Source organism: Ranitomeya variabilis, chromosome 5, assembly GCF_051348905.1.
Source record: "Ranitomeya variabilis isolate aRanVar5 chromosome 5, aRanVar5.hap1, whole genome shotgun sequence".
Lineage (NCBI taxonomy): Eukaryota > Metazoa > Chordata > Amphibia > Anura > Dendrobatidae > Ranitomeya > Ranitomeya variabilis.
Genome location: NC_135236.1, coordinates 565,169,239 through 565,241,327, shown reverse-complemented (window position 1 = coordinate 565,241,327; position 72,089 = coordinate 565,169,239). Strand labels below are relative to the sequence as shown.

The 72,089-nt window shown below is 43.3% G+C and overlaps 1 protein-coding gene across 2 annotated transcripts; it reads right to left on the bottom strand.

The window, feature by feature from the left end:
• Positions 1–15,431: 15,431 nt before the first annotated feature.
• On the bottom strand, positions 15,432–71,818 carry MAT2B (methionine adenosyltransferase 2 non-catalytic beta subunit). Of its 2 annotated transcripts, XM_077265975.1 has the most exons (8): positions 71,228–71,419; positions 69,685–70,062; positions 50,867–51,058; positions 45,409–45,523; positions 43,560–43,712; positions 43,285–43,478; positions 29,267–29,380; positions 15,432–16,988 (listed from the first exon to the last, which is right to left on the bottom strand). In XM_077265975.1, exons 2-8 carry the CDS (start codon positions 69,721–69,723, stop codon positions 16,818–16,820), a joined length of 978 nt encoding a protein of 325 aa, XP_077122090.1. In that variant the 5' UTR covers positions 69,724–70,062; positions 71,228–71,419; the 3' UTR covers positions 15,432–16,817. The 2 variants fall into 2 exon arrangements, with proteins under 2 accessions (XP_077122090.1, XP_077122089.1); XM_077265974.1 differs by lacking the exons at positions 69,685–70,062; positions 71,228–71,419 and adding an exon at positions 71,560–71,818.
• Positions 71,819–72,089: the final 271 nt, after the last annotated feature.

The window sequence follows — 72,089 nt, the reverse complement described above, 5'->3', positions numbered from 1 at the left end:
GACTTTAACTCTATAGCGCCACCTAATGGAAGTAGCGATCCTACAAGTCACAATCAACCCTTTAATGAGTCATGCAATATGACTTAGGATAAAAGCCAAATCAGTATCTCAATTTGCAGACACGGTGTTTTGGGCTGTTGGCACTCGTCAGTGCGAAGCATGAGAACTACTTTGGCTAGGTGAGAGGCTCTGGACTGGGGTCTAAGGGGTAAGGTTTTATGGTCCCCCAGACATCTTTCTTCTCCCTAGATCATCATGTTCCCCCAGATATCTTTCTTCTCCCTACATCACCATGTTCCCTCAGATATCTTCCTTCTCCCTACATTTCCGTGTTCCCCCAGACTTCTTTCTTCTCCCTATATTAACGTGTTCCACAGACTTCTTTTTCTATCTACATTGCTGTGTTCCCCCAGACTTTTCTTCTCCCTACATTTCCATATTCCCCAAGACAACTTTCTTCTCCCTACATTGCCATGTTCCCCCAGATATCTTTCTTCTCCCTACATTGCCTTGATTCTCCAGACATCTCTCTTCTCCCTACATTGTCGTGTTCTCCCAGACATTTATTTTCCTAAATTCCCGTGTTCCCCCAGACATTTCTTCTCACCACATTACTGAGTTCCCCCAGTCTTCTTTCTTCTCCCTACATCACCATGTTCCCCCAGACATCTTTCTTCTCCCTACATTGCCGTGTTCCCCCGACATCTTTCTTCTCCCTACAATGCCGTGTTCCCCCAGACATCTTTCTTCTCTCTACATCGCCATGTTCCCCCAGTTATCTTTCTTCTCCCTACATCGCCATGTTCCCCCAGATATCTTTCATCTCCCTACATCGTCGTGTTTCCCTGACATCTTTCTTCTCCCTACATTGCCGTGTTCCTCCAGACATCTTTCCTCTCCCTAAATTGCCGTGTTTCCCCAGACATTTCATCTCCCCATATTGCTGTGTTCCCCCAGACTTCTTTCTTCTCCCTACATTGCCGTGTTCCCCCATACTTCTTTCTTCTCCCTACATTGACTTGTTCCCCCAGACTTCATTCTTCTCCCTACATTGCTGTGTTCCCCCAGACTTCTTTCTTCTCCCTACATCGCCATGTTCCCCCAGTTATCTTTCTTCTCCACACATCGCCATGTTCCCCCAGATATCTTTCATCTCCCTACATCGTCGTGTTTCCCCAACATCTTTCTTCTCCCTACATTTCCTTGTTCCCCAAGGCATCTTTCTTTTCCCTACATTGCCATGTTCCCCCAGATATCTTTCTTCTCTCTACATTACCTTGATTTCCCAGACATCTTTCTTCTCCCTACATTGCCGTGTTCCCCCAGACATCTTTCTTTTCCTAAATTGCTGTGTTCCCCCAGGCATTTCTTCTCCCCTTAATGCTGTGTTCCCACAGACTTCTTTCTTCCCCCTACATCGCCATTTTCCCCCAGATATCATTCTTCTCCCTACATCACCATTTTCCCCCAGATATCTTTCTTCTCCCTACATTGCTGTGATCCCCCAGACATCTTTCTTCTCCTTACATTGCTGTGTTTCCCCAGATATCTTTCTCCTCCGTAAATTGCCATGGTCCCCCAGACATCTTTCATCTCCCTACATCGTCGTGTTCCCTCAGACATCTTTCTTCTCCCTACATTGCCGTGTTTCCCCGACATCTTTCTTCTCCCTACATTGCCGTGCTCCTCAAAACATCTTTTTGCTCCCTAAATTGCCGTGTTCCCCCAGACATTTCTTCACCCAATATTGTTGTTACCCCAGACTTCTTTCTTCTACCTACATTGCTGTGTTCCCCCAGACTTCTTTCTTCTCCCTACATTGCCGTGTTCCTCAAAACATCTTTTTGCTCCCTAAATTGCCGTGTTCCCCCAGACATTTCTTCACCCAATATTGTTGTTACCCCAGACATCTTTCTTCTACCTACATTGCTGTGTTCCCCCAGACTTCTTTCTTTTCCCTACATTTCTGTGTTCCCCAAGACATCTTTCTTCTTCTTACATTGCTCAGACCCTCCAGAACACCCCTTGAACTACTAACTTCTCTGCCCCCCTCTATTGCTCCACAAGATCCCTGTATGTCTTCTCCAAACCCATCTCGCATCCTTGCTAGACTTTTATGAACTCTTTCAGACCCCTCTGGCATTCAGACACCTTTTTTCTTTTCCAGAATCCTCTGATCTCAACCTGACTGTGATAGCAGCTTATTTCTCAGCAGAAATCCCACATGCTCTATCATGCAAATTGCCTCTTCAGAGAAAAAGAGTACTTAAACTCTATAGCGCCACCTGTTGGAAGTAGCAATCCTTCAAGTCACAATCAACCCTTTAACGAGTTGTGCAATATGACTTAAGATAAAAGCCAAATCAGTATCTCAATTTGCAGACACAGTGTTTCGGACTGTTGGCCCTCATCAGTGCAAAGCATGAGAACTAATTTGGCTAGGTGAGAGGCTCTGGACTGGGGTCTAAGGGGTAAAGTTTCTCCTTGTGGAGAGTGACATACAAGCTCTGGCTTGTCAAAGTAAGGAGGCTTATTCACCGTGCAATGCTCCTCTGGGAAATTTAATAAGTAAATTGCCTCTTCGGAGAAAAAGAGGACTTAAACTCTATAGCGCCACCTGTTGGAAGTAGCGATCCTACAAGTCACAGTCAACCCTTTAACGAGTCATGCAATATGACTTAGGATAAAAGCCAAATCAGTATCTCAATTCACAGACACAGTGTTTCGGGCTGTTGGCCCTTGTCAGTGCGAAGCATGAGAATTAATTTCGCTAGGTGAGAAGCTCTGGACTATCATCATTCCCCCAAATCTGGCATTGATCATCTCTCAGGATGCTCCATACATGTTAAGCTGTTGGTCAGTTTTCTGAGAACCATGGATAGGAATGACTTCTGTCCCATGTGTTTCCAGTCATACTGAGGACAGTTTGTAGATCCCATCACTGTAAAGACCTCACCAGTAGGAAACCTGGTTATATAACACATAGAAGCAGTCCTATTGAAGTACAGGAAATTGAAGTTACCATGGAGTATAGTTACTTCCCATCACTGCATGATTACTTTTCGTTTTACCACAGTCACAGTAAAGTCACAGGTTACTGTAATATTTTTAACTCTAGGTAACTGCTATCATCATAACTTTAGGAAAATATTGTGAAAGTCCTATGGTCAGTGAAACAAGAAATTAACCAAAAATAGCACTTGACCAGAAGCAATGTTGTGCTTATTTCATGTTTCACATTTAATTTTTGTTTGCTACAAAAATTAACAATTGCTAAAAATATATATATATATATACAGTATATACTTATTTCATACCTTTCACTTTATTGTCTACTTTGACACTCATTAACACACATGTTTAAGACCTTAAGGACATGAGCGTACAATGAAATAACGTGGGAACAGTAAAATGACCCAACAGTTCCTTACACATATGTCAGCCCTCCCCACGTTACGATAATAATAATGGTAAAAACTACTCACTTAGCTAAGACATGCTGCTCTGGTCTGTAAAGTATGCAGACAGACACTCAGACACACAGGCTGAAAGGTGGAGAAGGGAGCCATCTGGTTCACCATTGTGTTCAACTATTTCTGCATCCAGAGGATGAGGAAACCGTGAGAAAAGAAGCATATGTAGAGAAAGGGGGAAGTGACGTTGGGCATCAGGCCCCGTCCTTCCAACTAGCTCCAAAGCAGTCACATGGTCTGTCATTATTAGTAAAATGCCACATGTCACATTTTTTTCCACTTCCACAATTCAATAGTCATAACTTTTTTACTGTCTTTAGACATTCCTTAACCCGTTCACCACCAAGCCTGTTTTTTCCTTCATAACCAAGTTAATTTTTTCAATTCTGACCACTGTCAATTTAGAAGGTAATAACTCTGGAACGCTTCAACGGATCCCACTGATCCTGAGATTGTTTTTTCGTGACATACAGTGGGGAAAAAAGTATTTGATACACCGCCAATTTTGCAAGTTTTCCCACCTACAAAGAATAGAGAGGTCTGTAATTTTTATCGTAAGTACACTGCAACTGTGACAGTATCTAAAAATGTAAATCACATTGTATGATTTTTAGACAATAAAGACTAGTTTCACAGTAGCGCTTGTAGGAGCTGCGGACTTCCTCCGTGAAGTCCCGCCCTCGGCCGCACCTTCGCCGCTAGCTCCGCCTACTTCTGCATGCGGCCTGCATGCGGCCTGCGTACCTATCTTTAACATTAGGTACGCAGGTCGTGCGGCTGTATGCGGATGTTTCTGCATGCGTCGTTTTGACGCAGCGCTCGGTAAGTCCACACTATAAAAACCGCTCATAATCATTCTCTAGCACCCCCTGACGAAGGAAATATACCCGAAACGCGCGTCGGGCGCCCACAGGCTCAGGACCCAGCACATCCCCAGGTATATATAGTGGCTATACTGCTGCAGCCTTATATCGCTGTGTACGGACATCTGTCCACTGTCTTCACATTGGTTTATGCACTAAGGTACTTCACAAGATATGTAGTGTTATATTTTTTCAAATTACTCAGAGATAGTGCACTAAATTCCCCTTTTTTTTTTTTTTTTACACAATTTGGTCAAGCTTTGTTCACAGCTGCTATTGCGTATTTTGCACATTGTTATGGAATTGTTGTATGGACTTTTCACAGATATAATGTTGTAATATTTGGCGTGGCTCTCATTACAACACGTTTATATGACTATTGCACCTTCTACTTCTTTGCACTTTATTATGTACACAGCGTAAATAAAATAAGATATCAGGAATTTTTATATATATTATTTTTTTATCGGGGTATTATTTTATATGGGCATTTTAAATCCTGTCCTTGCGGTGGTTTCATGTATATGTTTATATTTGTTATATAAAAATATTTTTTTATATACACTTTTTAATATATTGTTGCCATTTCTAGAAATAAAGGCTTATTCAAAAAATTCCTAAGGCTTTAAGACTTTCTGGTGTTTTCCGTATCTATGGTGGTTCAGCTCTTGGGTTTCCCTAATCACAGTGATCCCCACTGTTGTTTTTACAGTACACCCTGATCACCGGTTATTTATCATCTTGAGAATATATATATATATATATATATATATATATATATATATATATATATATATATATATATATCAGTGGTATAATTTCAGGGATTAAATAAGGGTATACTGTATTTAATTTTCTCCTCTGGCTCAAACAGATGGTCATTGACAAACTGCAAACGAACCTGGACATGTGTTTCTAATAATTGTGCTAACAGTTGCTGCCTTCTCACTAAGCTGCTTTCCTGTTGTTCTATACAACACAAAAATGCTTACAGCAGTTGTCAAATATTTTCAACCAATACAGAAAATAGAAGGGACTACTAAGGAGTAATAATTGATTGATTCGGGCCCAACTCTCTGAAAAGTGGTGGAGCCTTCCCCCGATTTATGTGGCGTCATTGTGTTTTGGACTTAGAGGAGGGGCTAAAGAAGAAACTCTTGCTCTTATTGCCCTGACTACGGGAACCCCTATAAGATCCTCTATTGGATCTACCCCCTCTGAAATCATACTGTCTCCTGAAGGGGAATCCCTTCCGAAAGGATTGAGACCTTTTAGGTTTGTCCTCTGAAAAACCTTTCTTTTTATCAGAGGCAGATTCTAGAATAGTATCTAGAGAAGGACCAAATACTCTTGACCCTGAAAAGGGGATTGAGCAGAGCTTGGTCTTAGAGGCATTATCTCCCGACCAGGATCTTAGCCAGACCGCCCTTCTAGCCGCGTTAGATAACGAGCCGCTTCTAGCTGAAAATCTAACCGACTCTGCTGTCATATCGGACAGAAAAGCCATTGCTGATTTCATAATAGGAAGGGAGCTCAATATGTCGGACCTCGGGGTTTTATTGGACAGATGCTCTTCCAATTGCCCCATCCATAGGTACATAGATCTGGCCACCGAAGTGGCTGCTATGTTAGTCTTAATTAGGGCTGCAGAAGATTCCCAGGCCCTTTTAAGAAGTATGTCAGCCTTTCTGTCCATGGGATCGCACAAATTTGATAAGTCCTCAAAGGGTATGGCTGTCTTTTTAGCAACCTTTGCCACTGGAACCTCTATTTTGGGTATTTCTTCCCATAGCTTGACTTCCTCAGGCTCGAATGGTAAGCGAGCCTTAAAGTCACGAGACAGTACCAGCCGACGTTCAGCCTCCTTCCACTCTTCCAGTATCATAGCTTTAATATGTTCACTAATGGGAAAGACTGTCTGTCGACGTGACATAAGTCCCCGGAACATCTGGTCCTGTCTGGATTGCGGCTTAGATGTCTCTTCTATCTGCATCGTGCTTCACACTGCCTGCACAAGTTCATTCGTCTCCTCCACCTGGAAGAGGTATTTTCTATGGTGGTCATGGCTCCCTGAGGGGAGCTCCCCTTCTTCTGAGACTGAGTCCTCTGGGTCAGACCTGTCCTCAGAACTAAACTCCAGCTCTTTCAGGTCTCGCTCCCGTCTGGCTCTCTTGCAGCCAGGGATGGGGCTGGACTGCCCTGACATGCTGGACAAGGAAGCCTGAACTTCTTCCCAGATTAGGGACCTCATCTCTGACAAAAGCGAAGATTGTTCGTCCCTCATAACCTTAGATGTGCAAGATGCACACAAGGTCTTGCCATGGGAGTCTGGGAGTTTCACGTGGCATATAGGGCACCTGTTGGACTTTGCAGAGACCTTGCTGGGTTTCTTAGCTGGAGCGGGGGGGGGGACAGCGGGGGTTCCCTTATCCTTACATGACATAAGATAGGGAGTAAAAATAGGATAGGCCTGCTTGGACGTGTAGTGAGGGGAGTCTGCGCTATGCACACTTACCCCTTCCTTGCCTGGCATGTCTCCTTCCATGGCACCTTTACTCTCCGTGACTCCGGACACTTGGATAGGAGCGCCCTTGCTGCTATGCGTTCCAGCGCTGGAGCGCATGCACTTCCCCACTTTTACAACGTCACCGGAAGTGACATTACCAGATGCCGTGATACCGGAAGTGACGCGGTTCCCTCAGAGTTCCGGAAGACGCCGTGCAGGGCAAGACGCTGCTTTGGATGCCGCGACTCCCTGCCACATGGAACCGCGTCCGCAGCCGAGAGCCTCCCCCTGGGAGGAGCAGTTGCCACCAGGAGCCTCGTCCCACTCCTGGTCTTTGGAGTAGAGGGACCCCCCACCTGGAGTTTCTACCCTGAGCCACTTGACAGGGGGAAGGGTATTGACAAGCCGCACGATCCCCCTGAGCTCCGGTAAGACTGCGCAGCTTCTCTCGTGCATCCCTCCTTGCAGGGACAGGAAAAACACTGAGGATTGGGGGTGGGACATGACCTTTTAAACGCTCGTGTGTTTCCTGTCCCAGCAAGGTGCTGTCAGGAGGGACGTCCTGGAAATCTTACTTTTTTTTTCTGATTGCCATTATTCAGTGAATAACGGCGAGCACAAGACTGGGGATGGTAAAAACCGACCGGAATCACGTTCTCCAGGATCTCAGCTATCCCTGGTAGTGGAGACCCCTGAGTTTTTCCAACGCTGGAGGGCGCTATACCCTGATTTCTCAGCATCGTTAAAAACAGCGCATAGGAATAAGGACCCTTAACTGCCGCCGTTAAATGGTGTATCGGCAGTCATTAAGGGGTTAATCCAGCTCTAACAACTTTTAGAAAAGTGGAAAAGCACGACGGGGCATGACCAAGCACATCCAAGAAATTAGCTGTGATTTATGCCACAAGGGTAGCTGAAACTACACCGATTATGTACTTCAGTCCCTGAGACTAGAGGGACATTTCTGGTAGTTCACATGGCAGTTGAATATTTTGCTAAATTCATTAGAAAGTGTACGCCAATTAATAAATTGATGCATCTTACTGCAGTGCACAGTTCACCAATATTGGTGTATAAAACACCATTCGTGAAGAATTGGGCCCATTGAGTTTATGGTCTCATTCAGATGTCAGTTTTTCATGTACAAGTTCTATTTCTGTTTTTCACGGATAGGACTTGTACTGGTCTATGGGACTGCTCACAAGTTTATGTATTTTTGGGGACCCCGTGGTCAACATCATAAAACATAGGCTTGTCCAATACTGATCTGAAAGTCTGTGCATCTGTGAAAAAAAAAATCACAGCACTCATAGACTCACTGATAGAAGGTTCAGGAACCGCTGATTCAAAACACCGATGAAAATTTTTCATTATTTTGCTTACGAGATCACTAATGTCTGAAAGAAACCTTACAAGTGCATATTTATATATATTATACATATACACACGTGTGGAAAAGTGCTTGCCCCCTTCTGGACTTCCTATTATTTTGCATGTTTTTCACACTTAAATGTTTCAGATCACTAAACAAATGTAAATATTGGACAAAGATAACAAGTAACACAATATGCAGTTTTTAAATGAAGGTCTTTATTAAGTGAAAAAGAAATCAAAACCTTCAGGGTCTAGTGTGAAAAAGGGAGGGTCTTCTAAACCTAATATTGGGTTGGGCCACCCTCAGCAGCAACTGCCATCATGCGTTTGTGATATCTGACAATGAATTTTTTACAACACTCTGGAGGAATTTTGACCCACTCACCTTTGCAGAATTGTTGCAATTCAGCCACATTGGAGGTATTCCGAGCAAAAAGTTCAGGACTTTGGCTAGGCCACTCCAAAGTCTTAATTTTTGCTTTTCTTAAGCCATTCAATGGTGGATTTACTAGTGTGTTTTGGATCATTTGGTGATTTGAAACATTTAACTGTGACAAACCTAGCAAAAGAATAGAAAATCGGGAAGGGGCAAACACTTTTTCACACCACTTAATATATGCTGTCTTTATAAAAATCTGATTGCACACAGAACATTGTTATTAAATAGGGCTGTTCAGATGAGATGATTATCATTGCAGCATGTATTCCCATTAAAATCATTCATTTTTTAAGGACAGATTGCAATTATTAACGAGAAACTGTATTTTGTCTTTTTTAAATGTTAATGTATTTAATATTTAGAATTGAGAGTCCTCAGTGGTTGATACCTTTTAATGGCTAACTGAAAAGATGGTAACAAATTGCAAGCTTTCGAGACTACATACGTCTCTTCATCAGGCAAAGACAGGCTTTGCCTGATGAAGAGACGTATGTAGTCTCGAAAGCTTGCAATTTGTTACCATCTTTTCAGTTAGCCATTAAAAGGTATCAACCACTGAGGACTCTCAATTCTAAATATTTTTCTATCTACTGGCTAACACGGTACCAAGATATATTTCTTTCCTGTATCAAAATGTATTTAATAGGATCCAATACAAATGGCACACTGATGACAACAGGGATGAAAAATTGACTTTTCATACAGTAGTCTGAACCCGGCCTAATAGTTCCCTGCTTCCTCTCAAAATCTCCACTACTTTTTGGTTTTACATTTTTTTTATTTCCGTTTCTTAAAAAAACAAAAAACAAAGGACATCTCCTTTGTGTGCATGTGCAAATTATCTTCATGCCATAGATGACTGAATTGCTGTTGAAATTGATGTATTACAGCTTGCACCATTATCGTTGCTGTATTTTTTACTGTTAGACAAGGAGGTGAATTCATCTATTTTGTGTAAATGATTGAACACTCTACACATCTAATGACTGAAATTACACAACCCTGTTGTGTGTACCCGAGACTTTTATAGTATGCACTCTCCTTCACCCAAATTGGACTTCTTTGGTAGTTAGCCTTCCGAATATACTATCATCATGGACTAGTATTAGTGTGTACTATTATCCACATATTGAACACTATATGCAGTACAAAAAAGAATCCAGACTTGTTTTTACATTAAGTGCTCACTTATGTGTTACCATTAGAAACTCAATCCTGTTGATTTTGGATGGAACAGACCCAATCCTATTCAAGATCAATTCAGGGAAACATGTAGGATTCAACTTGTTTTTTCCTCTACTGTGTGTACAGAGTCTGATTCATACAGTAAAGTTTGATACATATAAACACCTCAGTAATTTTTAATCACAGGTGATGTATTAGATGGGCAATATGATAGAATTTGGGGCACTTGATACTGTGTATGAAGAAATACAGACATTGTAGGTTTTTACCTTCAAGGTTGATATCCAGAAAATTAACAGTTGAACTCTATGGACCTTGGTCTTTTCTTAACCCCTTCATGACCCAGCCTATTTTGACCTTAATGACCTACCTGGCCATTGTTTGCAATTCTGACCAGTGTCCCTTTATGAGGGTATAACTCAGGAACGCATCAATGGATCCTAGCGATTCTGAGATTGTTTTTTGTGACATATTGGGCTTCATGTTAGTGGTAAATTTCGGTTGATAATTTTTGTGTTTATTTGTGAAATAAATGAAAATTTGGCAAACATTTTGAAAATTTTGAAATTTTAAAATTTTGAATTTTTATTCTGTTAAACCAGAGAGTTATGTGACACAAAATAGTTAATAAATAACATTTTCCACATATCTACTTTACATCAGCACAATTTTGGAAACAAAAATTTTTTTGTTAGAAAGTTATAAGGGTTAAAAGTTGACCAGCGATTTCTCATTTTTACAACACAATTAACAAAACCATTTTTTTTGAGGGACCACCTCACATTTGAAGTTTGAGGGGTCTATATGGCTGAGAATACCCAAAAGTGTCACCATTCAAAAAACTGCACCCCTTAAGGTACTCAAAACCACATTCAAGAAGTTTATTAACCCTTCAGGTGCTTCACGAGAACCAAAGCAATGTGGAAGGAAAAAATGAACATGAAATGATCTTTCAACAATTTTTTTTATTCCCAAGGGTAAAAGGAGAAAGTGGACCCCAAACGTTGTTGTCCAATTTGTCTTGAGTACGCTGAAACCTCATATGTGGGGGTAAACCACTGTTTGGGCGCACAGCAGGGCTCGGAAGGGAAGGAGCGCCATTTGACTTTTTGATTGGAAAATTAGCTCCAATCGTTAGCGGACACCATGTTGCGTTTGGAGAGCCCATGTGCCTAAACATTGGAGCCCCCAATTCTAACTGAAACCCTAACCCTAGCCCCAACCCAAGGAACTAATCTAGATGTGTGGTGAGCACTTTGAAGTGCTTCACAGAAGTTTATAACCCAGAGCAGTGAAAATAAAAAATATTTTTTTTTCTCAAATATTGTTTAGCCCACAATTTTTTATTTTCACAAGGGTAACAGGAGAAATTGGACCCCAAATGTTGTCGTCCAGTTTGTCCTGTGTACGCTGGCACCACATATGTGGGGGAGGGGGACAACTGTTTGGGCACAGAAGGGAAGTAGTGATGTTTTCAAATGCAAACTTTGATGGAATGGTCTGTGGGCGTCATGTTACGTTTGCAGAGCCCCTGATGTACCTAAACAGTAGAAACCCCCCAATTCTAACTCCAACACACCCTTAACCCTAATCCCAACCCTAACTCAACCCCTAATCCTAACCCTACCCCAACCCTAATCCTAACCCTACCTCTACCCCTAATCCCAACCCTAATCCTAACCCTACCCCTAACCTTAATCCCAACCCTAACTTTAGCCCCAGCCCTAACTTTAGCCCAACTCTAACCCTAATGGGAAAACTATGGCAGGGGGTGATCAGCTGGCCGGAGGGAGATCAGCAGGGCAGGGGGAGATCAGCGGGGCAGGGGGAGATCAGTGGGGCAGGGGGGATCCACAGGACAGGGAGATCAGCAGGGCAGGGGTAAGATCAGCGAGGCAGAGGTGAAATCAGCGGGGCAGGGGGTGATCAGCAGGGCAGGGGGGAGATGAAGGGGGCGATCACTGGAGTGGGGGGGGTGATCACCGGGAGCAGGAGGGGGCTGTCAGGTGCAAAGGGAGCTGAGATGCAGCAGATGGAGGAGATGGAGCCGGCAGCAGCAGGGGGGTGATCAGGGGGTGTTGTCACGGGAAGACTAGGTGGGCAAGAGCTAATAACCAGGGCCCCTGCAATTTCCCTCAGACTAGGGAAATCCTGACTGACCCTCTGCCTAGAGTTTACACTGATGGTGTGCATGTCTAGGCCTCGAACCTCACCCTGTCTCCTGTTTCAACCCTAGGCTGAAACCACCGCCACCACCCAGTGAAAAGATAATACACCAATACCCACAGTTAGCACAGACAGGGATAACAGAAAATATACACCACGCCGCAGTCACTCAGGAATACACAATAAATGCGCAGGGCAAAATAAATACAAATATAGGAAGGAGTAAATAAGACAAAGGGAACTACTCCACCAGCAACGATACTCCAACTACTAGCTCACCCCTCCAGACCGAGATAACAACGCACAAGACAGGAGCTATAATCGGCGACGCCCAATGTTCAGGAGAACTATTTAAAGGCAGTGGGCATGGCCCAGCTTCCAATCCGATCACCAGGTAAATTAACCCCGGACCAGCTAGATAAAATCTAGCCGACGCCAATGAGCGCATAGTGGTCAAAAGCGGAATTACCGCTGTCTGTCAGACAACCTGGTCTGAACAGCGTCCGACATGACAGGTGTTCACCGGGGCAGGGGGTGATCACCGGGGCAGGGAGCGGAGGTCGGGCGGCATGGAATCAGACGGCGGGGGGAAGCAGACGGCAGCAGAGTACCTGGCGGCGGCGGTGATGGTGGCGATCGCGTTATGTGGCAGGGCAGCATGCAGGCACCTCGCTGTTCAGCTTCCATGGACAGCATGTAGCTGGACAGCAAGGCAGCCATGGTTTTCTCCGCCCCTCCACATCTGAATGGAGAGATAGCATCACATGGATGCTAGCTCCAATCAGATCTGGGGGGTGGTGACAAACTGGTCACCAGTGCGATCGTAGCCAAGGGGGGGCAAAGTCACCCCCCCGGGCTAAAGTACAAGTTCCCCTGTTCCTGCAGGTCGGGTGAAATTTCAGTTAACACTTTCACCTGACCTGCAGGATCGCGATCCCGCCATGACGCATACGCTGCGTCACAGGTCGGATTGGCACCGACTTTCATGACGCAGCGTATGAATCATAGGTCCGGAAGGGGTTAATCTATATGTATCCTAAAACGTTGTCATTAACCAGAGATTAATATGATTAATATAATTTCTATTATTATTGACAAACTCATAAGCTTGTTTCCTAGTGCTACCCCAAATCAGGAGCAGGCTGTCCATATAGTGACCATACCTTACTGGAGATCAAAAGGGATCACAACCTGCCATAAATTGCTTGTGCTATTGTGAGCAGGCTGTGTGGCTTAAACTTGCTACCATGGTGTTCTGTGATTTGCCTCACATTGTACATACCTGGGACATCATTGGTGAGAAGTTGCAAAGCAAGCTGCCGGCAGCGCATCTTGACAATTGGCATGGCCAAGTGCATTCAGAATGGCAGAATATTCCTTTGTCAACCATTAATTGATACCATGACAGGCTGTGTGTGTATTTCTGAGCATGGCACTAGTACTTTATTTTTTACATTTATTTTTAAATTGAGATATAAATAAAAATTACTTAGTGGATTAATTATTCTTTCTATACATATTAAGATGACATGCATTGATGCATTGTAATGCAATAGTACTTGGAATAGACCAATAAAAAGAAACCACACTGTGTGACAGCCAATTTACATTCTCAAAGAATGGGGCATTTTCATGTGTGGAAACATGTCTTGTGTCATGGACGTATCCAAGTCCTCCACCAGGTTAATATCGGAATCAAGTGCCACAGTTATCTAAAATATTTCACAAGTTAATCTGGCATTTTCACACAAATATGTCAACATATTTATGGGGAAATTAACAATTAACCATCATTTTTCCCTAGCTGATGCAGCCTCACCAGCTATAGAATCAACTATTGATGTTAATAGGTTGGATGTTAAAAGTGTGAAATAATCACTTTATAATATACTACTATACCACTATTAACTAATAATTGAACAATAGTTTGCGGATCCGTTTTCTCCTGAGTACGCCAATACCCCACATGTGGTCAGAAACTACTGTTTGGGATCCTGGCATTCTCAGAATGGAAGGATCGCCATTTGAGTTTTGCAGCATGATTCTTGCAGGAGCAAATTGCAGATTCCATGTTGCGCTTAGAGAGCCCCCAAGGTGCGAAAAAGCAGTTGTGACACGAGTCACTAATGTGACGCTACTCACTACTCATGGACAGGCCGTGAGGTAGAAGAGTCAGACGTTCCGGGGTCAATACCAAAATCGATGGTGTAAGTCAGGTCACAGTCTAGGGTCTATAACAAGATATAGCGGATCAAAAGCCGAAGGACAAGGCAAAGGGATAGTCAGAACACGGTCCGAAGGGTCGGGCAGCAGAAGATCAGAACTCGGACCAAAATAATCAGGCTAAAGCTCACCAAGTAACAAAAATGACGTCTGGCAGGGGCAGACAGCTCAGTTAAGTAGCTTGGCAATCACCAGAACACAGAACACCTGAACAAAGTCCCACACATCCCAGTCACAGATTGGACAGCAGAGCTGTCAATCAAGGCACCGAAAGACCAGCAAGCCCATCACAGGACTGGAAGCCAAGATGTCAATCAAGACACAGACAGATCAGCAAGACAGTTTCCATAGAACAGCATAGCACTCATTCACTGAGCGGAGGAATCGTGACAGCAGTTAAACCAAGCTCTGGGTGGCAATTATGCAGGTAGATTTCCTGTGCCCCCAAAAAATCACCAAGACGTGCCGGTATGCGCATTTATGGGAAGCACATGCAAAATAAATCATGTCCACAGTCAGGAAGGAAGTACTGCAAGATGAGTAATCTAAATGTACCCACTTGCTGTATTGGCACTATAACTAAAAATTTTATTTTTAATTAATAGCATTAAATTGTAAACCGGTCTTCCATCCAATAGAATGATGGAAAATCATATGAATATGCCATTACTTTAGGATTGGTGGGGGTTCATGGGACCCACGCCAATACCACGAGACTGTATTTCTCTGCACAGTGATGTTCAGGGCCATCTGGCTTTGCAGGGAGGTAGAATCACTCCATTCACCAATAGTAGCTGTGAAACATTCCTCCAGAGGCAGTCTGTACAGTGAAAGACAAAAGGGCCGGATCAGTATGGGGCCAAAATAAAGTGAATGGCATACCCCAATAAAATGTAATTCCCTTTGAAATGCCTATGAACTTTAGAGAGATGTTTACAAAATAAAGAAGGGAAAAATGCTCCTCAGGCATTGGCTTACACCATGAATGAATAAAGGTTTGTGTAGGTTAGGTCCCCACATGCCTGACCCTTAATCCTTCCACATTTGCGGTCAGGGAAGACTCGCGACGACCCAATACATAGTACTAATTTGGTTTGGTTGACTTTCATCTATTGTATGTGGGCCGCATTAGTGTTCTGTTGTGGTTATTCACATTTACAATACAAAATTTGTCTCATTAACAAAACAATATGCAAAGACTTCTAGAAATATACAGTATTTTATTTTGCACTTTAACAGATATATCAACATACATGAGCTGAAAATGGTTTCACCAAATCTAGAAAGTAAAACATTGGCCCAAACGGTGATATTATTTTTGGACTCGCTAATTTGATTAAGCACTAGTAGAACATATGTTATGTGTGCCTCATCCTTCTGAATGCCATTCACATACAGATACATTGGAGTCTCATCTGGTATACTTTCTTACACTTTGCATAATATTTTTGTGGGAGAAGAGAAATCTCAAGGTCACTTCTTTTGACTTAATAATTTGAAAAAATCTAATTACATTTTGCTCCACGTAGGATTATATGAATAAATGGTGCAATATAGCATCCACATACTGTAAATGCAGGAGTTGTTCTTTTTTGCCTCACTTTGCCCGGAGCAGAGCTTAGTTTACTACACCATGCGATATATGAACACTGGACACTTGTCTTACTAATGTTCTCTGTCGGGAACTTTACCAGTAACACATTTCGTTGAAAGTGTGACGTACAATCATGGTTACAGACAAATAGCTTTATGACCAAGAAAATCCTACATTTAAAAGGGGTATTCCAGTTTCGGAAACAAGAAGTTATTCTTACATATAGAAATTTTGCCAAGTTTTCCAAATCTCTACTTGCAGTGATTTATTGCATAATTCTAGGGAATTCAAACTGGAGATATAACATTTGTTGGAGCTCTGTTACATGATCAGAACAGATTTCTATTTCCTGGAAATAAGCTTTTTACGTTCGTAACTTGAATGATTGTAACGAAAAATCATGAAAACCAAGAATTGCTAAAGAAATCGTACATTTCTCCCTGAAACTACACATCCCTTTAATTTACATTTTGGCATGACTACAATAATTGTGGTATTTAAAAAAATATATATTGTGCCGTTCACTTAATACTGGTAATATAAAAAATGATCAGAGCCTGGGGCATGAATATATATCGTATAATGCTGTTCACCAGTTGTATAGCGCTTCGGCATGAACATAGTATCAATTCTTAAATGAATGTCTTACACAGACATTACCCACACTCATAATCCACTGACATAATTTTTTGATGGCTGTAGGTGCCATGCAGAGGGGTTGGAGGCTCATATACTGATTTACAGCACACAGATAGGAACATCTGGCTGAGGCCAAGTACAATAAACCACAGAAATGATCCTAATTACTGCTGTCTCCATAAGCTGTTAGAAGAGATAATCAACTCAACGCTCGAGCGTTTATGTACCAACATCCTAGTAACTGGAACGGACTGCTTTTTCGGTTTATGCATATTAACAACAACAATACAAAACTAAATTTTTTCAAGAAAAAAATAGAAATATCAATTTTCCCTACAAGGAAATAAAAAAAAATCTAATGAAACATTGTTTGCAGAGTTTTCTTAGCAGGTAAAAATGGCCAAAGGGATTCCCTAATGCCGACTCTGAAGGGTGTCCGTTGTCCAATGCCAAGTGCCTCCAGCCTGGAGCAATCGAGCTGTGGGTTCCAAGGTCGAGGAGCCGCCCCAACAGGTTCTTCTGAGATCTAAATAAATACAGTTTTCCATTAAAACCTTTTCACCGCAATTATTTTTACCTTCATCCATCTACAGCCAGAATGTAGCATCTATGGGTCAGAACAGTAGACAGATAAAAGTGGAGGTATAATGTAGGCTAGGTATACATGGAAATTGTGGAGGTGGAAATAAGATCACAATGTAACATGGCTGAGTCACAAAAGTGACTCCAACCTGACAGCCAGCAGAAATTCAACCCAGATGGATATTTTTTTTTTTTTAAATCCCCACTATGTATGCAATTGTGAAAGTGGAACAATGTCATCTTATTTTGTGCAGCTACAAAATGCTATGTAGCCCAAGGCCTAAAAGGGTTATTTCTCTTTAAAAAAAAAAAAAAAAAAACAGTCCTGGGCACATTTTGTCAGAAGACTAAACAAATAAACAGTGCTTTACTCATCATTCAAAGGTCTACCACTGTCTGGTACTGACTGCAGTGCTGAGGTCATGTCGATGGCCAATCCCTGATCTCAGTGGCTTTGAGCAGGGCATTCCGTCTACATAGGCAGAGCCGTAGAGCTCAGGATTTTATCCTGTGAGACTTGGCATTTTTCTATCCTACAGTCAAAAATATAATTTATGTTCTGACAAAGTATGTTTTATTATATTCAAGATCGTTTAACTACTTCTGGACTATAAACATTAGAATTTACTTTGTACTGACATTCTAAAAAGGGGTGAAGAACTTTTGGCCCGCAATACCATTTTGTCTGGCCCCCGAAGCAGATTCCTGGTGACTGCAATGCTCGGGCCAGCCACCAGACCTTTAATTCCACTGGGGTGCATGCAATGAAAGATTATACCCTGATGCTGGCCAATGCGAACCTTAGGGTTTTCTTTGTGGGTGGAGTTTAAGCGCTCTGCACTCACATCCCACTGGCTCCTATGTAATGTACTAGATGGAGGCCCGATGCTATCACATCGAGAGGGCGGTAATGTCACAATGGGGGCAGGCATGCGGCGCTGTTGTTGCCTAATGGCATCCTGTGATAATCTAATGACTTTTGCATCAGGGGACTCATGTGCTTGACGCCTACACTTATATGCATTGTTTTTGTCCCCGCGATGCTATTGATCTTCAAGAGTCTCATTTGCCCTTTGTTGTCTTCGACGGTGTGCCTTTACTGCTTTCCTTTCATTGTCAATGGTGTACTTTTTAGGAGGAGCTATGTTGGCGTTGATATTTGCTTTTTAAAGGGGGTTTTCCCATGAACAAAAGTTCAATTTAAAAATTGTCTGTGTCTGACCGTGTATTGAACATACCACAGCTCCTGGGCAGGGGAGGAAGCCAAAGACAATACTGACATTACAGCAGGAGATCGCAGAGGAGACATTTTGTGAGGTAAAATATTTTTTTAAAAACAGTGAAATATTTTACCTCACAAAATGAATCCACTGTGATCCCCTGCTTTAATGTCAGTATTGTCTTTTGCTTCCTCCCCTGCCCAGGAGATGTGGTATGCTCCGTACACAGTCAATTATTAAAATGAACTTTCGTTCGTGGGAAAACCCCTTTAATGTGACTGGCTTCCTCTGCCTGTAGCCACGTCGCGAATCTGCCGCCGGGATCAGCCGAATGATTCAATGCACCTGCACGTAATTTGCGCAGGCGCAGTAAATCAGACTGCCGCCATCTTTGTGCAGACAGATAGCGATGGCCACATTAAAACTGTGCATGCACTCCTCCTGTACAAAGATGGCGGCAGTCAGTGAATCATTCAGCTGATCCCGGCGGCGGCGTGTTCACGACGGTGTTCCACTGGTGGTACCGTGCAAGAGGCTGCGTGAGTCTGAATGTGAAAGTGTGAATGTGAGTGTGTATGTGGTGCTACGGCGTAGAGTGTGTGTGAATGTGAGTGTGAAAGTGTGTGAATGTGAGTGTGTGGTGCGAATGGAGTATAGAGTGTGTGTGTGTGTGTGTGTGTGTGTGTGTGTGTGTGTGTGTGTGTATGTGTATGTGTATGTGTATGTGTATGTGTATGTGTGTGTGTGTGTGTGTGTGTGTGTGTGTGTGTGTGTGTGTGGTGCGACGGTGTTCCACTGGTAATACCGCGCAATAGGTTGGTACCAGCAGCTGTTTCCTCATTGAGACACCCATCACTTGGGTGTTCCAATACGGCAGTTGGTGAACTTCCTCCGCTTGGAATTCTGGGATACGGTGACATCTGGACAGAACAGGAAATGAAAACATTGCAAGGCAATTATATAAATAGATATGCTCCGGCCCTAGTGTCTCTTACAGTGACATGTAAAAGTTGGCAAACCTAGTTAAAATTACTGTTGCTGTGAACTTTTAAGCAAGCTAAAAATGAGAACGATTTCTAAAAGGCCAAAAGTTAAAGATGACACATTGCCTGGGTATTTTAGGCAAAAAAATAAATAAATAAATATATATATATATATATATATATATATATATATACTAGCTGAAGAGCCCGGCGTTGCCTGGGCATAGTAAATATCTGTGGTTAGTTATAGCACCTCACTTCTCTTATTTTCCCATCACGCCTCTCATTTTCCCCATCACATCTTTCATTTTCCCCCTCACATCTCTCATTTTCTCCCTCACTCCTCTTATTTTCCCCCTCACTCCTCTCATTCCCCCCTAACACTTGTCATTTCGACCTCACATCTGTCATTTTCCGATCACTCCACTATTTTCCCTCACTCCTCTCATTTTGCACTCACACCTTTTCATTTTCACCTCACACCTCTCATTTTCACCTCAGTATATACATGTTTGTCATCTCCCTTATATATAGTATACACCTGTATGTCATCTCCTGTATATAGTATATACCTGTATGTCATCTCCCCTGTATATAGTATATACCTGCTGTGTGTCATCTCCCCTGTATATAGTATATACCTGTATGTCATCTCCTCCTATATATAGTATATACCTGTATGTAATCTCCTCCTGTATATAGTATATACCTGTGTCATCTCACCTATATATAGTATATATCTGTGTGTCATCTCCTCCTGTATATACAGGTCCTTCTCAAAAAATTAGCATATAATGTTAAATTTCATTATTTACCATAATGTAATGATTACAATTAAACTTTCATATATTATAGATTCATTATCCACCAACTGAAATTTGTCAGGTCTTTTATTGTTTTAATACTGATGATTTTGGCATACAACTCCTGATAACCCAAAAAACCTGTCTCAATAAATTAGCATATTTCACCCAACCAATCAAATAAAAGTGTTTTTTAAATACCAAACAAAAAAACCATCAAATAATAATGTTCAGTTATGCACTCAATACTTGGTCGGGAATCCTTTGGCAGAAATGACTGCTTCAATGTGGCGTGGCATGGAGGCAATCAGCCTGTGACACTGCTGAGATGTTATGGAGGCCCAGGATGCTTCAATAGCGGCCTTAAGCTCATCCAGAGTGTTGGGTCTTGCGTCTCTCAACTTTCTCTTCACAATATCCCACAGATTCTCTATGGGGTTCAGGTCAGGAGAGTTGGCAGGCCAATTGAGCACAGTAATACCATGGTCAGTAAACCATTTATCAGTGGTTTTGGCACTGTGAGCAGGTGCCAGGTCGTGCTGAAAAATGAAATCTTCATCTCCATAAAGCATTTCAGCCGATGGAAGCATGAAGTGCTCCAAAATCTCCTGATAGCTAGCTGCATTGACCCTGCCCTTGATGAAACACAGTGGACCAACACCAGCAGCTGACATGGCACCCCACACCATCACTGACTGTGGGTACTTGACACTGGACTTCAGGCATTTTGGCATTTCCTTCTCCCCAGTCTTCCTCCAGACTCTGGCACCTTGATTTCCGAATGACATGCAAAATTTGCTTTCATCAGAAAAAAGTACTTGGGACCACTTAGCAACAGTCCAGTGCTGCTTCTCTGTAGCCCAGGTCAGGCGCTTCTGCCGCTGTTTATGGTTCAAAAGTGGCTTTACCTGGGGAATGCGGCACCTGTAGCCCATTTCCTGCACACGCCTGTGCACGGTGGCTCTGGATGTTTCCACACCAGACTCAGTCCACTGCTTCCTCAGGTTCCGGTCACCTCTTCTCGTTGTACAGCGTTTTCTGCCACATTGTTTCCTTCCAACAGACTTACCATTGAGGTGCCTTGATACAGCACTCTGGGAACAGCCTATTTGTTGAGAAATTTCTTTCTGGGTCTTACCCTCTTGCTTGAGGGTGTCAATGATGGCCTTCTTGACATCTGTCAGGTCGCTAGTCTTACCCATGATGGGGGTTTTGAGTAATGAACCAGGCAGGGAGTTTTTAAAAGCCTCAGGTATCTTTTGCATGTGTTTAGAGTTAATTAGTTGATTCAGAAGTTTAGGGTAATAGGTCGTTTAGAGAACCTTTTCTTGATATGCTAATTTATTGAGACAGGTTTTTTGGGTTATCAGGAGTTGTATGCCAAAATCATCAGTATTAAAACAATAAAAGACCTGACAAATTTCAGTTGGTGGATAATGAATCTATAATATATGAAAGTTTAATTGTAATCATTACATTATGGTAAATAATGAAATTTAACACTATATGCTAATTTTTTGAGAAGGACCTGTATATACCTGTGTGTCATCTCTCCTGTATATAGTATATATCTCTGTGTCATCTCCTCCTGTATATAGTATATACCTGTGTGTCATCTCCCCTGTAAATAGTATATACCTGTGTGTCATCTCCTCCTGTATATAGTATATATCTGTATGTCATCTCCTCCTGTATTAGACCTCATTCACATGTTATTTGGTCAGTATTTTTACTTCAGTATTTGTAAGCTAAATTGGCAGCCTGATAAATCAGCAGTATATATTAGCTCACACATACACATAATAGACTGGTCATGTGACTGACAGCTGCCGGATTCCTATATGGTACATTTGTTGCTCTTGTAGTTTGTCTGCTTATTAATCAGATTTTTATTTTTGAAGGATAATACCAGACTTTTGTGTGTTTTAGGGCGAGTTTCGTGTGTCAAGTTGTGTGTGTTGAGTTGCATGTGGCGACATGCATGTAGCGACTTTTGTGAGATGAGTTTTGTGTGGCGACATGCGTGTAGCAACGTTTTGTGTGTCGAGTTGCATGTGACAGGTTAGTGTAGCAAGTTGTGTGTAGCAAGTTTTGCGCATGGCGAGTTTTGCGCGTGGCGAGTTTTATGTGTGGTGCCTTTTGAGTATGTGCAAGTTTTGTGTGAGGCAACTTTTGCATGTGTTGCAACTTTTGTGCATGTGGCAATTTTTCTGCGTGTGCAAATTTTGCGTGTGGCGAGTTTTCCATGAGGTGAGTTTTGCATGTGGAGAGTTTTGCGCGTGGCGAGTTTTGAGCGGCGACTTTTGTGTTTCGACTTTTATGTGGCGAGGTTGGTGTATGTGTGGTGAAATGTGCGCTGAGGGTGGTATATGTGTTCGAGCACGTGGTAGTGTGTGGCGCATTTTGTGTGTGTGTTCATATCCCCGTGGTGGTGTGGTGATTATCCCATGTCGGGGCCCCACCTTCGCAACTGTACAGTATATACTCTTTGGCGCCATCGCTCTCATTCTTTAAGTCCCCCTTGTTCACATCTGGCAGCTGTTAATTTGCCTCCAACACTTTTCCTTTCATTTTTTCCCCATTATGTAGATAGGGGCAAAATTGTTTGGTGAATTGGAAAGCGCGGGGTTAAAATTTCACCTCACAACATAGCCTATGACGCTCTCGGGGTCCAGACGTGTGACTGTGCAAAATTTTGTGCCTGTAGCTGCGACGCCTCCAACACTTTTCCTTTCACTTTTTCCCCATTATGTAGATAGGGGCAAAATTGTTTGGTGAATTGGAAAGCGCGGGGTTAAAATTTCACCTCACAACATAGCCTATGACGCTCTCGGGGTCCAGACGTGTGACTGTGCGAAATTTTGTGGCTGTAGCTGCGACGGTTCAGATGCCAATCCCGGACATACTGTACATACATACATACATACACACATTCAGCTTTACATATTAGATATATATATATATTACAGTATAGACCAAAAGTTTCGACACACCTCATTTAAAGATTTTTCTGTATTTTCATAACTATGAAAAATGTACATTCACACTGAAGGCATCAGAACTATGAATTAACACATGTGGAATTATATACTTAACAAAACAGTGTGAAACAACTAAAAGTATGTATTATATTCTAGGTTCTTCAAAGTAGCCACCTTTTGCTTTGATGACTGCTTTGCACACTCTTGGCATTCTCTTGCTGAGCTTCAAGAGGTAGTCACCGGGAATGCTTTTCACTTCACAGGTGTGCCCTGTCAGGTTTAATATGTAAGATTTCTTGCCTTATAAATGGGGTTGGGACCATCAATTGTGTTGTGCAGAAGTCTGGTGGATACACAGCTGATAGTCCTACTGAATAGACTGTTAGAATTTGTATTATGGCAAGAAAAAAGCAGCTAAGTAAAGAAAAACGAGTGGCCATAATTACTTTAAGAAATGAAGGTCAGTCAGTCCGAAAAATTGGGAAAACTTTGAAAGTGTCCCCAAGTGCAGTGGCAAAAACCATCAAGCGCTACAAAGAAACTGGCTCACATGAGGACAGCCCCAGGAAAGGAAGACCAAGAGTCACCTCTGCTTCTGAGGATAAGTTTATCCGAGTCACCAGCCTCAGAAATCGCAGGTTAACAGCAGCTCAGATTAGAGACCAAGTCAATGCCACACAGAGTTCTAGCAGCAGAAACATCTCTACAACAACTGTTAAGAGGAGACGTTGTGCAGCAGGCCTTCGTGGTAAAATAGCTGCGGGGAAACCACTAAGGACAGGCAACAAGCAGAAGAGACTTGTTTGGGCTAAAGAACACAAGGAATGGACATTAGACCAGTGGAAATCTGTGCTTTGGTCTGATGATTCCAAATTTGAGATCTTTGGTTACAACCACCGTGTCTTTGTGCGACGCAGAAAAGGTGAACAGATGGACTCTACATGCCTGGTTCCCACCGTGAAGCATGGAGGAGGAGGTGTGATGGTGTGGGGGTGCTTTGCTGGTGACACTGTTGGGGATTTATTCAAAATTGAAGGCATACTGAACAGGCATGGCTACCACAGCATCTTGCGGCGGCATGCTATTCCATCCGGTTTGAGTTTAGTTGGACCATCATTTATTTTTCACCAGGACAATAACCCCAAACACACCTCCAGGCTGTGTAAGGGCTATTTGACCAAGAAGGAGAGTGATGGGGTGCTACAACAGATGACCTGGCCTCCACACTCACCAGACCTGAACCCAATCGAGATGGTTTGGGGTGAGCTGGACCGCAGAGTGAAGGAAAAAGGGCGAACAAGTGCTAAGCATCTCTGGGAACTCCTTCAAGATTGTTGGAAGACCATTTCCGGTGACTACCTCTTGAAGCTCATCAACAGAATGCCAAGAGTGTGCAAAGCAGTCATCAAATAAAAAGGTGGCTACTTTGAAGAACCTAGAATATAAGACATATTTTCAGTTGTATCACACTTTTTTGTTAAGTACATAATTCCACATGTGTTAATTCATAGTTTTGATGCCTTCAGTGTGACTGTACAATTTTCATTGTCATGAAAATACAGAAAAGTCTTCAAATGAGAACGTTTGACCAAACCTTTGGTCTGTACTGTATGTGTGTGTGTGTGTGTGTGTGTGTGTGTGTGTGTGTGTGTGTGTGTGTGTGTGTGTATGTATATATATATATATATACACATACACATATATATATATATATATATATATATACATATATATATATATATATATATATATATATATATATATATATATATATATATACACACACACACACACACACACACACGTATATCTACATTTACACACACACACACGTATATCTACATTTTAAAAATTACAAAATAGTAAATGGGCGGATGCAAAAATTTGGGCACCATGCATGGTTATTACCCCTTTTAAAAATATCACAGCATGTGAATGTTTTTTGTATTCAGACAAGAGTCTTTCAATTCTTGTTTAGGGATTTTCATCCACTCTTCCTTGGAAAAATGTTTCCAGCTCTGTGAGATTTCTGGGTGGTCTTGCTATTTTGAGGTCTAGCCATAGATTTTCAATGATGTTCAGATCAGGAGACTGTGAGGACCATTGTAAAACCTTCAGCTTGCGCCTTTTGAGGTAGTCTATTGTGGATTTTGATGTGTGCTTAGGATCATTGTTTATTATTCAACTTCAGCTTTTTTACAGATGGTGTTATGTTTGCATCAGGAATTTGTTGAAATTTCATTTAATCCATTCTTCCCTCTACCCGGGCCGTGAAATGTTCCCCAAGCTGTTGGCTGCAATAAAGACCCAAAGCATGATTGATTCTCCCCCATGCTTAATGGTTGGCGAGATATTATTTTCCTGAAATTCTGTATGTTCTCCACACATACCTTTAATCATTGTGGCTAAAGAATTCTATTTTAATCTCATCGGTACATTGGACTTGTTTCCAAAATGCAACAGGCTTGTTTAGATGTTCTTTTTCATGCTTCTAACGCTGGTGAGGACAAGGAAAGGTTTTCTTCTGATGACTCTTCCATGAAGGCCATATTTTTGCAGGTGTATCGGAACAGCAGAACAATATACGACAACTCCAGAGTCTGCTAAATCTTTCTGAAGGTCTTTTGCAGTTAACCAGTGGTTCTGGATTGCCTCTCTAGCAATCCTAAGGGTACTGTCACACAGTGCAATTTTGATCGCTACGACGGTACGATTCGTGACGTTCTAGCGATATCGTTACGATATCGCAGTGTCTGACAAGCAGCAGCGATAAGGGACCCTGCTGAGAATCGTACGTCGTAGCAGATCGTTTGGAACTTTCTTTCGTCGCTTGATCACCCGCTGACATCGCTGGATCATTGTGTGTGACAGTGATCCAGCGATGTGTTCGCTTGTAACCAGGGTAAACATCGGGTAACTAAGCGCAGGGCCGCGCTTAGTAACCCGATGTTTACCCTGGTTACCAGCGTAAACGTAAAAAAAACAAACAGTACATACTCACATTCTGGTGTCTGTCCTCCGGCGTCTCAGCTTCTCTGCACTGTGAGCACCTGCCGGCCGGAAAGCGAGGACAGCGGTGACGTCTGACGTCACCGCTGTGCTTTCCAGCTATGGTGCTTACACAGTGCAGAGAAGCAGAACGCCGGGGGACAGACACCGGAATGTAAGTATGTACTGTTTGTTTTTTTTACGTTTACGCTGGTAACCAGGGTAAACATCGGGTTACTAAGCGTGGCCCTGCGCTTAGTAACCTGATGTTTACCCTGGTTACCCGGGGACTTCGGCATCGCTCCAGCGCCGTGATTGCAACGTGTGACCGCAGTCTACGACACTGGAGCGATAATCATACGACGCTGCGACGTCACGGATCGTGCCGTCGTAGCGATCAAAACTGCACTGTGTGACAGTACCCTAAGAGCAGCTTTCACTGAAATTTTGCTTTGTCTTCCAGACCTTATCTTGACCCCCACTGTTCCTGTTAACTGCCATTTCTTAGTTACATTTAGAACTGAGGAAAGCACAATTTGAAAACGATTTGCTATCTTATTATAGTCTTCTCTTGCTTTGTAGGCCTCCAGATTTTTCCTTTTCAGAGTGTTAGGCAGCTGCTTAGAATAACACATAGCTGTTCTTTTTTTTGGCACGAGTTTAGAGGAAGCTGAGTTTTTATAAAGCTGGGAAATTTGCATCGCCTGGCCTTTCCTAACAATGATAATGAACAAGCCATAAACCCTAACAGGTTAATTAAGGTTTGAAACCTTGGTCAAAGGTATTCGAGCATACACATCACCAAGGGTGCCAAAACTTCTGCATCTGTCCATTTTCCTTTTTGCAATTTCTTACATGTAAAAACCCCACACTTTTTTGAATAAAATACAAAGGAAATGTGTCATCTTTAACTTTTAGAGATCATTTCATCTTCAACTTGCTTAACTGTTCACAATAACAGTAATTTTGACCAGGGCTGCCTAAACACACGTGTGCAACAGTACCAAAGTCTGTAATGTAATGGATATGCTGCAGTCCAAGTGTGTCATATGCAATGATATGCTGCAGCCCCAGTGACTCTTATGTAATGTAAATACAAAGTGTCTCCTATGATATTCATATGCACCAGACCAAGAGCTGGCTAATATACCAGCTCCAGTAACAGGAGAAAACATTAACAAAAAGACTGTATTAATGTTAAAATGCCCATTCATAGGGCTTTAAGACAGTATGTGTATAATAAATGATAAAAAAGAAGAGTAAAAATTAAACAGAAAAGGAAACTAAACACTTAGATAAATATAAAAACAGAAAAATCGAGACCCAAACAAAAAAGAACCAAAAAGGTAAAAAATCCAAACGAAAGTTTTTGGGAGGTGTGGTGCAGTAAAAGGTGTAGTGCTGAACGGAAGATACATTTCTCCCAGTAGGATAAGATTTGGCTTGTTTTTTTCCTAAAGGTTGAGGACCTACAGTGATGTCAGGATCACGTGATCAGCCCATGTGATAGGTATCACCTGTGGGTGTGGCTATAGGTTATGTAATGACGTTTCTTCTGTTTGGCACATGTTCTGCGTGAGGAGCTAGGCTGGAATGAGCCTGAACTGGTTTTGTCAGTTACATATGCTGCAATGGTTGGCGACAAGACTGGTAGCAAACCTGGGAATGGCACCTGGCGAAGCCGCTGACCTGGCAGCCGCTTAGTTAAGCCCGTCCCGTGCAAGGGTGAGTCTGAAACCAGTGGTTCTCCAAGCTGGAGTATGTATATGTTTTTTCTCTCACTTTCTGCCACGGACTGTTTAAAGTGTTAATAAACCACTGAAGTTTGGACTTAAAGCCTGTGTGTTGCCTCATTACTGCGGCCCTGCCACTACCTACCAGAGCAAATCCCTACAGAGGGGATAAAAGACCATTTATGAAAAAACATGAAAATGTGCCAGTCAGGAAGGGGGGACTGGTCCAGCCCTTAAAAAGCTATGTCCCTTTCAAACCCCACATGTTTTAATGTCTCAATATAAAGAAAAATAAAATGTAATTGTAATTTCATGGTCTCCATTTGTTAGCTCAGTGTGCCGTAGAGGTGAGAACATATAAAGGAGTATGACTGCGGGATTCGAGTGCACTGTTTACTATCTGTCAGCATGGAGATGCACAATCTGCATAGACAAATCGGTAGGAAAATGATCATGAAAACCTATTGTACAGTAGTTTTAGTGTTTTATCTCATACACAACTAGAGTTGATTACAATTGTTACTTTTCCTTGAAAACATTGCAGCATTCAGTCCTGATAACTCCAGCCTTTATCAGGAGGTTTTAATATTTTATCAACTCCCTTCTCACAATGAGACGTTTGTGACCCTGAAGTCTGCCAAGAAGTTTTGGTATGAATACATTTATTTTTAATTAATCTCAAAGGCAAATATGCACTACACCAACAAAAAGGATGATTAGAGTTGAGTAAATTTATTAGAGTGGAATAGAATTCTAGTTGCATTTTACAAAAATCTGTTTTTACAGTGGGGACATTATTTGCAATTTGCTAAAATTGCTAGTTCAGTGAATGGTGGCTGGCTGGTTGCCATAATACTGAACCGTAGAGGGCTGGTAAAAGGTAAAAAAAAAAACTAATAAGCATATCACATCTCCTGTAACCTCCACTGCTCACTATGCCCCATTCGGTCCTCGGCCTCTCCTCTTACCTTGAAACCTGGCCTCTCCATTCTAGGCCAGGACATCCATGATGTGCACAGTGACCTTAAGACATGCAGTCTAGGCCAGGACTTCCAGCTGCAACTAGGCGCGTTACATCTCTGTGTATTTGCGTTGTAAGGCAGCTACTTCATGGATGTCTGTCATGACCTTTCACACTGCTTTCACAGGAACATTCTGGGCTTAGTCACATCTGGAGGTCCCGACATAGTTTGAAGATGCCAGAGGTTTCAGCTGGCCGCAACAGAGAGGTGCCGAAAGCAGGAGAGGTGAGGGATAAGAATTAGTTGGGGTTTTTTCTACATTGTACATTAATTATGTTCCGGAGTGTCTTCAGACCCCAGAGCATGATAAGACACACTCAATTCACGGAAAATAAGTGAAAATGTTAGCTGAGCATCAAATTTCCAGATAAAATCTGTGTAATTTGGTCCATCCAAATCTCGTCAGATCTACTCATTCCCAATTATGATAATTCACACCTGAGGCACATCCACAAAAATCCACCCTTACATCATGTACATTACAGTACTTACTGGTCTTAAGTGGCTGCTGGGAAGGTTGAAAGCATCGGCCATGGCACAAGCAATTTCATATTTAGTCATCTGCTCATTTCCAGACCAATGGAAAATGCCTTTCAGTGAAGGATCCTGGGAAGTGATAATAGATGGCCATTACTGCTTAGAAGATATTTTGTCCTAATGGCATTGGGGACCTGAAACTGCATCAATAAGCAGATAAAAATACATGTATCCAAAGCTCATGAACATGTCTTCAGCTGTGATTGGGCGTGATGGCTCTATGATTGGCACAAGGTATTAGAGCAGAAGTGTCACATACTTTATTCTGACTATGTATACGTAATCCTTCATTTCAGTCATTTAATTCACAAAAGAGTACAATTATGTGCACTATTTACGCACTATTCTGTCCCTTGTAATCTTAGGATTTCTAGTTTAAATGGTCATCCTTATCCCATATATGACGTTACTAATATTCATGGAGGTCTGGTCTCTGGGAGCCACACCAATCCTGAAAATGAAGGGGCTGCAGAGTTTTTTCTCTATACAGGGGCATTCTCAGTCACCGACTCCAGCTCAGCCCCATTTAAAGTCAATGTGGCTGACTACAGTTCCGTGCAAAGACAGTAGAGTCGCCGTACCAGCGGCATGTTCGCGCCAGCCATCTTCAGAGCGGCACTTTGAAGATCAAGGTATGCAAACAGCCTCTTCAGAGATTAAGAGAACAGGAACTCTAGTGGCTCCCATGGGAGTTAGCAATCTTAGCAATGTGACAATGTCCACCCTATAAAGGGCCTTGCCACATGACAGAATAGGACGCAAAACCAGAAACTGCATTTTGAAACTTGTTTCTGGATGTTTGTCATCAATGTAATGCAAAAAAGACTTGCTTAGCTGGACAAGAGACCTCTGACAGGGGATTTGCAGAATAAAGTTTCTCCTTGTGGAGAACACAAACTTGGCACATGGAGATTTACAAGCCATGCAATGCTCCCCGGTGACTAAAGCATAGAGCATGCAAGTGGTGCTCACTGCCTAGAAAACGGACCACCTCTGACAGACCATAGAGGTGCCTCAATTGCCACTTCAGAGGACATGAACTCTAGTGTCACTTATTAGAAGTATCAATCCTAAAAGTCAGCATCAACGCTTTGACGAGCCTTGCCTCATGATTTACAGATACTGGTTTGGCTCTTATCATATTTGCAGACACATGTTTCGAGTTTTGCCCCTCCTCAGTGCAAAGCAAGAAATCTGATTTGGCAGAATGAGAGGCCTCTGATTGAGGTCCTAGTGATATATTATGATTAAATAGAAATCCCTTGCATAAGATCGGCTACCTCTATGCCCCATGTATTTGTCTATATTTGTGTTTAGCAATATACAAGGGACATAAATGTTTTGTAAGACCCCCCCACCGTCTGTTACCACACTATGAGCAAACAGTATGAAGTCAGTATTGCAAACTCAAATGATTCTTAATTAAATCTGGACTAAAATATAACTTTTAATGTATGCAATTTAAAAAAGACTAACTGTGAAAACTTCACCACGTGATATAAACATACAGGGGACTTAAAAAAGGGGGGATAGGCGTACCCCCTCAGGACACAAAAGGTACGTAGGAATAAACGAATATGAATGTGCTGATCCGTTCATATAGAGATCCAGCAACATGCACTGGTAACATGCGGTGAGAATAGCAATGCTAGTGAGTCGAGCAGGCTCGGGTATCTGTGCACAGTGGCGAAATATGTAATGTCTTATAATAAGTCACCATAGGGTTCCAGACCCCAATTGTCTTTGTACACACACACAGTACCTGTGTACCATATTCGTTTATTCCTACGTACTTTTTGTGTCCTGAGGGGGTACGCCTATCCCCCCTTTTTTAAGTCCCCTGTATGTTTATATCACGTGGTGAAGTTTTCACAGTTAGTCTTTTTTAAATTGCATACATTAAAAGTTATATTTTAGTCCAATTGCTACACTCAACAAGTATTTCCATTGGATTCTATCCCGCTAATTTTAATTAAATCTGCCAATGTTTTTATTGCAAAGGGAAAAAGAGGACGATGAGACAATAAAAATAAGTGTTCTCTCTTCACACCAAATTAATTTACCGCAAGTATTCTGGCAAAGATTGTTCTCCAAATCATAGCCAGGGGTCATCGGGATGTAGCTGTACATGACTGACCACTGGAGCAAATAGAATATTGATTTGTACGTTGAGAAAGGATACAACGTAAGAGAACAGAATATCTAATATAAATCAAGGACATATCATTCTGATTTGGTTTCTCTATTTACAGGCTAACACAATATAAAATATTCCTTTTTCCATTTTGAAAGATATATCTGGAGCCAGTGATGATGTACAGTGTAGCTGTCATACTGTTATTTGCAGCTAAACCCAATTAAACCTTTAAAAGCAAGATGATTTAATTTGCAAAAACATTAGTGTCAAGGTTTGAGGTTTCAGGCCTCTAGTGTAAACTAAAGTACTTTATGTGAATCAGTCACTGCATACTTTGTCCATCTGAATTCTAACTTTTCATTTTAAAGGCAATATGTAATCAGAAAATGACCTTTTGTTTTAAAAAAAAAATAAATTTAACATGAAATCTGAATTGATAGTGTTTTTTCCAATTCTCCAAATTTATTAACCAAATATTCAAAATGCACATTATGAGTCTATGGGGTCGGGAACTTAATGTCATGCCGTTCCCCCCATATAGAAAATTATAAAAGACATAATAAAGTGGAGTACTCCAACTAATTACAAAAAAGGAAGAAACAATGGAGTAGCCATGAACCACAAAAACAGAAAAAGTTTATTAAACAATATATATAAAACATCAAGTAACATTACAAAACAATAGGTCTTGTAGCAAAGCAGAAACAACAAGTACGAGGGGGGTATTCCTAGAAATCAAAAATATCCATCAAGGACCCAAAATCACCAAGCAATAAGGTGTTACATCTAGGTGATGAGTGACAAGTGTAAACTAGCTCAAGATTCTTTACAGCTTATGAAAATATTCAGTGCATATAAGGACGCAGGAGAGGCAAGATAGAGAGTAGCTAAGTTGACCTTAGATGTATCAGTATAATACAAACTTCAAATTATTATGCAGATTCCATGAATGTCACCAAGGATAATCAAGCCAATCACGGTGCACAGGTTCCCACATATATAACACAAGTAATTCTCAAAATTAGTATATTAAAAAAACTGGACTTAAAAGATGAAGGTATAATAGTAAAATATTAAAATATAAGCGTCCTCATTGGTTGATACCTTTTAATGCATAACTGAAAATCTTAGTTTCTTACGGTAACAGGATTTTCCAGAGTCCATGACGGCACCACCTGAGAAGGGGTATCAACCCATCAAGGACAAAAAAACCTACTGAATAAAAGCGTGGCACCTCTCCTCTGCATCAGGTGGGTTTCAGAGCATGAGAGGACCTCCAGACAGTTAGTAACACAACCATCACTAATCAACATTTCTTCTTAAAACGCCCCTAAAAGTGCACACCAACTAGTGATAAAAGGTGGGGAATAAAAGCGTGCTTTCATAGACTCTGTAAAATCCTGTTATTGGTAAGTAACTAAGATTTTTCCCCTTCTCCCATGACAACACCCCCTGAGAGATTTATATAGACCAACACACCATAGGGAGGGATCCACGCCTGTAACGCTGTTCTCACAAAGGACAGATCATCAAGAGAAGACAGATTAAGTCGATAATGTTTATAGAATGTAGACGGAGAGGACCATGTCACTGCCTTACCTAACTTGTCAATCGACTCCTCCGCCTTCTCAGCCCAGAAAGTTGCCATGGCCCTGGTGGAATGAGACTTCAAGTTCTCTGGAACTGGCACATTACTAACGGAGTAGGCTAAGCTAGTGGTGTCCCTAATCCAGCTAGATATAGTACCACTTGTTAGTTTGAGGCCTTTCCTAACCCCTAGATATGAAATGAATAAGGACTCGCTCTTTCTCTACCTTTTTGATATGGCCAAATACTGAACCAGGACCCGTTTAACTCCTAGCATGTGAAGTCTCTGTTCCTCCACATTTCTAGGATTGCTAAAAAAGTAGGGGAGAACAATTTCTTGGCTCCTATGAAATTTAGATGCCACTTTCGGAAGATATGCTGGGTCTGGCCTCATAACCCTATCTTCTGAGATTTGGGTAAACAGGTGGTTGATTGATAGAGCCTGCAAGTCACTGACTCTACAGGCTGATGTTAGGGCCACTAATTTTGCTGTCTTTCGAGCTAGTATTTTAATTGGTAATTTGTTTAAAGGGCTCAAAGGGAGATCTCGTAAACGCCTCCAAGGCTAGGTTTAAATCCCAAGGGGGCATTCTTGGGGCCGGTATCGGTCTAGATCTACCACATGCTTTAATAAACCTAATTATCCACCTATCTGCTGCTAGGTTATGATTATATAAAGCTCCTAGAGCCGATACTTGAACCTTGATATAGTCATTGAGCTTATTTTCTACCTTTAAGATGCTGTAGGTATCTGGAGTGTATCTGGGCCCACTGAACTGCAGGAATACAGGAAGTCATTGCCCCAGCAGTAACACTGCCTTCCTTAGGGTACTGTCTCACAGTGTCACTTTGGTCGCTACGATGGCACGATCCGTGACGTTCCAGCGATATCCATACGATATCGCTGTGTCTGCACTCTACTGCGATCAGGGACCCCGCTGAGAATCGTACGTTGTAGCAGATCGTTTGAAACTTTCTTTCGTCGTCAAGTGTCCCGCTGTGGCGGCATGATCGCATTGTGTAACAAAGGTTGTATACGATGTGCGCACAGTAACCAACGGCTTCTACATCGCAAATACATCATGAAATTATCGCTCCAGCGCCGTGCATTGCGAAGTGTGACCGCTGTCTACGACGCTGGAGCGATATTGGAGCGACGCTGGAGCGTCACGGATCGTGCTGTCGTAGCGACCAAAGTGCCACTGTGAGACGGTACCCTTAGAGTTATAACCGGTCTGGTAACTGCTGTGGACAATAGGGTTATGACCTTAGTCTTCTTCTCTTCTGGCAGATAACATATCTGTTTCCCTGAGTCCAAGATAAACCCTAAGAAAGACTGAATTCTCAGTGGTTGAAATCTCGATTTTTTTTCAGATTTAGCATTCATCCCAGCTGGGTCAGACTGGTTCTGACTTCCATCAGTTGGTGATTGCAGTCTTCTCTCGATCTGCCCAACATCAAAAAAATTGTCCAAATATGGAATTATTAAAACATTCCGTTCTCGAAGATGTGCTGTAACCTCTAAAATGACCTTTGTAACTACCCTTGGAGCCATGAAAAGCCCGAAGGGTAGAGTCCTGTACTGAAAGTGCCTGATCTGCTTGTTTATGTACAAGGCTACTCTCAGGTACTGTTGATATTCCGCTAAGATTGGGACGTAATAAGCATCCTTTAAATCGAAGATGCTCATGTAATAGTCTGGGAACAGGATCTTGATAGCCAATCAAGGACTCCACCTTGAAGGGCAGAGATCAGAAAATGTGTTAAGTCCCTTCAGGTTGACTATAGTCCTGAAGCTGCCGTCTGCCTTTTGTATTTGTTAGGAATAGGGGAGAATAAAATTCTTTCCCCCGCTGATGTACCGGCACTTCCGTTGACACTTGTTTGTGTACTAAATCTAGCACTTCTGTCTCCGGGGCTAATTGTTCCCCAGGACTTCTGGGAGAGGATATCCTGAATGCGTGAAGGGGAGAGGACCTGAATTCTAGCTTTAGCCATGACCAAATTATCTTTAGAATTCAACAATTGGATGAAATTTTCTCCCAGGCAGGCTGGAATTGGGACAGTTTTCCTTCTACTTTGGAAGCCTGTCACTTAGAATAATAATAATCTTTATTCATTTAGCGCCAACATATTCCGCAGCGCTTTACAATTCAACAGTTCATATACAAGTCATAAGTAACAATGTTAAAGATAAACAATAAATTAAAGCAAAAATAATGACGACCCTGCCCATAAGAGCTTGTATTCTACAATGGGTACAGTTGCTTATTTACAATGACGGTCCAGCCATCTTGAGGGAATGAGGATAGATAAAGGCTGTATGAGGTTGTCATCAGCCAGTATGTGTGGTGCTTTTGGATGTGGTGGAGTTTGATGGAGAATTATGTTCAGAGAAAGTGAATGGGCTATATATAAAACAACTTTGAATAGGGAATGTGATAAGCCGCTCTAAAGAGGTGTGTTTTTAGGTAGCCTAAAACTGTATTAGTTGTGGTTAGTTCTGATTTCTTGGGGTAGAGCATGCCAGAGGATTGGTGCAACTCGTGAGAAGTCTTGGTGTCTTGGCAAAGAGCAGACACGTCCGAGTACCGATTAGCCAGATAGATGACCATGGCTGCTGCATTAAGGATGGACTGGAGAGGGGAAAGTCGAGTGAGGGGGAGGCCAATGAGTGGAGCATTACAGTAGTCAAGGTGGGAGTGGATCAGGGCAACAGTGAGGGTTTTTGATGTTTCCATGGTGAGAAAGGGGCGGATTCTAGAGATGCTTCTTAGGTGTAAGCGGCAAGAAATTGTATATGGAAGGTGAAGAATAGATTGGTGTCAAACATAACACCTAGAAAGCGAGCCTGCTGCAATCTCTTTTTCTCATCTTTCAGGATACATCAGGGGCTTATCTACAGCATTACAGAATGCGGTTGATAAGCCCCTGATGCCGGTGGACTTAGCTCACCTTCGATTTTGGGGGTGACAGGTTCCCTTTAAGGAAACATCTCCTACATTACAAAACCTGAAGAAGAGAACAACTGGGAATCTCTAGTAGTCACCTACAATGCAAATCTGGAAGTGCTAAGGAGAACTGCAAGGAAACTAAAACCTTTATTAGACCCACCCCATTTCAGTGTTTTAGCCTCCAAAAAAAGAAGAACCAAAAAGCAGCCTCCTGGATAACAGACACAGGGAGGAAAACAACAGGATGCCTCTTGTGGTTACATACAACACCCACGTGAGCATCCTAAGGAAAAAATTGGTGCTGACCTCCAACCCATATTCCAGTAACCACAAACTTAAATAAATATTCCCTGAACTACTATTTCTCTCCTACAAACAGCCCCCTAACTTAAGGAATCTCCTTGTCAAAAGTGTCCACTCATCACAATTAGTGACGGGCACATTCCCATACAACAATAAAAAAATGCAAAACTTGCACCTACATATCACCAACAAATACAGTCTGCATACAAAACACAAATCAGGACTATAAGGTCATTTATTTCTTCCATGTTCATCCTCTAATGTGGTTCACATGGAGGTATCTATATTGGGGAAACCATGCAAAAACTACAAACAAGGATAAATCTACACAGACAGACAAGCAGGAAGAAACTGGACACACCTGAGGGAAAACATTTCTCTGGACCTGAACACGATATAACCGTTTTAAGAGTCTTAGTACTAAAGGGTCATTTAAGGGAGGAGAGAAAAATTTGGGAATTCAAACTAATGAAGATGTTCAATACTTTGACACTAGGACTCAATTTAACACCTGGATTTAGGACTCACTTCATGGATACAATTGATACCTCCACCAGATGGACTCCAGATAACTAAGGGAACCTTCCCACCACCTCTCCATTTAGAAAAAACGATTTGGATTTCCTTCGCTTATCTTTATGAGGCATCACCCCTTTTACCTCATGAACACATGTCCTGCTGTAATAGCTCTGACAAGCTCTTATCTTATTCATTCATTTGTAAACCAGTCTGAAGAAGGATCCTCTGCGCTCTGGAAGCTTTAAAATATGTATTTTTTCTGGTTAGCCAATAAAGGTATCACTCCTAGAATACTTTTGTAATAATAGTATTTACATCAATTTTCCTGGCTAACACGGTACCACAATATAAATTTTTTATGGTACATTACAACAATTAAGGAATGTGCTCCTCAGACCCTTTGGGGGCATCAGAACCCTGGGCCAGATTTCAGATCAGAGGACAATAACACTTTTGCACCCTTATCTATGAACTGCTTCATTATTTACTGACACCACTGTTTCTCCCCTTCCCTCATTGATAGTTCTGATTCACGTCACTTGTCTTATCTATTGCATTATTACTGTGTCCTGTGCTGTATAGTTATGTGACTCTTCAGATTTTGTGTTATGCTGCACCTGATGAAGAGACCTGTGTAGTCTTGAAAACTCGCAATTCATTACCATCTTTTCAGTTAGCTATTAAAAGGTATCAACCACTAAGAAAAATATTAAAATGTAATAGTCCTATCTACTGGCTAACACAATGCAAAGATATATCTTTTTGGTATAATACTGAACACTCACACTTCCTGTTCTGTACTGAAGACTTTTCAGCAGTCTCATTACCATCACAGACTGGATTACAGTGAAGAAAATAGGTATTAAGCTTACCGTTAATGATGTTTCCAGGAGTCCATCCTGACAGCACCCTGGAGGACGTCCTCCTCCCCTTGCTGGGACAGGAAACACACGAGTTTAAAAGGTCATGTCCCACCCCAATCCTCAGTGTTGTAACAAGGACCGCTACAAGGATATGCAGAAAAAACTGTTTAATGGTAACAAACATATTACATTGTATCCAGAACATATTACATCATACATTAGGAACATGTTACATACATGATATAGATATTACAGGGAGGGAACTACCCGTGCTGTCAGGATGGACTCCTGGAAACATCATTAACGGTAAGCTTAATACCTATTTTCCAGGACGTCCTCCTGACAGCACCCTGGAGAGTACCAAAGCACCTCCTTAGGGTGGGATTACCGCTTGGAGGACTTTCCTCCCAAAAGCAGTATGTTGACCAGACAACACATCAAGCTTATAGTGTTTACAAAAAGTGTTGGCACTAGCCCAAGTCGCGGCCTTACAGATCTGTTCTAGAGAGGCACCTGCCCTCTCTGCCCAAGAGGTAGCAATCCCTCGAGTAGAATGTGCATGGAGACCCTCTGGAGGAGAGACTCCCTCTGACTGGTAGGCCTCAGAGATCACGGACGTGATCCACCGCACGATAGAGGCCTTAGAGGCCTTCTTACCCCTATTCTTTCCCCCATACAGAATGAATAAGTTTGGGTCAATGCGCCATGAGCTGGTGGCTGCCAGGTAGTCTAGGACTGCCTGCCTGACATCCAGCAAATGTAGAGCCTTTTCTTTGGCATTAGCAGGGTTATTGCAGAAGGATGGTAACACGATCTCCTGATTTCTATTTTTAATTGTTCCTACTTTTGGAATAAACGAGGGGTCCAGTTTAAGAACTATGCAATCCTCTCTAACCTGGAGGTACGGGTCCCTGGTACACAGGGCCTGAATTTCCCCCACCCTTTTAGCCGTGGTAATTGCAACTAGAAATGCCGTTTTACGCGTGAGGACCGAAATGGGCATACTATCAGTAGAGGCGTAGAGGTCTTTACAGAGGAATTTGAGGACCAGATTAAGGTCCCAGGAAGGCGATAAATGTCTAATAGTGGGGCGCAACCTCTGGGTGGCTCTGATAAATCTATCTATCCACGGGTGAGTCGCTAGGGGATAGTCGAGAAAGGAGCTAAGTGCCGAGATCTGCACTTTCAAGGTGCTTGGTTTGAGACCTTTGTCAAACCCAGCCTGAAGGAAATCTAGGATTCTGGGTAAGTCGGGAGTGCCTGCCGCAACCTCAGACCTGCCACCTTCCAGACAGAATCGCCTCCAGATCTTCAAGTAAATTGCTGATGTAACAGGCTTCCTACTGGACTTGATAGTAGATATTACTCGGCTCGACAGACCCCTTGCCTTCAGGATGAGCCCTTCAGGATCCATGCCAAGAGATGGAGCTTTTCTGGGTTTGGGTGTAGTACCGGACCCTGGTGGATTACATCTGTTCTGAGAGGAAGCTCTACTGGATTCTCGATCGCCAGCTCTAGAAGAAGGGAGAACCAACTCCTTCTTGGCCAGTATGGAACAATCACCATGACCCGAGCTCGATCCTCCTTGATCTTTCTGAGAACAGCCAGGACTAATGCCAGAGGAGGGAATGCATACGAGAGGGGTTCCGTCCAAACCTGGCTCAGAGCATCGATTCCTTCCGGAAGATCCCGAGGGTTCAGTGAGAAGAATCTTGAGACCTTCGAATTTCTCCTGCTTGCGAATAGGTCTATGCAGGGAGTTCCCCAGCGTAGGCATAAGTCCTGGAAGATATCCTGGTTGAGTTCCCAGTCTGTTGCAAACACTCTTTTCCTGCTGAGATAGTCGGCTATGACATTCTGAGAGCCTTCCAGGTGAATTGCTGAAATGGATAGGACTGATCTTTCTGCCCACCGAAATATTCGCTCTGCCAATTCCTGAAGCAGATGGTGTCTTGCGCCTCCCTGATGTTTCAGGAAAGAGACTGTTGTCACATTGTCGGACATTATTCTGACATGGCGATTCTCCAGAATGGGTCGGTTCCTTCTCAAGGCTTCCCAAACGGCATACAGTTCTTTGAAGTTGGAGGAGCTGTGGATGATGTCCTTCGGCCATCTCCCTTGAAGGAATCTGTCTTCTAAGTGAGCTCCCCAGCCCCAGGCGCTGGCATCTGTAGTGACTACTACGTAGGGCTCGGCAGACCAAAACACTCCTTTTCTTAACTTTCCTGGCTCTGTCCACCAGAGGAGAGACCTTCTTACCGGAGAAGATAGCCTTAAAGTACTGTCCAGAGAAGACAGACGCCAGTCCCATTTGGAAAGGATTAATTTCTGCAATGGTCTTGAATGGAACTGAGCCCACCTTGCACACGGAATGCAAGCCGTCATGAGACCGAGGACTCTCATGGCCATCCTTATTGACACCCTGTGCCTTAATAGGAGCCAGATTTGGGACTGTATTGCGTCCAGCTTGGACTCGGGTAGGAGGGATATTCTGTTTGTTGAATCCAGACACACTCCCAGAAAGGTCTTCCTGTGTTCTGGCGTTAGGTCGGATTTCTGCCAATTTATGACCCATCCCAACTCTTCCATCAGCGAGATGGTTCGGTTCCTGTGGTCTGAAAGAATCTCTGGCGTTCTTGCTACCAGGAGGAAGTCGTCGAGATATGGGACTATTATGATCCCTTGACTTCTTAGGAAAGCGACGATCTCGGACACCAGCTTTGCAAAGATACGGGGTGCTGAGGCAAGCCCGAACGGAAGGCACTGGAACTGGCAGTGACAGGTCCCGGATGGCAGAACTACCGCAAACCTCAGAAGCTTCTGAGATGAGGGGTGGACGGGAACCTGATAATAGGCACTCTTCAGGTCGAGAGTGCACATCACGGCGTTCTGATCTATGAGGAGGATTGCCGATTGAATAGACTCCATACGAAACCTCTTGTACCGTACCCAGGCATTCAGCGGTTTCAGATTTATTATAGTGCGAGATTCGCCGGATGGTTTTGTTATGGAAAAAAGGGAGGAGTAATGACCCTGGCTTACTTCTAGAGGCGGTACTGGCACTATGACCTCTGAGGAAAGCATATCCATTAGGTCTATCATCATAGGGGAGTCTCGCGTTACCACCGTAGGCACGATAAATCTGTCTGGTGGAGGGGAGTAAAGCTCGATACGGTAGCCTTCTGACACAGTCCGAAGGACCCATTGGTTTTGGGTGATTCGGGCCCAATTGTGCGCAAAGTGACGAAGCCTTCCCCCTATAAGTGTGGCGTCATTGTGTCTTAGATTTTGAGGAGAGACTGAAGAAACTTTTGTTTCTATTGCCCTGGTTACGGGAACCCCTATAGGATCCTCTATAGGATCTACCCCCTCTAACGTCAGACTGTCACCGGAAGGGGAAACCCCTCCGAAAGGACTGAGGCTTCCTAAGTTTTTCCTCCGGAAACCCCTTCTTTTCATCGGAGGCTGACTCTAGAATAGTATCTAGGGGGGGCCCGAATACCCTTGCTCCAGAGCAGGGAATTGAACATAGTTTCGATTTAGAAGCATTATCCCCAGACCAGGATCTCAGCCAGACCGCCCTTGTAGCTGCATTGGATAGAGAACCGCTTCTAGCCGAAAATCTGACTGACTCAGCAGTCATATCAGACAGAAAAGCCGTGGCAGATCTCATTATAGGAAGAGACTTTAGGATCTCAGATCTCGGAGTCTTATTAGACAGGTGCTCCTCTAATTGACCCATCCATAGGTACATAGACCTAGCTACCGAAGTAGCTGCTATGTTGGTTTTTATTAGAGCCGCGGAGGATTTCCAGGCTCTTTTTAATAGAATATCAGTTTTCCTATCCATGGCATCTCGCAGGCTTGACGAGTCCTCAAATGGTATGGCTGTCTTTTTAGCCACTTTTGCCACCGGAACGTCGACCTTGGGAATTTCTTCGCATAGTTTTACGTCCTCAGGCTCAAACGGAAGACGAGCTTTGAAGTCTTTAGATAGGACCAGTCGGCGTTCCGCCTCTTTCCACTCCTCCAGTATCATGGCCTTAATATGCTCGCTAACCGGGAACACCGTCTGCTGACGTGACATAAGTCCCCCGAACATCAGGTCCTGCCTGGATTGTGGCTTAGGTGTCTCTTCTATTTGCATAGTGCATCGCACCGCCTGCACAAGATCATTTGTTTCTTCTGCCTGGAAGAGATATTTCCTTTGGTGGTCCTGGCTTCCTGACGGAAGCTTGCCCTCCTCTTCAGAGATGAAGTCTTCTGAGTCAGACTTGTCGTCAGAAGTAAGCTCTGGCTCTCTTAAGTCTCGCTCCCGTCTGGCTCTTTTGCGGCTGGGAATAGGGCTGGATTTCTGCGCCATACTAGACAAAGAAGCCTGTACTTCTTCGCGTATAAGGGATCTCATCTCGGACAGTAGTGACGGTTGTTCGTCTCTCATAGCCTTGGATGTACAGTCTGCACACAAGGTTTTCCCTTGAGAATCCGGGAGCTTCGTATTGCAAATAGGGCATCTGGCAGATTTCCCAGAGGCTTTACCGGATCTCTTAGCTTGACCAGAGGAGCCAGAGGGGCCAGCAGGGGTTCCCTTATCCTTAAATGACATAAGATAGGGATAAGCACTGGGGTAAGCCTGCTCCTGCTTGCGGATAGGGGAGTCTGCGCTATGCGCACTTACCCCTTCCTCGACTGGCATGCTTGCTTCCATGATGAGGGCAGCAGGTCCCCGCAGCTCGCAGCGCCGGATCAGGAGCGCTTCAGCCGTTATGCGATCCACGCTGGAACGCACGCTTTCCCCCATACATGCAGCGTTACCGGAAGTGACGGTAACGGATGCCGAAAAACCGGAAGTGACGCGTCCCTGCGAACGTCTGTCTGGAGACGCCGTACTGGACACCACGCTGCTCTGTAAAGCTGCACCGCGCGTGGATGGCGTCCGCAGCCGAGAGCCTCCCACCGGGAGGAGCGGCTGCCACCAGGAGTCTCGTCCACTCCTGGTCTTTGGAGCAGAGGGACCTCCCTCCGGAGGGTTTCTGCCCTGAGCCTCTTGACAGGGGGAAGGGTATTGGCAAGCCGCACGATCCCCCTGAGCTCCGGTAAGCTGCGCAGCTTTTCACTCGTGCGTCCCTTCCTTTCAGGGACAGGAAAAACACTGAGGATTGGGGTGGGACATGACCTTTTAAACTCGTGTGTTAACTGTCCCAGCAAGGGGAGGAGGACGTCCTCCAGGGTGCTGTCAGGAGGACGTCATGGAAAAAAAAACAACTAACAACTCTATAAACACTAGATGACAATCTACTATTCATAATAGGTCCCTTCAAAACAGCATTCGTACCAGATGACATCTTTATACAGACACGCAAGTTTGGTGGAGAAGAAGGGTTTGGAAGATTATTTGGACACGCGTGAAAGGCCGAGGATGGGGTAAAAGCATTTAACTTGAAAAACAGTAAAGCAAACATGTAAATATGTAGATATTTTTTGCTCATTGTTCATATCAAGAATTCAGTTTTCTGGATAAACTCTACATGCTATGTATAGGTAAAGGTAGGGATTTATGCAGCAGAATATTGCACTTCTGTTGGGATGGATGTAGCGCTGGACTATTACCTGAAGTTTCCTTTCGGACATCTGTACACATACGCTGGCCACATCCTTTACATAGGTGGGAAACCTCTGTTGCCAGTGGTCAATGTCGGCCGATTTGTTGCTGTGCTGCACCTTGTCAAACATAACCGTGACTGCACTCTCCTCAATCTTCTCCACATCTCCATACAGAACAGGAACTCTGAGCACGGCAGCACCTGCCCATCAAAAGGACAGTAGAAAAACCTTGCTTAATGTTTTCTATCAAAGTTTTTTCCAGGAAAAGATCAATGTCTTACCATCATTGTTCTGTAGCACAACTCGTTCTCCTTCTAGCTTGGTTTTACCATAGGTATTCAAAGGATTGGGCTCAGAGTCTTCTCTGTATGGAGGGCTACTTCCATCAAATACATAATCTGTGCTTATGTAGATCAGGAATGCTCCAGTGCCAGCTATAATATGGAAGAAAAGCAAAACTCAATACCTTGTTTGGCTAAGCTATATAAGCAACCATTTCTATCGACATTCATTTACATACATTGCACTAGATTTTTGCATGGATTTTCAGAACAGAATTGAATTAAAAGAAATCTGAAGTATCAAAATATACGCTATTTGGACAATACTGACAAGACTGCAATAGAGAATTACAATGTATGCTGTTCCCAGCTTTTTAGATATGTAAAGCGTTATGACCCTGCCACTATTGTTTATGACAAATCCCCCCTCCCTGGCTGATAGAACAAATAATGACTGTAGGTACATTTTTGGGTTCACATTATTTTAATCTTTCAGATTTTAGTAGTGATAATCGGTTTCAATAACATAATTTCAATGAACATAAAAATGGAAGTAGAATTTCAGCTTGGTCATTTTACACACTAGTAAACGGATGAGGAGTGATGACCACATTGCCATTTACTGGTCGTTCTCTCATTGGGCACATGGTTGATAATGTCAGACCAACTGGACAGTTTCCTGATGGAGGGGAAAACCAGTCTCGGCATAGATAGCCATTTCAATGTGATCATCACTACCCTTTAGTGAATTGCCCATGGACGGCTCGTATGAAATTGTGAACCTTGACCACTTTAGCCAAGTTCATACGACGTTTTAGCCACTCATTAGTGGCTCCATGGTGGTTTTAGTCTGCAGCTCTGAAAAACGGGGTTCAGGGGTAGCCTTAATGAAGTAGTCAGAATCATTTTAGGTTTTCTCTGAATTCATTTTAGACATGGTCTGCTTTTTACAGGCGGGTACAAAAATGTGGATGAAAAGGCAGTCACTGTCAAAGGAGGTCATATAGAGCACAAAGTGACTCCGTCTGCTTCATTAAAGTCAATGGCAGATATGCCTGAATCCTGGTTTTTAGGGCTTCAGACAGAAGCCACGGCACGTGGCTACAATGTGATGTGAACCCCGCTTTATTAGCAGACATGTGGCTTACACACTACCTAAAGACTTACACTCTGGAGACAGAAAAAAGCAATACAGCCATGCACAGTATATGCTCAAGCATTGGAAAAGCGGGCGAAAAGTTTGCTTCAGGTAGGCCTAATAGTATAAAGGGCATGCTTTCTTGTGGAATGAGGGGTAATGAGGGCACTCAGTGGCTAGAACACCACAAGTTTGTGATTCTTAAAGTATTCTCGTCTAAAGCTACAAGTATGCAGTCAAAACGTGACTGCAAGCTTGTGAATCCTCACAGTGCGTGCACTGTGCAGTCGTCAGGAGTGACGGCCATTTGAATACTCCCAGCCACATTCCGACTAGACTGTTTCCGTCCTCGCTCAATATGCTTGCACTGAGCGGGACTGCGACCAACTAGTTGGAATGTGGCCAGGAATATGCACACGGCATTCTTGCAGTCAAATGACTGTTTGCTCCCGACACCGGAAAATCTTCACAGCGTGCAGTGCATGCGATATGAGGATTCACAAGTCTGCAGTGACAAAGTGAATGCAAACTTGTAGCTTTAGACCCGACCACAATTTCTATTTTAAACAGACTGCATTAAAGTGGTAGCATAATGTTGTGTCCACCTCGTATGAGATGAGATTTGCCCATTTTTTTTATACACCAATTTCAGAGAATTTTAGAACATGGAAAAAAAAAAAAGATTTACAACATAGGATTCTGTAACATTACCTGCGACTTTAGCTATATTTTCAGAAGCCCCCACATTTAGCATGGTAGCAGAATATGGATTGATCTCAACTACATCAGGTCTCCTCTCAGCAGCGCAATGAACAATCACATCTGGCTGTAAAAAAAAATATATACCGTATATAAAAAAAAATGTACAATTTAGATTCCGTAAAATATACTTTCCCTGGCAAAAATTACGGAATCACCGTCCTTGGAGGATGTTCATTCAGTTGTTTAATTTTGTAGAAAAAAAGCAGATCACAGACATGGCACAAAACTAAAGTAATTTCAAATGGCAACTTTCTGGCTTTCGTTTAGCTTTTCTGTATGTAAATCTCATTTCCTTTAGGCGGTTTCTAAAGGTCAGTTCGGTCACAGACGTTGACTCCAGTTTCCACCCATTCGTTCCTCATTTGTTTTGTTCTGCATTTCCTGTTTTGGAGACATATTGCTTTAAGTTTCCGGTCTTGACGCTTTGATGTCTTCCTTGGTCTACCAGTATGTTTGCCTTTAACAACCTTCCCATGTTGTTTGTATTTGGTCCAGATTGTAGACACAGCTGGCTGTGAACAACCAACATCTTTTGCAACATTGCCTGATGATTTACCCTCTTTTAAGAGTTTGATAAACCTCTCCTTTGTTTCAATTGACATCTCTCGTGATGGAGCCATGATTCATGTCAGTCCACTTGATGCAACAGCTCTCCAAGGTGTGATCACTCCTTTTTAGATGCAGACTAACAAGCAGATCTAATTTGATGTAGGTGTTATTTTTGGGTATGAATATTTACAGGGTGATTCCAAAATTTTTTCCTCAGAATTGAGCGATTCCATAATTTTTTCCCTATGCTTGGTTAAAAAAGTAACCATTACTGACTACCACATTTTTTGTTCTTGATTTCTTTAAGTGTTTCTTAAAGGGCCACTGTCACCCCCCTCCAGCCGTTGTAAACTTAAAGAGCCACCTTGTGCAGCAGTAATGCTGCATTCTAACAAAGTGGCTCTTTTAGTTTTAGGTTCAAGCATACCCCAAATAAAACGTTTTTATACTTAGCCACAATTCCTGTCTCTAGCCAGGTAGGCGGGTCCTCATTCCCCAGCTTGGCCAGCTCCTCTGCCGTCACTCACATCTTCCTGCGCTTTCGGCACCGCCCCCTCAGCGCTGTTATCATTTCAAATCCGGCGCCTGCGCTGTGTACTGGTGTCCTGCGCAGACGCAGTAAGCTCTGGCCGTCTGGTGTAATGGCTGATACCAGAGAACAAAAGACATCCACAGAACACCAGGATGGATCTGCTGCACAGCAAATAGCTGTAGGACCTGCGATGACGTCACTGCCATGTGATTGCCCTAATCACATCAGCCATTACACCAGACGGCCAGAGCTTACTGCGTCTGCGCAGGACACCAGTACACAGCGCAGGCGCCGGATTTGAAACGATAACAGCGCTGAGGGGGCGGCGCCAAAAGCGCAGGAAGATGTGAGTGACGGCAGAGGAGCTGGCCAAGCTGGGGAGTGAGGACCCGCCTACCTGGCTAGAGACAGGAATTGTGGCTAAGTATAAAAACGTTTTATTTGGGGTATGCTTGAACCTAAAACTAAAAGAGCCACCTTGCTAGAATGCAGCATTACTGCTGCACAAGGTGGCTCTTTTAGTTTATAACGGCTGGAGGGGGGTGACAGTGGCCCTTTAAAGCCAGAAAGTTGCCATTTGAAATGACTTTAGTTCCGTGCCATGTCTGTGATCCGCTTTTTTTCTTCAAAATTAAACAACTGAATGAACATCCTCCAAGTGATTCCATAATTTTTGCCAGGGGATGTACAGCAGTCATCAAATCATGTACACTGTGTGAAACAGATGACTGTGGCCATGTGCACATTTTGCAATAAACCAGTTTTTTTAAGCACCATTTCTGCATTAAACTACAAAGGTCTAAGTAATAGACTATATAAAATATATATCATGAAGAGGGTCTGTCACCAGATCTAACAATATATTCTTTATAAATCAAGAAATAGATCCCCTGGTCCTGATGACGGTGGTATACTTTGCTTGTAAATCCATTCCAGAAGGAGTCTTTATTCCTTTCTGAACACTCAGCATTTAGGAGTGCAGCTATACCTGGCCAAACCTCCTAAATCCAAGAGCACCCATGAGGTAAACTCTATCTGCACCCACCGCTCCATGGACAAGCTTCAAAGCTCATCTCTCTGTCCTTCTGCTGCTGGTCTTGTACATGCTCAATAGAAGCTGCGGGCTCTATAGTTCGGCAGTGTAAAAAGGTCCATCTCCCAGCCGCACTTCAGGGCACAAAAACCATTTATAACACAATCTGTTGCAAGAACCAAGCTCACTAAGAGGTAACTCTGCATATGTGGACATTAAGTCTATGGGTGAACATGGTAAATGTGACCAAACTCTAGGAAAGTCTTGGCTGTCAACCACAGTGCTGGGGGTCAGGAGAGAGAAGATGAATATTGATGAAGCACAAGCCTGCTGAACCTCTCACTTAAAGGGTCTATCAGCACTGAATTACTGTTCAAAGCAAGATAAATTGTGTTTAGGGAACCTGTAATATTGTAGACCTAGTTCGATGTGTGGACAGCACTGTACAGAGAAGGAGAAGCTGAGCAGAATGGTATACAGATTTGGTGGAAAAATATCAGCAGAACTTGCATTTTATTCATTGAAACTCCTAGTGTATGTATATCAGTCCAGCGGGAGGTCCTACTCAGTAAGTGACAGCTATCATGGCATGCACAGTCATACAGGGAAGACTGTCAATCACGGAGTAGGACCGCTTACTGGACTCCTATACAAACACCAGGAATATCAATGCAAAAAATGCGAGTTTCACAAACTTTTCCCACTAAACTGTAGTACAACCTGATCAGCTCTTCAGGCTCTCTGACATCCTACCTACAGATCAGATACCATTTTCATGTTCCCTTTTTCATGACAGAGCCGAGAACTATTCCAACAAGCAGTGTGTGTAGCGTATGATGAACTTGACATTATATGCATATGGCAGTCAATTGGACAGACCTGCTAGAAGTGTTTTAAAAGCAAATAAATATGGATATTTAGATTGTCCACCCCAGTGGGGACGGTGATAATGTCTGTAGAGCGATGTGGAATATGGCGCAGCTATAGAAGGCAAATATATTTTAACTATAAAATGAGGTCTTGTCGTTCGACATTGTCTACAGAGATGACCATGATCCTTAAAACACACTTCAAAATGGTTTACAAAATGAGATTCAATATGAGGATTAATGGCCAACAAGAAAAAATATCCCCTAAAAACATAATTTATTAGGTATATTAAAATTACAACCTCAAAACAAACCACCATAAATTAAAAACTGTTAGAAATCAACAACAAGGTAACAATACCCAACCCTGTGAAAAACTGTTAATAGTAAAGATTGCCTCAGAAACAGACTATTTGTACACTGATATAAAGGAAAGTCCTACGTTTTACCCTACCTAGGCCGCGGAGGCTGGCATCCTAGGGACAAGCGCAAAATGGCGCCCACGCTCAACGATGGCCAACCTACTAAACCCTATGATAAATACCCAAAGATATTAGGGGAATTCTGCATATAGCTATCACAACTATGACCAGAATCAGTATACGGCCACATTCACATGTTGAGTATTTGGCGAGTTGTTTTTTTACATCAGTATATGCAAGTCAAAACCAGGTGACAAACAAGAACAGTCAGAGGAAAAGTATAATAGAAACACGTCACCACTTCTGGATTTACCACCCACTCCTGGTTTTGGCTTACAAATACTGAGGTAAAATACTGATCAAATACTGAACATGGGAACGTGGCCTTAACCACGAAATACGCAGTATGCAAGGATAACCAAGTAGGAAAGAAAGGTACCCAAAAAGGTAACAACCATAGGTCACCCAACATAATATATGACAATAAATAGATAAACCACCTGTATACTTATCAATAAACCACCATTGTCAATATAGATCTATAAACACAGCGGGGTATAAAAAAAATAAACATACCAAATACTCATAGCTACATCACATTTGCCCATCTTGCACCAAGGTCAGCATATTAAAAAGGTTATAAAAGTTCCTTCAAAATAAATTAACCAGAAAAATCAACATGTGTCATAAGATACTCATCAGTCCACATGATGTCCTCAAAGTGGTTTATCCATTATATATTATATTGGTAGTGATAAGCGAGTGTACTCGTTGCTCGGGTTTTCCCGAGCACGCTCGGGTGACCTCTGAGTATTTATGACTGCTCGGAGACTTAGTTTTCATAGGGGCAGCTGAATGATTTACAGCTATTAGCCAGGCTGAGTACATCTGGGGGTTGCCTGGTTGCTAGGGAATCCCCACATGTAATCAAGCTAGCTAGTAGCTGTAAATCATTCAGCTGCCACGATGAAAACTAAATCTCCGAGCAGTCATAAATACTCGGAGGTCATCCCAGCATGCTCGGGGAAACACGAGCAACGAGTACACTCGCTCATCACTATATATTGGGTGACTTATAGTTACCTTTTTGGGTACCTTTCTTTTTTACTTGGTTATTCTAGCATACAGCATCTTTTCTGGTTTATACTGGTGATCTCTGGTCATAGCTGTGATAGCTATATGCAGAATGTCCTTAGTATATTTGGGTATTAACTATAGGGTTTAATAAGGATAGCCATTGTTGAGCGGAGGTGCCATTTTGCGCTTGACCTTAGGGTGCCACCCTAAGTGCTCTAGGTAGGAGAAAGTGTAGGGCTTTTCTCTATATCAGTTCATACTAGTCTGTTTTTGAGGCAATCATTATTATTGGCAGTTTTTCGCATGTTTGTGTGCTGTTACCTTAAAGGGGCTTTCCCAAGAACAAAGTTAAATTGAAACATTTTATTAAATAGATCTTTAAATATTAATAATTTCCAAAATTGGATGCGTTTAAAAAAAAAAAATGTCCCTGTGCTGAGATAATTTTATAAATGTGCCCCTGCTGTGTACTCTGTAATGGCTGTGTCTGACTGTACAGGAACATGGTCTGATCACATCACATCCCCTGGGTGGGGGGAAGCAAACGGGTATACAGACAGGACAGCACGGGATCACAGCCGATTCTGTGAGGTTCAAGAAATTGCTCAAAAACAAGCAGTGAAATGTTTTACCTCACAAAGAGTCATTTGTGACCCCATGCTGTCCTATCTGTATCCTCTTTTGCTTCCTCCCCTGCCCAGGAGCTGTGGTATGATCAGACCATGTTACTGTACGGTCAGACACAGACAGTACATAGCAGGGACACATGTATAAGATTATCTCAGCACAGGAACTTTTTTTTTTAAACACATAGATATTGGAATAATAAAAAGTTCCACGATCTATCGATTAAAATGTACTTTGTTCATGGGAAAACCCCTTTAAACACCTTCCCATGAAATCTAAAGGTCACCTGATATTTTACCTTAAAGTCTTCTACCAATTCCTTCACTGCAGAGGAGTCCAGCAGATTCAGGATCTCATGCTTAGGGCGCACCCGGGTGTAACTGCAGCCCACTATGTGCCAGTTGGCGGCCTTGAACTCTCTGTATACACTTCGTCCGAGGAGACCAGTTGCTCCAGTTACCAGCGCTTTTTTGCTGGGAATAACATTATCCTACAAGATAAAAAAGTGACAATCCTGCCAGTAAGAGCATTGCCGCAGATTCTGAGCCAGTCACTGGAACTTGGGTATTTTCTTTTCACATTCCTATTGCATCTGATCTGCAATTTATTAAAGCAAAATAGGAAAAGTTCAAGCAGCAATTAGTTCCCAAGGACGTCTACAAGAAACCAGAAGTTTCAGACCAAGGCCAAGTCTTGTGAGAGGGAGAAGCATCCCAAGGCTACATCTCCTCCCTTGATATCTCAGTAGCAGGTCCGCTCATGTTAACCCACTGTATCTTCTGACCCCTGCGAGGACTCTAGTAATGTGAATGGACAGCTTTGTGACCCAAGAAGCCATTTGTTTCCCGAGGGAAATCTATGAAATAAATACACGGATGATTCACTGAACAGATCGCAGTGAATTTATCAGCATAAGGGCAGATGTATCGGTGCACATCAGCTTTCTGCCCAACGAACACTACAATTACTGGGCTCCGGTTAAATGCCATATTTAAATGTACACCGTGCCACTTTTACTGAGAAAACGTGTTGCCGGAACTAATAGTTTGGAAAAGTGCTAGAAAACAACATGAGGTCCAATCTGCCATGTTTTAAATTCTGTACCATAACCATCGACATGGTGTGTATGGACACTGAAGTAGGTCTTCATACCCGAACGCAACAGCATTATCCACATAGAGATTGTCGAATTCAGATCAGGAGAACCACAGCTAGTCCATACTTGGAATACAAATGTCAGATATCTGAAGCTGGCACTAAAGATTATAAAAGGAGATTATAAAAGTATGATCATAGGAAGGGAAAACTTAGGGACCACCAATGACCATGATTTGGGATTGTAAAGACAGTATTGTATTATCATTGTGTTGTTATATTGTGCTGTTTCATTACTATGCAATAAGGTTTGCTCTCATTAGAAGTTTGTTCTTCCTCTCTCCCGGTCTCTTTCTGATATAGCTCTTATGTCAGTAAACCCTCCCTTCTTTGTCATTCACTGTCTATCAGCCATCTTAGAAGCTCATGTGTTTGCAGCCCTGGTTCTGAAAAGCCTCTTTTACATACTGTTTGTGTGCACAACTACAAAAATTCAGCTGCAAAATAAACCTTCTTCTGGAATCTTCATGTGTGCCTCCTGCAGTCGAGTTCAAGCTATCTGATGATATATTGATATATCTCCGTGTGAGTACTGGTTTTATACTGAGGTAGCTTAGAAACTGGTGTCTCAAGTGTCCCACATTTGCAGCTTAGCTATGGAGTCAGAATAGGGTCCATGCTACAATCCTGTGATAAGGCAGAGCTCTGTATCAGCGGTTAGCACGGGCAATTAGTCTTCATGGAGCCGAGGAAAGCGGGCTGGAGGTGTTGTGGGTGAGACTGGGGCCACACCTGAACATTTGTGAGAAGGATGAGAGGACAATTAAGGCTTGGGTTAGACGGCGGCTTTGACCGTAACACAGGTACCTCGGCTAAAGCTAACACCATGCAGTTGCATCATCGTAACGTAATTCAGGCGAATCAGGTCATATGGGCGAATGGGATATCTTTAGAGTGCTGTGACAAGAAAAGATTAAAAGCAGCAAACCGGTTCAAAGTTTTTGCTGCAATATGAGAGAGGTCTCAATGCAATCTCAACCACGATCATAAGCCGGGTGACTTATGACACAGAAGTGGTGATGTGTTTCTATTATATCTTTTCATTGATTGTTCCTATCCTGGTTTTGGCTGGCAAAAACTGAATGTGTGAATGTGGCCTAATTATATAGAGTGGCATGTAAAAGTTTGGGCACCCCTGGTCATGATTACTGTTTTTGTGAGCATTTAAGCAGGTTGAAGATGAAATGATCTCTAAAATGCCTAAAGTTACAGATGACACATTACCTTTGTATTTTAGACTAAAAACATTGTAATGTTTTACATTTTAAAAAGTACAAAATGGAAAATGGGCCAATGCAGAAGTTTGGGCACCCTGCATGGTTAGTAACTAGCAGCACTCCGTTTTGCAAGTATCACAGCTTGTGAATGCTTCTTGTAGCCAGCTAAGAGTCTTTCAATTCTTGTTTGAGGGATTTTCATCCATTCTTCCTTGGAGAATTCTTCCAGCTCTGTGAGATTCCTGTGGCGTCTAGCATCCTCTGCTATTTGGAGGTCTAGCCACAGATTTTCAATAATGTTCAGATCAGGGGACTGTGAAGGCTATTGTAAATCCTTCAGCTTGCGCCTGTTGTGCATTGTCTATTGTGGATTTTGAAGTGTGTTCAAAGGGAATCTGTCATCACATTGACCTTTCTAAACTATTAATTTGGCTATACAGGCTATAGACTGCTGAAGAAAGTCCTCCCTGTATATCTCATATCAGCTGTGTTGATGCTGAGAAATCCTCTTTTATCGCTTTATATAAGTGACCTCTTTCAGGCTCCAGGGCAGATGGTACCTGGAGATAACTCTGCCTCCAGAGCTTGTTTTACATGAAGCTGGCGTTACAAGCATGAGGCATGTAACACAAGACAGAAGAAATGTGTCTTCATCAAAACACATGCTTGCCTCTCTGAGCTCTGCTGTATTGCAACAATATTACATCCTGTCTGCCTGTGATATGGAAGCTGGAGCTGAGAGGAACCTGCAGACGTGTCAGTTATCAGGAGAGCAGCCACTACACATCACACTAGTAACAGTGGTAACCAAGTCACATCACACTGGTAACTCCCCCTTATATTTAAAACAAGCTGTGGAGGCAGAGCTATCGTCCAGGCACCGTCCTCCCCAAAGCCTGGAAGAGGCCACTTAGATATGGAGATTAAAGATGATTTCTCAGTAACAACACAACTGATATGAGGCACACAGGGAGGACTGCTTTCAACAGTCTATAACCTGCATGCCCAAATTAACAGTTTAGATTGGTCAAATGTGGTGAGATTCCCTTTTAATATCAATATCGATTTGTAGAAGCCATCCTCTCTTTAACTTCAGCTTTTTACAGATGGTGGTATGTTTGCATCAATAATTTGTTGAAATTTCATTGAATCTATTCTTCCCTCTTTTTTTTTTTTTTAAATCAAGTACTTTTTATTAAGGCATATATCAAAAATGTAATACAGTCTGCCACAAACTTCAGACAGATACAAAAATTACAAAGCAGATTGAAACATTTTCATTAACATGAACTAGCCCCTTTAGGCTACTTTCACACTAGCGTTAACTGCAAACTGTCTCAAAACGTCTTTTTTCAGAAAAAATGCATCCAGCAAAAGTTTTTGCTGGATGCGTTTTTTCCCCATAGACTTGTATTGGCGACGTATTGCGACGGATTGGCATACGTCGTGTACGTTTTACGACACGTCGTCGGCAAAAAACGTTGATTGTAACGTTTTTTGTCTCCACCTAAAAAACGTGTCGCGACGTATCCTGCGTCGTTGGCTGCAATGGAAGCCTATGAGCGACGGATGCGTCGGGACACGTCGTACGACGCAATACAGCGCTGCAATACGTTTTTTTTTTTACACTGAGCATGCTCAGAAGCAGAATTTTGTTGCCAATTGGCCAGACACCCCCAAATCTATATAAACCTGGCCTGGGCCTTCAACCCCACATATGCCTGCAAGACCCAGAGAGGAGAAGACTGCCAGCAAGACCCCAGCCAGCCCCAAGACCCTAGCCAGCCACAGGACCCCAGCCATAAGACCCCAGCCACAAGACCCCAGCCTGCCACAGGAGCCAGCCACAGGAGTCGGCCACAGGAGTCAGCCACAGGAGTCCAGCCACAGGACTCCAGCCACAAGACTCCAGCCACCATAGAGCCAGTGTGAGTATTGCAATTTTTGTGTGCATCTGTGTGCCTGTGCATTTGTGTGTGTATATGAGGTACTGACTACAGCAAGAGTTTAAAACCTGAAGAGAACCAGAGGCCTGCCATCGTCCTGCAACAGCCAGTGCCATGCTAGAGTCCAGATCCACCCTGATGCCAGCCACTGTGAAGACCTGCTGCTTCAGCCAAAGGATTGTCAGCCTTTTGTATGTGTGTGTGTGTGTGTGTGTGTGTGTGTGTGTGTGTGTGTGTGTGTGTGTGTGTGTGTGTGTGTGTGTGTGTGTATGTGTCTTCTGTTTGGGTCCACCTTTCTGCCTTTGTTGTACATATGTGTATTTGCATAAAGCTCATGTGCTTGTGTGTGTATGTGTGTGTTCGTGTGTGTGTGTGTGTATTTTTGTACGGCTGTGTGCTTTTGTAAGTATGTCTTCATGTGCCTGCACCTTATTATGCCTTTGTCAATCTTATGCCTGTTCATGTGGGAGGGTATGTGTCCACGTTCAGAATTGCATCAGGATTTGGTCAGGATTTTCCATCAGTATTTGTAAGCCAAAACCAGGAGTGGGTGATAAAAGCAAAAGTGTGCCTGTTTTCCTATTATACTTTCCCTCTAATAATTGTTACACTCCTGGTTTTGGCTTACAAATACTGATGGAAAATCCTGACCAAATCCTGATGCGATCCGGAATGTGGACACATACCATGCATGTTTGTGTGCGTCTTGTTGATTGCATGTGCATTTGTCCATGCTTTAATTGGTTAATTGCCTTTTTCTGATGTATTTACTGTATAGTGGTCTGTGCAGCATGTGGTTTAAATGTGTGTTGTTTTTTTTTTTTTTTTTTTTTTTTAAATCTGATGTATTTTTTAAAAGTCTAGCGGTCTGCAGCTTGTGGTTTGAATGTGTGAGTGTGTTTTTTTTTTCTATTTAAAAGTGTTGATTTTATTTTACTGTTGAAACCATTTGCAGTAGATGTACTTGTATTTAAAATAAAGAGCTTTTCTGCTCCTAATTGTGATTTAAAAAAAAAAAAAAAAAAAAGTAAAAAAAAAATAAATAAAAATAAAATGTTTATTAAAAAAATGTCCGTAGTATCATTTCATAAAGGTAAATTTAAAACTGGTGTATGTACCAATGGTTACACATGCAATACAGAGTTGGTTGAGGGCTTATTTTTTAATAAAGGTTATACTGTAAAGGTTTTTTTGGGGGGGAGGTGATTTTTTAAAATAAAATGTGGCAAACATATTTTTGCATGGTGGGTTCACATTTCAAAATTTTTTTTTTTGGGACATGGAAATGAATGCTATAACGTGCAACTTTTTTGGGGGGGTTTTGGTGTTCACCTGTAATGAACATTTCTGACATCATTTTAGCAGGGTGTTTATCGTTAAACATTACCTAGTTCAGGGGGTGGTCTAACTATAAATCCATTATACATATTACAGATACACCAGGACCGCAGCCACTGACCAGCCCACCAGGACCACACCCACACCTTTCAAAGTAAGTTTTGAAGACCCCCAATCTGCTACTTCAATGTGTAGAGCAGATTGCAAGTGTCTTTTTAACTTACAGAAACACCAGGACCACAGCCGCTGCCAGCCTTGCCCACCAGGACCACAGCCGCTGCAAGACACAGCAACAATGTCCTCTTCTGACAGCCCTCCTCCACAGCAACAGCGTGTATCGGTAAGTTAACACAAAAAATGTTGTTTTTTTTTAAGTTTTTTTAAATTACATTTTTATGGATAACTACATGCATAAATTATGTTTCAACAGGAAGCTGAATCAGATGAGGAGCTGTCAGAAGGGGGTGAGACAGGTGGAGAGATGCAAGTGGAGGAGGAACCAAGTGTAAGTAGTGGTGAAACAGTTGCTTCGCACATCACACTGCACCATACACAAAACAGATTTTCATACATAACTAAACACAGAAAATATATGCCTACATTACTGAGAATTTGTTTCCTTTATTTCAGTCTCCTGCTGCTGCCGCTGAAGGTTCTCCCAGACACTCCCAGAGTCGGCGGACTCGTCGCCGCGGTCGGCCATCAGTGAGTTTTTTTTGTTGGGAGGGGGATTCTATTGGTACTTTAGTGTTTCAGTGTAATAATTTGTTTGTTTTTCTTTTTTTTTGGCACAGGCTTCACAGCGTGCTCCCGCCGTAGAGTACGATGACGATGATGACGACATCGACATAGATGGTCTCATCGAGGAGGTTCGCGAGCGGGAGCCGCTGTGGAACATGGCTGACCGCAAGCATTCCGATACCGGTGTCACCCGTCGGCTCTGGGACGAAGTGTGTCACAACCTCTTTCCAAGGTGGGAGAGCCTTCATCCTCAGCAGCTGAGCAAACTAGGTAAGTATTCACTTTCCAGTGATGTTTTGAGCTGACTGTAATGTATTGCATTTACCAATTTTTTTTTTCTTATTATTCTTGTCTTCACAGGTGGAAAGGTTAGGAAGCGGTGGCGGTCACTGAGGGATCGCTTTAAGAGGGAATTCAACGCGGAGATGCAGGCCCCGAGTGGCTCTGCAGGAAGGAAGAGCAAATATAAACATGGCCCGGCCCTCTCCTTCCTGAGGCGAACAATGCTGAGCAGAGTGTAAGTATTCTACAGCCCACTAATAACCATGTTAACCTGTCTACTTAGTTTGCTTTCAGTCAGGGCTTTTTCATATCAATGTATTAATTTCTTTTGTTTTTTCTTTCACAGCACCTTCTCCAGCCACCGGGCGCCTGCATCTTCCTCTGCGCCCTCTGGAGCGATCCCTCCTGAGTCCGCCACTGAGGGCCACGTCGATAGGCCCCACACCACTGACCCCTCCTCTGACCTCTCTGTCCCCTCCTCTGACCCCTCTGTCCCCTCCACTTCATCCGCCCCAAGCAGTGGAGCATTATTGCAGCCTTCATTGCTCGCATCTGATGCTGAACAGTTAGCGTTCCCTTTACCCCACCCCTCTGATCCTGCCACCTCTAGACCACCATTAGGTTCTTGGCGGCAGCGACAGAGGGGTCAGGAAAGGAGCTATGCTCCTGAGTTCTTACACCTGAATGCATCCTTCCAAGGCTCTTTCAAAATTTTGGGAGAGCAAGTGACTGCTGGTTTCAACATGGTGCAATCACGCATCAGTGAAACAAGCCAGGAAACCAGCAGTCGCTTGGATAGGCTGCATTCAGCTGTAAGTCCAGATCCGGCCAATATTTTTTTCCAATCCATGCTCAGGAGCATGGAGAAGCTTTCTTTTGAGCAACAGATGCGGGTAATGAATACCTGCCATAATGCTCTACTGCAGGCCATTAACGAGCCCCAATCGACCCACACACCTCCCCACACATCCACTACAATTCCACCCCAGGCCCCATTTCCACCCCAGGCCCCACCCCAGGCCCCATTTCCACACCATGCCCAACCCCAGGCCCCATTTCCACACCATACCCCCCCATTACCAAACCCAGCCCCAATACCCACACCAGCACCATTACCAAACCCAGCCCCAATCCCCACACCAGCACCATTACCAAACCCAGCCACAAACCCCACGTCAGCCCCATTACCCAACCCAGTCCCACTACCCAACCCAGTCACAATACCCAACCCAGTCCCCATACCCATCCCGGCCCCAAAACCAAATTCCTTCCCCAGTGTTTTCTTCCTTGCCCAGCTTCCCTTCCCCAATAAGTATTCCCCCTACCCCAACACCACCCCCCTCTGGTCAGCCTCCTGGTTTTACCCCCCCCTTCCACTGCACCCCAAACAAGTAGGGTTTCCCCACCTATCTACGTGGTCCAACCTTCCAGCCCCTCCTCCCCTCGTATCTCCACCCCACACTTTCAAGACCTATAAACGGCTGTTTGTTAAAGTTATTTTCTACCCAAAAATGTAAAAACTATTTTTTATGAAAGTTTGAACAGAAAAAAAATATATATATATGGTTTTTGGAAATAAAATAAAGTTTTGAAAAAAGATTTCCAATAAAATTAAGTTTGATTAAAATTCTACTCTGTGTGTGTGTGGATTTATTAAGGTCATATGGTAACTAATAACAAAGGTAAAATAAAAATAAACACCAGACGTGTCACAGGTATAAAATATTGGTTTTACTAGCAAGAAAACCACTCTTTTGTAATTTGTTTTTTTTCCTTTTTTTTTTTTTCTGAAGAAACACATTTTTTACATAAACAAACACATGGAAAACAGGTTAAACAATCATGTCTTGCCATGGGATCCGCCCGACAGGTGACACAAAATAATCGGCAAACTGGTCCCTCATCCTTGTAACAGAACCTGTAGAGCGAACCGAGCTGCTGCGGTAGTCCCACAAGGTTGTCTCCAACTCTTCGTCATCCAAGGAAACTGGCTCCTTTGAAAGGACAAAGTTGTGGAGCACCACACCGGCTTTAACAACCTCGTCTATAGTTGTGGTTTTCAGTTTGATTGCCGTCAGCAGAACTCGCCACTTCGCCGTCAATATGCCAAAAGAACACTCCACTACTCTTCGTGCTCTAGTAAGCCGGTAATTAAAGACCCGCTTGGTATGGGTTAAGTTCCGGCTACTGTACGGTTTCAGTAGGTGCGGCGAGAGTTGAAAGGCTTCATCACCTACACAGACATATTCCATGGCTGGTTCACTTGTTCCTAGCAGTGGTCTGGCTGACGGGAAATCGTAGCTCTCTCCATAAAGGCAACGACCCATTGGTGAGTTTTTAAAAACTTGCGAATCGTTGGACCGTTCATACGCTCCTATGTCCACGGCAAGGAACCTGCAGTTGGCATCTGCAATAGCCATAAGGACGATGGAGAAATACTTCTTGTAATTATAATACTCCGATCCTGTTCCTGCCGGTTTCGCAATCCTTATGTGTTTCCCGTCAACTGCACCCACACAATTAGGGAAATTCCTCTTCTGCACTTCGCAACCAGATGTCCATGGATGGTTGGGGGATATACTCTGGTTGCAAAGTGGTCCAAATAGCCCGACATGTGTCCTTCACTATTCCGGAAATAGTGGAAATGCCCAGCCTGAATTGGTAATGGAGCGAAGTCATAGATTCACCCGTAGCTAGGAAACTTAAAAAAAAAAAAAAAATGTTAGAAAAAATTGCACAGACCAACAAGTTTCAATATGGCACTGTTAATTTTTTTTTAAGGACGGGACACCCAATAAAACCAGCATGAAACCGGTGTAAAAAAAAAGTGGAATGTCCGCAAAGAAAACCAAAATTACATGCTGCAGAAAATAGTGCGCAGTATGGCAGCGCAGTATTGTCTGCAGCATGTAATATAACATTCAAAATGACCAATGAGAGAAAAAAAGCAGTTGCATGTCATCAAACCCAAAAAAAAAAAAAAAACTGCGGAAAATGCAACGCAATATTTCAGCGCAGTATTTTCTGCAGTCTGTTATATAACATTCAATATCAGCAATGACATTTAAAAAAAGCAGTGGAATGGCCGCAAAGAAAACCAAAATTACATGCTGCAGAAAATAGTGCGCAGTATGCCAGCGCAGTATTGTCTGCAGCATGTAATATAACATTAAAAATGACCAATGACAGGAAAAAAAAGAGGCTTACCGCAGGGTCACCATCAGCCGCTCCGCCGGTGTGATGGCAAGCCTCATCCTTGTGTCCTGTCTTCGGATGACATCCTCCAGTTTTTGAAGCAAAAAGTCGAAATGTTCCATCCTCATCCGCACGTAATTGTAGAATTTGTGTGGATTGTGCCGCAACTCCAGGTACAGAGTGGACTGGACACCCCGAGTCATCCGTAGTTCATTAATCGGATGTATCCAGAGTCGTCTCCGTTGCTGCAGAAGCATCCTACGTCTTTCCGCTGCCGCCTCCTTCTCCCGCACTATGATATCCAGGCGATTCGTCTCAAAGATAACGTCGGTATCCAAACTAGCAATCCTCCCAAGAACACCTTCCATCGCTGCCACAAAACTAAAACCCTCAAAGATGGGCTGTAAAAACAGTAACTATATAGTTTTCCATATTTTCCAGTAGCCAATCAAATTTGGGAGCCTCCCATTTTAAAAACGGATCCGTCGTAAAAACGGATGCAACGGATGGTAAAAACGGATACAACGTATGCAACGCATCCAGTATTTTCGACGGAAACGTTTAGCGGATTTGCGACGTATCCGTCGAAATGCTGTATGCGTGGCATACGTTTGTCACCGTTTTGCACTTTTTTGACGCATCCGTTTTTTCGGCAAAAAAGACGTTTTGAGACGGTTTGCAGTTAACGCTAGTGTGAAAGTAGCCTTAGAGGAAACTCATTCCTGAGCATTTCAAACGTTTTAATAACACCACCATCGAATAACTGATACATGAACCAAATGCCAATACGCCTCCACTGGCCAAACCCCCGCAATCTCATGAACTCCGTCATTCTAGGGTCAAACCAAATTAACGCATATCGCGTAAATTCTGTCACCCCCTCCACTGTTTAATTTTCTGCTAAACTTTCCCCATCATAACTATGGATGGGAATTTTTCTTGGTTCAATCTAAAGCTACCCGCTTCCAAACTAGCCAACAATGGACCCTTCCCCACTATATATTCAGTGATTATCCCAGCTGATGTATTTTGGCTAGATTCTCTCCAGCCCACCATATGCTGACACTGGGACGCTATATAATATATCCAGGGGTTAGGGACCGCCAAACCACCCTCGTCCTTTGATCTCTGCAGATGCTCTAATTTGATGCATACCTGTCCACCCTTCCGAATCAGATCCCTAAATAGAGTATTAATTCTATAAAATTTGCTCTGTGCCAGCCACACTGGAGCATTATGCAGTATATAGAGGAGCTGAGGCATAAGTATCATTTTGATCAGATTGACTCTACCTGCCACAGACAGAATTAGTTTCTTCCAGGCTCCAATCTTCTGCTGAAATTTCCCAAGCAAAGGAGTCAGGTTGAGACACACATAGTCCTCTATTTTGTCCGAAACCACGATACCCAAATATTTAAACTCATGTACCACCCTTAAGGGGATCCCAGGGTCAAGTGTCAGAAAAGCCGCCATGTCCAAGGGAAACAATACAGACTTGTCCCAGTTAGTAGACAGTCCCGAAAGAGCCCCAAATTTAGTAATGCTATTAATAGTCACTCTCAAAGACTCCTGCGCATCTTCTAGAAATAAAAATACATCGTCCGCATACAGGGATATCTTCTCTTCATGACTTCCATCATATCTATCCATTCTTCCCTTTTACCGTGAAATGTTCCCCACGCTAATGGCTGCAGCACAACCCCAAAGCATAATTGATCCACCCCCATGCTTAATGGTTGGTGAGATGTTCTTTTACTGAAATATTGTGTCCTTTTTTCTCCACACATACCTTTGATCATTGTGGCCAAAGTGTTCCATTTTATTCTTATGGGTCCACAGAACTTGTATACAAAAGAACATTTAAACAAGCCTGATTCATTTTGGAAATTTCTGACGCTGAATTTTATGGTGAGGATGCAGGAGAGGTTTTCTTCTGATGGCTCTTTAATGAAGGCCATATTTCCACAGGTGTCTCTGAATAGAAGAACAATGTACCATAACTCCAGAGTCTGCTAAATCTTTCTGAAGGTATTTTGCAGTCAAGTGGGGTTCTGATTTGCCTCACTAGCAATCCTACAAGCAGATCTCACTGGAACTTTGATTGGTCTTCCAGACCTTATCTTGACTTCCACTGTTCCTGTTAAGTGCCATTTCTTAATTACCTTATGAATTGAGGAGAGGGCAACTTGAAAACGCTTAGCTGTCTTCTTATACTCTTCGGCTTTGTGGGCCTCCACCATTTTTATTTTCAGAGTGGTAGGTAGCTGCTTAGGCCGGGGACACACTTAACGTATAATAAAACGGTCCGAGAATCGCACAAATGTTTCAAAAACAGTGATCCGTGTGCAGTGCGAGGATGCGATTTCCTCGCATCAAATGATCCCTTTGACATCCGTGTGACATCCGTATGCCGAGATTTTCTCGCAGGCTTGCAAAACCGACATCTAATGGATTTATGTGCTCAAATGTTCGTTAAAACATATATACAGTATGTATGTATATATATATATATATATATATATATATATATATGTATATGTCATTGAGACACATATATATATATATATATATATTCTGTATTTATATTTAATTCAGCACTAGATATGTTAAAAGCCGCTAATTCAATTGCCGGCTTCTCATTTCTCCTGCCTAAACCCGACATGATATGAGACATGGTTTACATACAGTAAACCATCTCATATCCCCTTTTTTTTTGCATATTCCACACTACTGTTAGTAGTGTGTATGTGCAAAATTTCAGCGCTGTAGCTGCTAAAATAAAGGGTTAAATGGCGGAAAAAATTGGCGTGGGCTCCCGCACAATTTTCTCCGCCAGAGTGGTAAAGCCAGTGACTGACGGCAGATATTAATAGCCAGGAGAGGGTCCATGGTTATTGGCCCCCCCGTGGCTAAAAACATCTGCCCCCAGCCACCCCAGAAAAGGCACATCTGGAAGATGCGCCTATTCTGGCACTTGGCCACTCTCTTCCCATTCCCGTGTAGCGGTGGGATATGGGGTAATGAAGGGTTAATGCCACCTTGCTATTGTAAGGTGACATTAAGCCAGATTAATAATGGAGAGGCGTCAATTATGACACCTATCCATTATTAATCCAATTGTTTGAAAGAGTTAAAAAAAACATACACACATGATTTAAAAGTATTTTAATGAAATAAACACAGCGGTTGTTTTAATATTTTATTGCTCTCTCAATCCATTTGCAGGCCCTCGCTTGGCAAAACAATAAACCCACAATATACATACCTTCTGCTGACCCGTCACATCCCACGAGGTAATCCATCTGAAGGGGTTAAATTAATTTACAAGCAGGAGCCCTGCAAATGCAGCTGTGCTCGTGCTTGTAATTCCCCGGCGAATGAAGGAAATGTAGGTCATTGACCTACATTTCCTTCAGTCGCGGTGATGCGCCCCCTGGTGGATGTCCTCATATGACCTGGAGCGTGGGAAAAAGTTCCCAGGCTGCAGTTCATGAGAACATCCAGCAGGGGTGCATCACCGCGACTGAATGTAAGTATAGATCACTCTGCTTTCCTTTCAGCACCCGGGGATTACAGGCACGAGCGAGTGGTTTAGCGCAGCTCATGCCCAGGGCCGGCTCCAGGTTTTTGAGGGCCCCGGGCGAAAGAGTCTCAGTGGGCCCCCCCCCCCCCCCCCTTTAAAATATATCACGATTCATGATGCCCAGATACAGCGGAGAAATATAGGTATAGTACAATGCCAGATTTCACTTCTTACATGAGTGATAGCTATTGTAAATTCTGCAGTGTATATATACAGGGGAGAGGTACTGTGCAGTGTATATATACAGGAGGAGTGGTACTGTGCAGTGTATATATACAGGAGGAGCGGTACTGTGCAGTGTATATATACAGGAGGAGCGGTACTGTGCAGTGTATATATACAGGGGAGAGGTACTGTACAGTGTATATATACAGGAGGAGAGGTACTGTGCAGTGTATATATACAGGAGGAGCGGTACTGTGCAGTGTATACATACAGGGGAGAGGTACTGTACAGTGTATATATACAGGAGGAGTGGTACTGTGCAGTGTATATATACAGGAGGAGCGGTACTGTGCAGTGTATATATACAGGGGAGAGGTACTGTACAGTGTATATATACAGGAGGAGAGGTACTGTGCAGTGTATATATACAGGGGAGAGGTACTGTGCAGTGTATATATACAGGAGGAGCGGTACTGTGCAGTGTATATATACAGGGGAGAGGTACTGTACAGTGTATATATACAGGAGGAGAGGTACTGTGCAGTGTATATATACAGGGGAGAGGTACTGTGCAGTGTATATATACAGGAGGAGCGGTACTGTGCAGTGTATATATACAGGAGGAGAGGTACTGTGCGGTGTATATATAGAGGGGAGTGGTACTGTGCAGTGTATATATACAGGAGGAGTGGTACTGTGCGGTGTATATATACAGGAGGAGTGGTACTGTGCAGTCTATATACAGGACAGGAGCAGTGGTACTGTGCGGTGTATATATACAGGAGGAGTGGTACTGTGTAGTGTATATATACAGGAGGAGTGGTACTGTGCAGTGTATATATACAGGGGAGTGGTACTGTGCAGTGTATATATACAGGAGGAGTGGTACTGTACAGTGTATATATACAGGAGGAGAGGTACTGTGCAGTGTATATATACAGGAGGAGTGGTACTGTACAGTGTATATATACAGGAGTAGTGGAACTGTGCAGTGTATATATTCAGGAGGAGTGGTACTGTACAGTGTATATATACAGGAGGAGTGGAACTGTGCAGTGTATATATACAGGAGGAGTGGTACTGTGTAGTGTATATATACAGGAGCAGTGGTACTGTGCGGTGTATATATACAGGAGGAGTGGTACTGTGCAGTGTATATATACAGGGGAGTGGTACTGTGCAGTGTATATATACAGGAGGAGTGGTACTGTACAGTGTATATATACAGGAGGAGAGGTACTGTGCAGTGTATATATACAGGAGGAGTGGTACTGTACAGTGTATATATACAGGAGGAGTGGAACTGTGCAGTGTATATATACAGGAGGAGTGGTACTGTACAGTGTATATATACAGGAGGAGTGGTGCTATGCAGTGTATATATACAGGAGGAGTGGTACTGTGCAGTGTATATATACACAGGAGGAGTGGTACTGTACAGTGTATATATACAGGAGGAGTGGTGCTATGCAGTGTATATATACAGGAGGAGAGGTACTGTGCAGTGTATATATACAGGGGGAGTGGTACTGTGCAGTGTATATATACAGGACAGGAGGAGTGGTGCTGTGCAGTGTATATATACAGGACAGGAGGAGTGGTACTGTACAGTGTATATATACAGGAGGAGTGGTGCTATGCAGTGTATATATACAGGAGGAGTGGTACTGTGCAGTGTATATATACACAGGAGGAGTGGTACTGTGCAGTGTATATATACAGGAGGAGTGGTGCTATGCAGTGTATATATACAGGAGGAGTGGTACTGTACAGTGTATATATACAGGAGGAGAGGTACTGTGCAGTGTATATATACAGGACAGGAGGAGTGGTACTGTGCAGTGTATATATACAGGACAGGAGATATGGTAATGTGCAGTGTATATATACAGGAGGAGTGGTACTGTGCAGTGTATATATACAGGACAGGAGGAGTGGTACTGTGCAGTGTATATATACACAGGAACGGAGGAGCGGTACTGTGCAGTGTGTATATACAGGACAGGAGGAGTGGTACTGTGCAGTGTATATATACAGGACAGGAGGAGTGGTACTGTGCAGTGTATATATACAGGACAGGAGGAGTGGTACTGTGTAGTGTATATATACAGGACAGGAGTGGTACTGTACAGTGTATATATACAGGGGAGTGGTACTGTGCAGTGTATATATACAGGACAGGAGTGGTACTGTACAGTGTATATATACAGGGGAGAGGTACTGTGCAGTGTATATACTTCAACAGCCGCCCAGCCCAGGCCCCCAGCACCTGTCCTGTATATATATATATATTATATACACTGTATCTATACAGGCTGTGCTGGGGGCCTGGGCTGGGAGGCTGCTGTAGTATATATATATCAGCTGCAGCCGCCCAGCCCATGGCCGCCCCAGGTCACCCAGTCCCAGACTGTCAGAACATACAGCGATATAGCATTGCACTCACTCAGGTGCTGGTAGGAGCTCGGTCTCCTTGATAAGTTCAGGAGTGCACACAGTCAGGAGATTCAGAGCAGGAGAACTCTCTGCCCACAATGTCACGCTGGCTGTGTCCTTAATTAACCCCTATGTGTGCCTGGCCCTGCACTGACAGTGAGAAGATGCTTGTGCCAGCGCAAATTGAAAGGGTAGAAAGGGTTAAAGCAGCCAGATGGCTCTATGACTGTGTGAGTGGGCCCCCCTGTCTCGTCAGGGCCCCGGCAATTGCCCGGCTAGGCCGGGTGTTGACGCCGGCCCTGCTCATGCCTGTAATATTAGTTAACCCCTTCAGATGGATTACCTCGTGGGACGTGATAGGACATCAGAAGGTATGTATATTGTGTGTTTATTATTTTGCCAAGCGAGGGTGTTGCTGATGGATTGAGAGAGCAATAAATTATTAAAACAACCTGTTTGTTTCTTTCATTAAAATACTTTTTAATCATGTGTGTGTGTGTTTTTTAACCCTTTCAGACAAATGGATTAATAATGGATAGGTGTCATAATTGACACCTCTCCATTATTAATCTGGCTTAATGTCACCTTACAATAGCAAGGTGGCATTAACCCTTCATTACCCCATATCCCACCGCCACACGGGAGTTTGAAGAGAGTGGCCAAGTGCCAGAATAGGCGCATCTTTCAGATGTGCCTTTTCTGGGGTGGCTGGGGGCAGATGTTTTTAGCCACGGGGGGGCCAAAAACCATGGACCCTCTCCTGGCTATTAATATCTGCCGTCAGTCACTGGCTTTACCGCTCTGGCGGAGAAAATTGCGCGGGAGCCCACGCCAATTTTTTCCGCCATTTAACCCTTTATTTTAGCAGCTACAGCGCTGAAATTTTGCACATACACACTACTAACATTAGTAGTGTGGAATATGCAAAAAAAAGGGGATATGAGATGGTTTACTGTATGTAAACCATGTCTCATATCCTGTCGGGTTTGTGCAGGAGAAATGAAAAGCCGGCAATTGAATTACCGACTTTTCACTAACACCGCTGCGTATTTCTCGCAAGTCACACTGCTGGTCCGTGTGGAATCCGTATTTTTCTCGCACCCATAGACTTTCATTGGCGAGTCTCGGCCGAGCTACGCTGACAATCGCAGCCTGCTGCGAGTTCCCTCGGATCCGAAATACGGTGGAGAAAATATCGGATGATGGGAGCTGGACCATAGATTAACATTGGGCCGAGTGCTATGCGATTTTTTATCGCATAGCACTCGTCCGTATTACGGTCTAGTGTGACCCCGGCCTTAGAAGAACCCTTGGATGATGTTTTCTGGCACAAGGTTAGAGGAAGTAGGTTTTTTTATAAAGCTGGGAAATTTGCATCACCCAGCCTTTCCTATGACTATACATATAAAACACACACACATACATATAGGATAAGAAGGTGTTGGCTAACCAACCAGACATTGTGATAGTAGACAAGGATCAGAAGACAGCAATGATAATAGATGTGGCAGTGCCAAGTGACAGCAACATCAGAAAGAAGGAATATGAGAAGCTGGAGAAATACCAGGGCCTCAAAGGAGAACTGGAGAAGATGTGGAAGGTGAAGGCAGCAGTGATTCCAGTGGTGATAGGAGCCCTTGGAGCAGTGACCCATAACCTAAGTTGGAAGAATGGCTACAACAGATACCAGGAGCAACATCTGAGCTCTCTGTCCAGAAAAGAGCAATGCTGGGAACAACTAAGATCCTGCGCAGAACCCTCAAACTCCGAGGCCTCAGGTAGAGGACTTTTTATTTTTTTTTGACTAAAATACAGGCCTTTTACATTTCATCCTCAAAATGCTTACCTGTTCACAAGAACCATAATTTTATCCAGTGGTGCCCAAACTTTTACATGCCACTGTAGCATCCAATGCAATATGCAAATGATACTCAGCTCAAACTCTGCTACGAGCATGAGCCAAGTGTCATTTTACTGTGATCCGATCCTCTCACATGTGAGAAACGGGTCACAAGTGAGAAGAAGGAGAGATTATTCCATCTTCTACATTGCCTGTCGTGGTGACTATCGGACTGCACTCAGATGTCATCTGAGTGTAGCCCAATGTTTTGCACACACCCAGTAATTTGAATGGGTGCGCGCCGTACTATATACGCTGCAGATCGCAGCATACTGTGATTTTTTTCTCAAGTTGAATCGGCATTAGAAAAAAAACAAAACAAAACAAAAATTCATAGATCTGCTGTGCCTCATTGAAAAACACTGGTCAGATTTCAATTTGAGATTTTCTCGCATTGTACTCCTTTAGATTATACACCAATGTAAGCGAGCCCATATTCTGTACAGTACATGCTCTGGTTGCCATTTATCACCTCTACCATGCTAAGGGTATGTGCAAACGATGTCTTGAAAAAGAACTCCATAAAATGAACATAGCGCACAGCAATGCCAAAACCAAGTGTTGCACCTTGTGTCACTAAGGCTACTTTCACACTAGCGTCGTGCACTGCACGTCGCTATGCGTCGTTCTGGAGAAAAAACGCATCCTGCAAAAGTGCTTGCAGGATGCGTTTTTTCTCCATAGACGTGTATTAGCGACGCAGTGCAACGCATTGCCACAATTCGCAACCGTCGGCCGACGGTTGCGTCGGCACAAAAAAACGTTACATGTAACGTTTTTTTGTGCGTCGCAAGCGTCTTTTCCGACCGCGCATGCGCGGCCGGAACTCCGCCCCCGCCTCCCCGCACCTCACAATGGTGCAGCGGATGCGATGTAAAACAGCATCCGCTGCCCCCGTTGTGCGGCGCTTTCAACGCTAGCATCGATGCGCTGCAACGTCACATAGCGACGTGCAGTGCACGACGCTAGTGTGAAAGTAGCCTTAAGTGGTTAAAAGAAGCTGAACGCTCTCTATATGTCACAGAAGAAAGATGCCGCAAGAATGACAGCAATAGCCTAGAGAAGATACTACAGAAAAACATAGGCTTGTTCCTGAAGGGGCTTCGTCTTGGAAAACTCTGTATCCGAAGAACACCGTGTGCACATAGCCTTACTTACATAGGGAATCCGGATCTGACCCTCAAGGCTTATTGACATCACCGAGATTAGGTCCACAAGAAACCTCTGTCAGCCACAAACAGAGACTCGGATTCTGAGAAAACAGGGATGTCCAGGTCCATGTATCACATGGATGAAAATTCATCTGAATGGCCTTTAGGGTGAGAGGAGATGGACACAAGGCCCTGATGACGTGACAAACAGCCTATGGGCTCATTCATACGTCAGTCTTTCACAGATAGATCTAGTCCTTATGATAGAGCTGTTCACATATTTGATATTTCTTATGTCGGACCAAGCGGTTCATGAAAAATCGAGGAGACAGATTAGATATTGATCCAAGTGTAGTATCAAATTCCCCAGTGGAAGTCTATAGTTCTGCAAGAAAAAAAAAAAAATCAGACGGTACTTAGATGCCATCACAGATGTTTGATAGTAGATGCTGGAAAAACAACTTCTCCTTTACAGGAGAAGTGATGGAACTTGGACCAAAGTCTGAAAAGATTATGGCCAATGAAAGAAAGAAAAAGACATTCACATAATGTTGCCAAAAACTCAGGGCATACTGGGAGGCCACAAAGCCGCAGCAGGCGATATTTCATGACTACACCAATTCTCTACTGGCTTCAGTGGGGAAAGCTTCAGAATTGCACTAAGTGCATGGAAAGCATGGGGCTTGCATGTCATCCAATAATGTGGAATTACGTATTACAGCAGAGCGCCAATTATAAATGTGCCGAAGAAAGTGAAATTCACAGAGCTGCACTAGAAATACAACAGCATGCACGACGCATCCAGAAAAAAGCCGCCATCTAGTCCTGTTCAGTCATGTAGTGCATCATGTCCACACTGATTTACAAGGCCGAGGCTTGAGCCGAGTGCATCCCTCAGGTTGTCTGTACAGAAAAGAGCTGCATACATGCACAAACATTCTCCAGCACACGTCTGTAAAGTAACACATCTGCGCACATTCTGCAGCACACTCCTGTAAAGTGACACATCTGCACACATTCTGCAGCACACACATGTAATGTTACACATCTGCACACATTCTGCAGCACACACCTGTAACGTTACACATCTGCACACATTCTGCAGCACACACCTGTAACGTTACACATCTGCACACATTCTGCAGCACACACCTGTAACGTGACACATCTGCACACATTCTGCAGCACACACCTGTAACGTTACACATCTGCACACATTCTGCAGCACACACCTGTAACGTTACACATCTGCACACATTCTGCAGCACACACCTGTAACGTTACACATCTGCACACATTCTGCAGCACACACCAGTAACGTTACACATCTGCACACATTCTGCAGCACACACCTGTAACGTTACACATCTGCACACATTCTGCAGCACACACCTGTAACGTTACACATCTGCACACATTCTGCAGCACACACCTGTAACGTTACACATCTGCACACATTCTGCAGCACACACCTGTAACGTTACACATCTGCATACATTCTGCAGCACACACCTGCAGTTACACATCTGCACACATTCTGCAGCACACACCTGTAAAGTGACACATTGTAGAGTCCTTTATGTGCGTAGTCTTCCATCCAACACCAGTGACTACATCTACACTAGTAATTTCCGATAGAGCAGACCGACAGACAGACTCCCAGATAACAGGACGCCCCTCCATCACCAGCGCACCGATGCCGCCCGCAGCACTATGAGCAGCGCTGACATCCTGCACACACCACTTCCCGGAAAGAGGGGTGTGTCACAGCAGAGTGCGCCCTCCCCCCCCCCTAGCCGGGTACATAGTATAAGCCGCAGCGTGCATTACACCGGACGGGCAGTCACTAGGACTGAGGCCTGGGTAACATGTCCGTCCTTACCTGCACCAGCGCAACCCAGCCGGGGTAGTATCGGATCTGGTACTCGGGGTACCTGCCGTCCATAGCGCTGCACCGACACTCGTCCTCCGGGGCGCTCACTGCGGGAGGGAAGCCGCAGCTCCGTCCGCTCTCAGGCTCCTCTGACGTGTATGTGTCATGTGACATCCCAATCACGTGACGCAGCGCGCTGCCTGCCGGCCGTGTGTGAGGCGCCGCTACTGGAGGTTGTTGTCGCCACAACATTGCAGGGTTCCGCCTGTCCCACGGGCCGCAGCGCAGGGTGCAGGGCCGGCTCCAGGTTTTTGAGGGCCCCGGGCGAAAGAGTCTCAGTGGGCCCCCCCCCCCCCCCCCTTTAAAATATATCACGATTCATGATGCCCAGATACAGCGGAGAAATATAGGTATAGTACAATGCCAGATTTCACTTCTTACATGAGTGATAGCTATTGTAAATTCTGCAGTGTATATATACAGGGGAGAGGTACTGTGCAGTGTATATATACAGGAGGAGTGGTACTGTGCAGTGTATA

What these genes read in the sequence shown, in the direction of transcription:
- MAT2B (XM_077265974.1), bottom strand. Translation starts at nt 71,802, where the DNA reads ATGTTGTGGCGACAACAACCTCCAGTAGCGGCGCCTCACACACGGCCG. An exon ending in AAATATAGCTAAAGTCGCAG is followed by an intron (nt 43,713 to 45,408) that starts GTAATGTTACAG and finishes TCCATATTATAG; the next exon opens with CTGGCACTGGAGCATTCCTG. An exon ending in TGTGCTACAGAACAATGATG is followed by an intron (nt 43,479 to 43,559) that starts GTAAGACATTGA and finishes TTTGATGGGCAG; the next exon opens with GTGCTGCCGTGCTCAGAGTT.